General features: G+C 40.3%; 2 long non-coding RNA genes across 6 annotated transcripts; one reads left to right on the top strand and one right to left on the bottom strand.

Annotated features, from left to right (window-relative positions):
* Positions 1–15,648: 15,648 nt before the first annotated feature.
* Positions 15,649–41,250, top strand: LOC111869950. 3 transcript variants are annotated; one of them, XR_004513606.1, is made up of 6 exons: positions 15,649–15,928; positions 16,944–17,098; positions 22,058–22,156; positions 23,878–24,019; positions 24,615–26,360; positions 40,436–41,250. It is a non-coding gene; the product is annotated as an uncharacterized LOC111869950 (long non-coding RNA). The 3 variants fall into 3 exon arrangements; XR_002843766.2 differs by lacking the exon at positions 40,436–41,250 and having other exon boundaries at positions 24,615–26,830; XR_002843768.2 differs by lacking the exons at positions 16,944–17,098; positions 40,436–41,250 and having other exon boundaries at positions 24,615–26,830.
* A 6,339-nt stretch (positions 41,251–47,589) lies between these two features.
* Positions 47,590–58,078, bottom strand: LOC111869951. Of its 3 annotated transcripts, none has more exons than XR_002843770.2 (3): positions 58,046–58,078; positions 57,879–57,973; positions 47,590–49,218 (listed from the first exon to the last, which is right to left on the bottom strand). It is a non-coding gene; the product is annotated as an uncharacterized LOC111869951 (long non-coding RNA). The 3 variants fall into 3 exon arrangements; XR_002843769.2 differs by having other exon boundaries at positions 47,590–48,725; positions 49,073–49,218; positions 57,879–58,074; XR_004513605.1 differs by having other exon boundaries at positions 57,879–58,074.
* Between the last annotated feature and the right edge of the window lie 14,011 nt (positions 58,079–72,089).

The raw sequence follows: 72,089 nt of genomic DNA, 5'->3' as shown, positions 1-72,089 counted from the left end.
CTGGCTGAACGAGCGAAGGGTGGGATTTCGAGTCCCAGTGGGGTCTAGAACTTTTACTTATCCATGTCGTCCAGGCCGGCAATTGGGTCCACCCTATCCTGTGGGTACCGGGAGAGCTCTTTCCACGGGTGCAAGGCGGCCGGGGCATGAAGCTGACCACTCACCTTCAACTAGTGTCGAGGCCAAGAAAATATGGATGTGCACATCCACTACCCCATACACGTACATGGTGTAGTGCTTAATTAGTTTAGCACAGGGACAAATTTACCTTTAATCACAGACTAAAGTGTTAATTTTGCACACGTACACTAGAGTGTTTTTATTTAAGATTTTTATTTACTTCAAGACAGAAGAGAAGAAGAATGAACCTGTGTGCTGTTTGAGACCGTTCTGGTGATTTATAGAATTGTGGTGCATAACAGGCAAATTCAGTCTGAATTTTAGCAACATCGCAACATCGTAACTCTGTCTTTGTCAGGGTGCCATGAACCGTCATATTTGAAGTCTAGTATAGTAGTTTGTCGATGCGCTACCAGATTTTCTGAGATGTAGTGGATCTGGAACGGGGTCCACTCAGCCTCGTGAGGATAACTGAGGAGCTATTTCAAGGAAATAGCGGCTCCTGTTTAGAAAACCGAAATAACGGCTGTGGGGATTCGTTGCGCTGACCACGTGACACCCTCTATCCGCTAAAGTTGGTACTAACTTTGCTGACAAGCGGCGGTCGCTCGGTCGGTATAGTTCGCTTGCGGACTACAGGCCACGGAGTATAGTTTGTTTTAGATTGGCATAAATCTTTACAGCCCCTCCTTCATTACGCCATGTTAGGCAGAGACTTGTGTTCATGTTGACGGAGTGGCCTACGTCCATGTTCCATCATCGGCCTCTTCACTTTCTCTTTGAGTGGTGTGCTCCTATTTGACAAGAATTGGCTGTATTTCGTTCATAATTACAATAATATTAGGCACATTGAATGGAATCGTGAAGGCATGAGAATGTTACGTCATTGCAATTTAACTTCTTGAAAAGGCACAAAGAATATTTTTTTCCTTAATTATTTTTCTTTCCTTAATTGGTACTTAGTTTCAGTATATCATAACGACGTCTTCGAGTTTTCTTTTTATATTAAGTGTCACAAGGGGATGGAATTTGAATTCTTAAAGAACGAATTAATTAGTTCTAATTTAACGACTAGAAAGGGTTTCTTCTCCTTTTTGCAATTATTTTCTCACAAGAATTTTAATTACAGAATATAAAAATTTTATGGCTTGCTTAATAAGCTCACGTAAGGTCCTAAATCGTAGTTTGAGGGGTATAACAGAAGGAATATTTTAATTAATTTTCAATTAGTTTGTTCGTTAATCCCTAACCCTTTGAAATGCTAAGATTATCTAAATAATATTTAAGGACTCGTTTCCTATACCCAGAAAAAACACACCACCTCCGTTACAAAGATCAGTTGGTTAATAATTTTCGTGGAAAGGATCTCTGTTTACTGTGAAATCCCAATGGAACTGCCCGGCTAAATTACATGAGCTGCAACTGCAGTCACATTTAACCCTTAGAGTCAAACTTGTGAAACTTCGTGTAGACGGGTCATAAACATGCACACAGAATATGTAAGGAAACTTTGTCAGGCGTTAAGAGTTAGAAACATGGCGACGATGCGAAACTTGGAGATAGAAATTACCATCTGCAGAATCTGAAAATGATGTACTGAAGCTTATCATTAAAGCAGCCGGGATAGCTCAGTTGCTATAGACACAAAATAGGGGCTGGACGGTCGAAGTTCGGTTCCCGGCAGGGACAAGATTTTACTCTTCTCTACAGCGTCCAGACCGGCTCTGGGACCCACCTAGCCTCCTGTTCAGTGGGTACCGGGGGTCCTTCCTCGAGGGTAAAGCGGTCGGGGTGTGAAGCTGACCACTCGCTTGCATCTACTAAGGATGTCAAGGATGGTGGAGCTATATGTCCATTCCTCCATGCGTGTTCATGGCGTGGGGCTTGATCAATTAAGCACAGGAACAACTTTACCTTGCTCCTCGGGAATCTGCGAGGCAAAGTTATTCGTATTTTGTCGCATCCTGCTGTCTGAGTCACTAGCTAATTAACTCCATGGAGCTGAGCCCTTCTTGGGAAGCCGCCAGTCGCTCAGCTGCTCAAGAATCTCTCAAAATCTTATGAAATCCGAAGTTTTATTATCATGTTCACAAGATCCATCCACTGTACCCTATCCTGAGCAGGATCAATGAAGTTCATACAACCCCTTCTTATTTATCTAAGATCTATTTTAATATTATCCTCCCACCTACGCCTGGGTCTTCTTGGTGGTCCCATGTCTTCTGGAATAGTGAAATATGCATATTATATTGTCAAAATTGTTACAATCTGTATGTTCTGAAGCAGTTTCAATAATGATTAATATAATATTAAATAGTTTATAATTATAAAAATGGGGCATACGGTAGCGTAGTTGGTTGAGGCACTATGCTATAAGTCATAAGGTCGTGGGTACGATTCCCAACGGGGTCACTGGATTTTTCAATTAACCTAGTCCTTCCAGCCTCACTATGTACCTGGGTTCGACTCAACCTCTAACAGAAATGAGTACCAGGAATTTTTCTGGGGGTAAAGGGCAGCCGGTGCGTGAGGCTGACAACCTCACTGCCTTCTATAAGCTGACTGTCTAGAAAATGTGGGAGCCTCGACGTCTCACAACTCTATGGGCCTCCTCAGCCTGTTACAGGGATAGCTTTACCTATAACTTTATGTAATTGTAAAAATACACTTCATGCTGAAAGAGAAACTTTGTTTTTATTGTGCTTACGGGGTACAAGAAGCAAAGGGCTGAAATTCTCTGGCATGAGGGGCGGGGGGATCCAACAAGGGCAATGTACCGCGTCAGTTGCAAAACGCGTAAATCCCGTCAAGTAGGTTTGCATATGCGGCAGGCACTCTGATTAACTGAATGTTTAGAAAAATGTTGAAGTTCGCATTTGTCGCAACAAATATCGCCCTTATTACTTTGTCAGTCGATGTGTAAGTTTGGATGGGACTGGGAGACGATGAGACGCAAGCAAAAATGAGTTAAAGCACAGTGTCTGGAAATTAATGGTACCCTCTGTGAATTATACAGACGTAAAACTTCTTCCTCTACTGCTTCCAGTCTTGTGACATGCTCCTTAAGGTACAGCCTTCTTTCTTTCCAAATAAGTAGTATATTTTCACTAGGATACCGGCTATAAAACCAAGGAATCGGGTTTGATTCCCAGCAGAGCAACAGATATTCTCTTCTCCACGGTTATGGGGCCCACTCAGTATCCTATCCAGTGGGTACAAGGGGCTGTTTCCCCCGGGGATAAAACGGCTGTAGCGTAAGTTTGTGAACTTACCTCAACCTAATTCCGAGATTGAGGATGCGTAGAACTATATCTTCACTCCGCAGCCTTCGCCTTCACTTTTGTGACTTGTTTATTTAATGAAATAATACATAAATTCCATTTAAACGGAAAAAAAAATTATTCTGACGTCTTTAAACGACGCGCTGTCAGCTGAACACATTACAAATATAGCCTAGACTAATGTACAGTGGCTACTAGACGTATGGGGATTAGAAGTATAGCTCCACAATTCTTGCTCTCGGCACTGGATAGAGGTGAGTGCTCAAACTTCACACTCCTGCCGCCTTAACCCCGTGGAAGCCCCGGATATCCATGGTGTAGGAGACCGGCTGGGCCGCGGAGGCAGTCTGGACGCTGTGAAGGAAAGAAAAGTATCTTCTCCTTTAGAACGCGGCCCCCACTCCTTCGGCTGCCCTACCCACAAACCGTCTCTGCACGAAGTGGGTTGTTCTGGCTACTGGCTACTGTATGAACTAACTAATTTTGCAATTAAAAACTGCAGTTTCTCCACCAACCTCATTTATATTCTTCTTGTGGTTCTCACAATAAAAAAAAACGATTGTTTCCCTAAATCGCAAGGCCGTGCCATAGCCCAAGCGATTATTCGCTTGCTTCGCACCGCGGCGGTCCGGGTTCGATCCCGGGTCTGGTCAAGTGGGATTTGTGGTGGACAAAGTGGCGCTTAGGTGGCTTTTCTCCGAGTACTTTGGTTTCCCCTGCCAATCTTCATTCCACCAAATTCTCCATCATCATAATCACCCAGGGCAGGCTACAATAGGCTAATCAGTGTCCGCCGTGCTGAGTGGACCCAGTTGCACTCCACCACCACAAAGCGAATTAAAAATAATTCCCTAAATCACATTAACAGATTGATTTTTATAATGGAAGGGCAGTATGTTTTCTGTGAGATAAAAACTGAATTTTTATTACATTGTTTAGATAAACCTCTAAACTTTGAAGTATTCATTGGTTGTGGTAAGTAAGGATTGAAAAGAGACGGTCCTGGCCTGTTGCAAGGTGCGTTTCCACCTTTGACTTGGAGAAACTGCGCAAGACCTTGAAAATCCTCCTTCAAACCCGCGGGTATTCGTCTCAAGATTAGAGCATTCTTTATTATGTTGTTGCATAGCGACACTCATCGTTTGGTAATTCGTTCTCCCAACCTGGTGCCTGCTGGCAGTTTGTCTTCCTTCTCAGCTCCTTGTTGCCCCCCTTTCCACCTCCCCCGGGCACCTGCACCCTGATGACAGCTTCATCACTTCCTCAAATGATCATCTCCCTCCGTACTCCGTAACTCACACTCTCTTCCTGTAACGTTTCTGCATCTGTTGAGTTCAGCATTTCGTGCCGTTTTGTGTAGTCGCTCATTTAGTGATGTTACAGGCGTGAAGCCAGGGAACAGCACAGACTGAGGATGTCTCAGAACAGAGTCCTCCTTGAGAAGCTGACGGTCATTCGGTTGGTCAGTAAACCCCTCGCCCCCCTAATATCCAACATTCCTGCGTCTTTTCTATTTCTTTCTTGCTTTCTCCCTCGCTTTCACCTTCTTAGTTTTCTTCTTCTTCTTCTTCTTCTTCTTCTTCTTCTTCTGCCTTTCATGTCAGGCCGTCTGACCTGTTTCACACTAGAATTAATCTGGAATTATGGATCTTATGGACAGCCGCTAAGATTAATTGGACAGGGGATCAGCCCGTCGCAAGGCCGCTACTCGCACAGGACAATACACTCACAGAAAAAACGCAGACATCTCTGTACTTCGAGTGGGAGTCGAACCCACGATCCCAGAGTTCGAGAGGACGAAGACGGTTCATGCCTCAGACCTCGCAGCCACTATGATTGGCTTTTATCTTTCTAATCCTTATAAATTTGTTTATTCTTTCATTCTTTTTAACTTCTTTTATTATTGTCCCTTGTTTCTTTACATGTATCCGACATTTCTGCAAGCCAGTCGTTTTTTCTCTTCTTTCGTTCTTCCTTCTTTCCTTTCCTTTCCTTATAATGTTTCATCTTTCTCTCAACCTTCTTCAGTATAAGATGAGAACCCTGACTTCCCTAATATGACGCGAGAGCACTAACAGTATCTCTCCGCGAGGTTTGAGGCTTTCGTGACTCTGAGACCCCGTGTGGTTCGGTAAGTAAGAAATCTTCAGGAAAGGAACTTCTAAAGGTGGAGGCAATTTGTTCTTCCTAGACGTTGTTACTTATTTGCCATCTTATTTGTCATCTTGCTTCATTCCCAAAGTCGGTTCCTTCCAGTCACATGACCGTTTCGCTACCAAAGCTACCAAAGAAGAAAACTCGCTCTTCTTTTCCTGTATTACCCAATTCCTTCTCCTTCTTCATTTTCCTTCCTTTTTGATTGCGCTTCAATGTTCTGTTCCTTCTTTCTCCCTTATTCTTCCTCTTTCGGCATCCCTTTCTCCTTATCTTCCTACTCCCTTTTTCTTCATCTCATCCTCATATTCTTCCTCGGCTTCTTCTCCTACTACTTCTCTAAGTTCTTCGTATTTCCTTCATATGCCCCCTCCTTCTTTCCTGCATTCTTCTTTTAAGTCTTATTCTACTCTTCCATTTTTCATTCTTCTGCATTTCCTTATTTTATCTCCTTTATTTCATTTTCTTTCTCTTCTTCCTGAATTTTCTTTCCATACTTTTTTAGTCTTTCCTATTCTCTTCCTCCACCTTCTTCTTCCTCTTTTGTGTCCACTTCTTCTTCTCTTCCTCCTCCCTAGATGTCCTGAGATACATATGTACGCTTTCAGGGCCTGCAATGGCTAAATATCATTTGATAAACTATTCCTCGTTTCATCAGATGCTCGTCCTTGTGTTGATGTGGCATACTGATTCTGTGTTTTATGCACGAAGCCATATGATAGCTGCTGCCTGCTCTTTTAACGTTCCAATTTCCACCCCCTCCCCTCGTTTTATATAAAATGTGTAATAGGGTGGTGCTCCGTGCTGTTTGTATAGCCACATCTAGCGGTACAGGCAAGCAGCTTCATAAATAATTGATGGAACCGAGAAAGAATCTAAACAGTGCAGCAAATTAGAAACACAGAGAGCTGCGTTATATGATAGCGCTTGTATCAACTTTTTCCAGCAACGTTCTACGTAATATATATGTACAGTCGCGCCAAATGTAATTGGTCCTTTATATTGTCTTATGTTCGGTTTGTTCGATACGCTTCCATCACTGTTTAAAGCTACAAGTTAAACCAAACGTGGTAGACTAGAGTTTCCACTTGCTCACAGTATAACTGTGTCATCATAACGTCCAGTGTTCAAAAAATAAAGATAATTATTCAAGAAGTTCTTCTAAACAAATATTCTTCAGTGAAATGACGACATTTGAAGACAGAGAGCATGTTGTTAGCAGATCCACCTACCGGAAGGAATAGTACTATAGGCAGCAAGCGCATAAAGCACTCTGTAGGCAAACTGTGTTACTACAGTCTCATATAGGATTTAGCTGTGTGGAGTGATATGCAGACTTTCTATAAACCCTATATCCTTGAAAGCTGCAGTTTTGAACATCGATAAGCAGATGGGAGAATAATATTTAAAATGATCTTAAGGGAAATAAGTCGTGTGAGATTTGAGATTCTCAAGGATGTGACGGATTTGACGCCATGTAGTCTGGTAGTTGTTGATCGATGTGTCAGAGGAACACGGTGCGTTCCATATATATAGTACTTTCTTCCGAAACTGCGGTAAATACCTGTCAAACTACACGGCGTCCCATCCCAGAGAACCGTAATCTCCAAGTAGTTTCAAGGCTCGGTACGGTCTGCTACAATAAGCAGAGCCATCACACGTACAGCACTTAACGCGAAATTCCCGGCCGAGAGTGAATATCTGTACTTGTTCTGTATGTCTGCGGTCACTCCATAGCCTCCGTGAACGGAGCATAGCAGCGTCTGTACCAAGCCAAGAACCCCCCCCCCCTCTCACCTTGCTTCACTCATTTCCATCACTAATTTCGCGTCCGCTCCTTGTGGTGGTACATCTGGTAGCCGCATGGCGCTCCTGGCAACCAGAAAGCGTGCAATGTAGGGGCCGTGATCCAAAGAAAGGCTACTCAGTGCCGGGAACATTGGACGTAGTTTCAACTGCAGGAAACAGAGAACTGAACCTGCCCATTGTTTATTTCAAGACATATCGTAAACATGGCAGTATGGACCCTGAGCTGCAAAGAAGGAGGAAGAGAAGAAACAGAAAAAAGAGAAATTAGAATAGAGCTAGGAGCAGGAACAGAATAAGAAAGAAGTAGGAGACAGAATACAGTCTCCATATCCTCTTTCTCTAAGATCAATTTTAATATTATCCTCATACCTAGACTAAGATATTCCACACTGTCATCTAAATTGTTCAAGGTGACAAACATATGTGTGGCTTTAAGCTGGTAGGCTATTGTTTCTTAGATAATTGAGACCAAAATTTTCCTATCAAATTTCTGCTTTGTTTACTTACTGAAAGTTTGTCCCTAACATCTATTATAACCATATGATAATCACGCTCAGATTTCATAATAGATTGGGCAAAATATTTAGTGGTTGTTGTGAGTAATGCGAATACAGAGAGATTAATTTTTACAAAGCCTTACCTACCCGCAACTTGCGCTTTCACAATCATGTTGTCAAGTATCACCATGATTTCATTGTACAGAAATATATTACCGTTGATTAATTTCCTGTTAGCTATAATTCCTACCGTGGAGCTACATACATATTGTTTAAAAAAATAAGCATTTGCTGGGCAACGACTCGGTGATGAACATAAAATGCTTTTGCAACGAAATTCCGTTACGTTCAGCTAGCAGCCAAACTACAGATGGAGATAAATTGACGAAGAACTGGATAGCACTGTACAAAAGTATGTTTTATAGAATTTGATTTGATGTAAACAACACAGAAACCACGAACAAACACGGACAGTACTAAGAATCTCCTTTCTCAAGATGGACAGGCGGCACAAGATCAGCCCCCTCCAAGAAAGACGATAGGAGAATTGACACGAACCTGCATAGTTTATAAATTTTAATCTTAAACAACAAAGTTTTTTAAAAAAATTTAAAATATTAATACCAGGAAGGCTGCTGTGACTGTGAAAAGTTGGACATTGTGTACATTGTGTATTTCAGACATTATATGTGTATGTATACTATAATTTAACACCTATTGTAATAGTAGTTTCCGGAAAAAGTATTGATGCCCTCTGCGGATGATCCGTAGGGATCGAAACATGTAAGGGTGTTGAGTTTTCAAGTGATAAAACTTAAATAGTCACCCTAGACGGAGTTGTTTTTGTCTTTTGTATTTTATGTAGGCCATTATTATTGCCTTGATGGTTGAGAATATTGAGGAATGTTATAAGATAAATTATTAAGTGTCTCTCTTGTCACTACTGTATGACGCGTCCTCATTCTGCGGTTGGTTAAAAGAGCCTCCACATATAAATGCACCTGTAAATGTATTGAATAATCAGTCGCTGACAGCCGACAAAGGGTGTTACTCCAGCTTGGAGATTGGACGTTTCGCTAACAACACCAACACCTTAAAAATAAAGGTTCTATATTAAACACTACATAGAGCAGTGGTACCAGATGGGAACACTATTGGGATGGGGAACACAGGCTGTATTCATCTGGCTCAGGATAGAGACCAGTGGCAGGCTCTTGTGAATAGGGGAATGACTCTTCGGATCCCGTAAGATGCTGGGAATTTCTTGAGTGGTTGAGCAACTGTTGGCTTCTCAAGAAGGATTCAGATGCATGGAGATAGTTAATTAGTTAGTTACCTAGTTAGTGGGGGTTTTAACCCGCTAGTACAGTAGTATCTACCCTGGCAGTAATGCGCTTTCAAGTTTATGTTTGTAGTTCTTTGTGCAAAGAGTGTATCAAAATGAAGGTATGTCAGAATAGCATTCTGTTACATCGGTTTCAGATGTCTGCTTGACACTAACATGTTCCAATGTACTCATGAATGAAAATAAACACTGTAGTTTAAGATGCAGTAGGATAAAGGCACAGATGTCAATGTGTTTAGTTAATTAAACATTGTGCCATAAAGACGTATGGGGAATTGGACGTATAGCTCTACCATTTTTTTACCTCGGTACTAGATGGAGGTCAGTGATCAACTTCACCCTCCTGCCGCTTTACCCCGGGTGAAAGAGCCCCCTGTACCCCTTGGATAGAAAGCTGGGTGGGTCCCAGAGCCTGGCAAGACACCGTGAAAAATAAAAACGTCCTGCCCCTCGCGGGAATCAAACCCCGACCATCAAGCAGGTCGCCATACTAAGTTACCCCGGCCCCTAAGATACCATCGAAGTGACAGAAAATAAGTTGAGTAGCCGCGCTGAAGATCCAGAATAACTCGTGAGTGGCTGTCTTGCCTCAGAAGATGGGGACTTCCCCTTGACTTGTCATAAGTCGTCCGAAGCAGACCCGCAACCCAAACAGCGCTAAATCAAAGCCAGTCGCAGCGGCTCAGCCATCAGCGTTATTAATAAAGGGCTGTGAGTCTGAACGCTGACAGTGGCTACTGCATCCAGAGTACAGTTGCCCTAGTGACGTCACAGATACCCCCAACTTCCGTGACATAACGCCGCGCAGTCCGTTGGTATCAACCGACGTCACGGAGGATCATGTGGCTCTACTTGCCACCTGACTCAACATGTTCCTCCGAAACTTCCATTGACTTTTAATAGACTACACGGCGTTATATCCCGGAATATAGGACTCTTCATAACCACCGGTGTGAGGGTCTCGCATTTTACATCCCATAACTTGCTAGAACTTCACGTTAAAGCGATTTCATGGGATGTTTCGAATTTAAATATTGTAATGAAAACTAGAAAAAATAATATTAAAATTTGTGTACAAAACAAAAACATGCCGGTAATGATTTCGTAAGCGACTAGAACGAATAACAGACATACCCATGTTCTCTGATTGACGTATTTTTCAACGAACTTTAAAGCATAGTGACAAGAGGAGCAACATAATATTACGAGACTCCTCATGGAGGTTTAACTCCATCGTATGTTGTGGGATATCTGTGTGTTAGCTAATAAATTTGCTAGAAGAGTCAGTTTTTTAATTTACCATATATTTTTTTCAAGCATTTTCTTCCTCTTATATTTTATCTTCATTTTATATATTTGTATTTGGAGATAGAAAAGTTATAAATTCGGGCGGGCTAGCGGCTGTCCTGACTGACGCTAATATCTTACAAAACTGCAAAGAAAATATTATCACCCTATTTAATTGTGTGCCACCCCATGAAGACGTATGGGGGAGAGGAGAAATAGATCCCATTGTTCTTAACCTCAGCACTAGATGGACGTGAGTGATCACTTTCACTCCCCGGCGACTTTAGTCCCAGGAAGAGGAGGCTGAACGGGCCCCAGAGTCGATCTGGACACAGCGATAAGAAGAATCTCTTGCTCCTATGGAGAATGGAACCGTGGAATTCCAAGCCATGACTGAGTTCTCACGGGCAGTATTTGGACTTAAGAAAACAAATTGAATATGGGGAAAATGAGTAATTAGGCGCTCCGCAATTAGTGCGATATTGTTAGGAATGTTGAGTCAAGTGGAAGAACATACACACTTTGTGACGGTCCTTCTGAGGCCGAAACGCCTCGTGTAAGGACATGAAATAGGAGTGGGTGAACCGTCAACCACACGAAGAGCTGCATTTAAGGCTGTGTTTATGTACACACATCAAGCGTTGCAGCAAGGTCTACACATCAGAGATTACTTTTTTAATTGTGGGAAGTTATTCTAGAATATAATTTCAAAAATGAAGGTACAAGAACATGGCTCAGTATCTTTCCTGCTCAAAATGTCTTCGCCAGCCAAATCCCTGAGACCGTGGTTACGAATCATACTCGAAGCATCGATATTGTCGGCGTTTCTTCTGTGTTTGGATTATCCTGTGTGGGTAGAGGCCTTCGGACATGGCTCGTCGCCCGTCCAAGGAGTCCTACCGATTGTCTATAAGATCCATAGTTGCAGATTAATTCTGACGGGAAAGAGACCACAGGGCGTAATTCGTCAAGGTTGAAGAAGAAGAAGAAGAAGAAGAAGAAGAAGAAGAAGAAGAAGAAAAGAAGAAGAGGAGGAAGAAGAAGGAGGAGGAGGAGGACAAAGAAGAAGAAGAAAGTCTAGGACTGGGATTCGAACCGTGTACATCCCGAGTGCTACTTCCCAGATTACCTCCTGTGGTCTTCAGCTGGAACCAACATGTATGTATGTAACGGTGTGCGAGAACCAAAGGCGAGTCGAGCTTGAATTGGCGTGAATTCACATTTTAAATTGAGGAACGCCATTCCCTCCACCTGCTCCAACCTCCCCCTTCCCCTTCCCGCAACATCAGTCTCGCTCGGAATGAAGCAATTAAACAATGGAATGTGGCGAAGCGAATGGAAGGACATGTGACGTCATTCTCAAGTTGCTGTTCTATATTTGAAGTTAGCTCTATTGACTTAGGGCAACAACGGCTAACCTGCCATTTTGAGGCGAATACGGGCGGTAGGTTCCGTTCCAATGGAGTAGGAATGTTTTTAAAGTTAATTTTGTAAACATCGCTGACGTTGATGTTTTATCACAGATATAAACCAACTTTTGCATGACTAATCGCAGTACATTACATGGACTCGGAAAAGAATTCCTTTTGTAGGCCCGTTATTTAAATAATTACCGTACGGCAACAACTCTGTGACCTGTAGTCTGCAAGCGAACTATACCGACCGAGCGACCGCCGCTTGTCAGCGAAGTTAGTGCCAACTTTAGCGGATAGAGGGTGTCATGTGGTCAGCACAACGGATCACCACGGTCGTTAATCTAGGTTTTTAAACCGGAACTTTCCGTACGAAATATAACGAAATTTAAAATTAGTATGGAAGGAACTGTTGTTGTGTCTTCAAATGAATGTAAATTCACAGTTTTCATTTTTCGAAGGTTGCAAATAAATTATATTATTCTCTTTTCTCTTATCTCCGCATACAAATTTCTATGCCAATTAGCCTAAACAGATTTATAAAAAATGGTGACGTCGAATTGTGTATTATGTATGAAGGTTATACGATCATTTTTAAACCCAATTTATTCAACTTGTCAATTCAGGTTCTTTTAGTTTTTAAGCGTATGTTTTAGTTCAGCTACGAAACACAATATCCTGCCTCATTTTACATATGAACTTCATTTCATCTCCTTTTTTTTTCCATCAAAATGACTACAACGACCGTCTCACTTGTTCCGTCAATAATTAGTCATATTTTAATTGGCTATCATGGACACAAAAATTAAACGAGAAAGAAGTATCCTTAATATATAAAATTCACGAGCACACAATAAAAAAGTTCCCTAATGATGTTCCTATTGTTACTCTTTCAAAATTTTGAATAATTGGGGAGAGAAAAAAACGTGAGTTTATTTCGTGAGTGTATTGGGCCTATCTAGACTAATTGGAAAACTCTTGAACTGTACTATCGCTTTTATTACTACTTCTTCTAAGGTGCCACGCTTAAATTTTTAACAGTTAATGGGATTCGTTAGTGGCCTATTTGTATTGTTTAACATCATGTATGGAAAAAGAGCACACAGATAAACAAAAGTCTAGAAAATATAATGTAATAAAATTTGCACATGCAGCGATTAAGAGCGGATTTAAAACGCCGGAAAATACTTCAAGACAGAAAGACCATTAAGCCTTTCCATGTTCATTTGTGCAATATTTTACGAAACTTTGTCTGTCAGCATATTTCCCTCGTAATTTTTAATTTGTATCGTTGAAAAGACACAAATATTTAGCTTTAATTACTCGGAGACGGCGGGACACGTTTCTTTTGCTGTTCTTCACAAGTAGCCATTAAATCCAGATCTAGTTTGGAAGGAAGCGGTCAGTACGATTCTCATATCTGAACTTCATCGTCTGTTCTATCAAATATCAATAAACTATCCAGCTGGATGATGACAGCGTAGGTTGGTACACCACAGGCGCTGTAGAAATATATCTGGTTACCGCCTTCGCTGAAAGTTCTTTTGAGTCCCGCTATCTGATTGTCAAGATCCTCAAGATATAGTACCTTTAAGTAGGTCACGATGACCTCTGTTCAGATCCTTTCTTACAGTTCATGGTCATGCTAACCGCTACAGTTGAAGGATCTGCGTTCTATAACCCAAGAATCAGCCAGCAGTTAGCCATCTGTCTTGAAAAGATAATACTTTAATTAACAACTCTTCTGTAGGCATATCTGCGTTCATATAACCCGCTATTTTGTCATATCTCGAGCTAGTTGATTTCGTTTTACAGTTTCTCAAAGAAAAATCCCTTTAGATATCGTAACACAGAGTAATTTGGGTTAATTATCTGTTTATGCCAGTCGGCTGCTGATAGAGTTAATGTAGAGTAGAAATAATTTAGACCCACTGCATAGTATTGTAGACCTTCGTTCAAATTCATTAATTCTTTAAAGCCTGAAATTCTTCTAAATATAAAATAGTTCAATTGGAATCTGTTCGCTAAGCTCCTAGCGAATATGGCCGGTCACAGGTCATCGTGTGGCTGTATGCAGGACGCTAATTTGTATTCCGTAAAAAAACATTCGCGGAATAAGAACGTTTGGCCAAGGAAGTTAACCCAAGAAGTAACATTATAAAGACCCTTTACACCTTAGCCAAAACAATTTTCGAACTGGTTTATTTGAATGTGGTAACATAAATAATGAGTACTTATATAAAAATTCAGGCCGCACCTCACAGAAAACACGCTACGCCTCAATTACACAGGTCAATGTGGTAATGCTGCTTAGGGAAGTAATACGAAACATAGGTCTGCACTCTATCGCCAAAATGTGGAGATTTGGGATATTAAAGAATTGTAATGTACATAGAAAAATTGTTTTTCGAAATAACATGATAATTTTAGGAAAAATCGCAGATTTTCACTAGGTATATTTATATTGGCGGACTATCTGTAAAGATGGTAATGGAATTTCGGGCCCATAAAAGGCATGAAATATTTTCACTGCCTGAGTCACTGCTGTGTTATTAAGAAACACACTGGTCCATAGAATTGTATTTATCCTCATGTTTCTTCAGTATTTTCTTTTATGCAGCGTTTTGGACCACAATTTTGAACGCATTTCCCATCCTGCCTATGGTGTTACATGTCCAACCCATCTTAACACTCTTCGATTTCATTTTTCTAATAATATTCAGCTAAAAGCATACATGTAAAAAGACAGTACCCTGATTGTTTACTCTATGCAGTGTGGAATGTGTATTGTGAGACAGTACACTGATTATTTGCTCTGTGCAGTGTGGAATGTGTATTGTGAGTCGCATCATACATAGATCTGTATTGTCTGTCGAAAGCATCTTCACTGGTACGTCGTACCGATAGTAGGCAACATTACGGTAGAAAGTTGCTGTGTTTCCAACTCGATATCCGGGACAGTGATTTTGGTTCACGACGTACTTTGAAATGCAGTCTAGTGCGGTCTAGTGTCTCCCTACTGGTAACGCAATAAGATACGTCACTATCTGACAATGATACAATGATATACGCCACTACCTGATGGTGACGAAGTAACAAGATACGACACTATCTAGTGATGATGCAGCCTCGAAGATGTTTTAGACACAGTATATCCCATTTTTAATGTATGAATATCAAGGCCATTTAGACACGCAAAATCACACACGAAGAACGTGTTAGGAAATTATCTGTACCTCATTCGAGTAGAGCTTTCTGCTGTTGTTACGTGACATCTCAGTCTCTTGAACCTGTTACAGCCAAATTAACGGTAGCAAGATTGCAATCAGAGCTCCCTTTGCTACCATAAAAATACACTATTGTGTACAGCTTCCATTTCGAGATATCGAATTCGTCGAAATAGTATCGATCGGTGAACTGATGTCCTGCCTCTACTCATAATACACAAAACTAAAAACAGAAGCTTTGTAAGATACATATAATGTGCTGAATGTCGAATTTACAAGTATGTGAATAAAAATTGAAGGTAAATATGCTGAAATTCTATACAATATGGCTCATCACTTCTTCTAATAATATAAATACTAGACACCTATCTCTCTAGGTCCTCTATATCTCCCGGGCGGAGATTTGAATCTCGTACCCTCGTGCCAGTAGGTACCAACCTTATGCCATCTGATCGATAATTTTACTGATCGCTACAGTGGCCTTGCAGATTAGTAAGCTACGAAACAAGGTAACCAGACAGGGTGGTGAGATTAGGGAACTGCTTTTATATTTAATTTAAAATACTGTTGGACTGACAGGTTATTTTGGCTCCTTTGCTTATATGTTAAGGTAGAATATATAAACGCACTAGCATTGCCTTCCAGCATATGATGGCTATTGTGTGAGGTGGAAGACGATCCAATAGGAAGCGATAGGAAGTAATGTTAGCTGGAAAATTGGAAATGGAGGAGTCTTTGTGGTTGTCTGAATTTGCGGCAATAAATATGATAGAAGTTGTGAAAGAAGGTTTTGCAGGTAAGGACGATATGACAATCAGTGTGTGAATTGTTCATGAGAAAAGTTGTATTTGACGACATAATTATGTTAGGGTAAAATATAATGTAGGATGAATATTCCCCACCAAATCACATTATGACGGTCTAGTGTTGACCATGTTGCTGCACAGTTTAACGTAAACCCAAATTAGAACTAAACCAGCCTAATTAATTTGGATTAGTCTGTTAATGTACGTGTGTGTGTGTGTGTGTGTGGGATAGCGAGTAGACACCATGCACTGTATTCTACCTTTGTACAAGCAAAATGAATAATTTGTAAAAAGATAAACTCTGTAGTATATAATAAGTTAAATGCTTTCAATTTATGTATGGTAATTTTAATATTAGTCGGTCACGGTAGCCCACTTGGAAACCGGGATCGTGGGTTCGAATCCCACTCAGGACATGGATGTTTAGTTTGTGTGTGTGCTTTTTTCTGTTTGTGTAGAGGTAGAGGCCTTGCGACTAGCTGATCACCCACCCAAGGAGTCCTACCGAATGTGTAAGATCTAGAAAAAACCAAAGTGAACGGAGAAGTTCATAGAGGTAGGCCTAGGCCCACTGGGGCTGTAGTGCCAAGGGGAAAAAAAAATTAATATTAATTTAGCATATAATTTACCTCATTGGACAGTGGTCTCCTAAAATTTGGCAAGACATAAAGGGAACTATTCCATATATTTTTATGCATATTAATGATGTAGTAAAAGAAAATCTGGGAAAACCAGACCATTTGTGCTGCACCTTTTCTGCCATTCTAACCCATCCTAATAAGCCTTGCCTTCTAATGGCGGGACTAACTTACTAAAGAACTGATATCATGGAAAGAAGGCCCAAAGATGGTAGGAATGATGCTTGAGGCTTCATGAAGCATAATTTAATCTAATTGTCACATGTGAGTGTTACAATTACTCAACCCACTTTGACGCCAAATATCTATGAAGTACACTACAAAACTTCATTTAAAATGTGAACTGACATTCTGCCTTACTTTACAGTAAGAGCTAGTTATCTGAAGTGGCATAACTAAATGAAACCAAAGCAAGACTGAGGGGACAGAACCTGCCTTAGAATGTGATATGGCTTGGAACCTCATGTGCTCTGCACTTCAACCAGCTGTAGAAAATTCAACTTCATTTACATGTTATAAAAAGTAAGTAAAGGTATCCCTGTAACAGGCCTTGGAGGCCCATAGGGTTGTGAGATGTTGAGGTTCCCACATTTTCTAGACAGTCGGCAAGGTTGTCAACCCTATGCGCCGGCCGCCCTTTACTCCCAAGAATATTCCTGGTACTCATTTCTGTTAGAGGCTGAGTTGACCCCAGGGCCGTGGTGTGGCTGGAGGGATTAGGTAAATTGAAAAAATTCAATGACCTCATCGGGATTCGATCCTGTGTCCTTCTGGCTTGTAGCATAATGCCTCAACCAACTACGCTACCACGTGCCCCTTTTTCCATGTTATAACCTTCCAAATTATTTTTGGCATAAGCATGTATATTTCCAAAATGTGCTTCAGTGAAAGTTGCAGAATATAATTTGGGGCCCTTGCCACAATACCCCATTGTACCTGCAGTCAGTTGATGTTTGCCTAGTCAGTATACAAGTTGTAATTGTGTGTGGGTACTGGTGAGAGTACCGATGATGAGTCTTAGAGCATTTAGTCATCTGAGTCAATGAAAACAACAGAAGGCGACATTAAAGATAAGTTTTCCTCAATTTTTGTGCCTCTTTAGTTTCATTATTATTAGTGTAATGGCTGATGTTGAGATTCTGGTCTCATGAATTCCTCTGTACAGGTCTCCCTTCTGTGTAGGTTGTGATACAGATGGCAGTCATAATGCCAATAAATGGCTGAGAAACTCTTTGTATTCAAAGCTTGTTCAGAAAATGCAAGAAATTAAACTACTATAACCAAAGACCATGCAGTGATTAAATTTATCAATATATGCAGTTCATACAAAAAAACAGTAAAACTTCTTATTCTAACATAGATAGAATTTAAATAATATTTGTATTAAAGCATAGGTGGGGCCTTTCTGACCACAGCGTGGTGCATACTCAGGTTGCAGATGGAGGAGACAGCCTCCAGATATGGAGGGTAGCTGCGCATGTACTGAATAGGCTGTCACAAACAGGCAACAAGGGGTGGCCCTCCAGCTTGGGTGTTGGGCATGGGGCTAACAACTCCTCACCATAAAAAATAAGATTGTTATAAAATGTCATGAAGTGTCTGTATTGGTGTGAGACTTGGTCTTTGACATTAAGGGAGGAACATAGACGGGGGGGTGTTTGAGAACAGGGTGCTGAGGAGAATATTTGGACCAAAGAGAGATGAAATGACAGGAGGTTGGAGAAAACTGCATAATGAGGAGCTTCATAACTTCCAGTGTTCTTCAAGTATAATGAGAATGTCAAGGAGGATAAGATGGTAGTGCAGGTAGCATGAATTGGGGCGAAGTGGAATGTATATAACAAATTGGTGGGAAAGCCAGAAGGAAAGACTCTACTAGGAAAACCAGGATGAAATTAATCTTAGAGAGATAGGATGGTGTGTATGTACTGGGTTCATCTGGCTCAGGATAGGGACCAGTGGAGGGATCTTGTGAACACAGTAATGAACCTTCAGGTTCCATAAAATATTGGGAAGTTCATGAGTACCTGCATAACTGGCAGCTTCTCAAGAAGAGCTCAGTTGCATGAAGTTGGTTACCAGAGATGGTGAATAGATCCTTTGAAAATATTTCAGAGTTCAGGTATTTTGTGGAATGACACAAAACAGAAATTAAGAGCAGATTAAATTAAGTATGCTTGCTGCCATTCAGCTCATAGTCTCCACTGGCTATCAAAATGATTAAAATGAGCAAAACTATAATTTTCCTCTTGTTTTGTACGGGTGTGAAACTTGGTCAGTCATTAATGGAAAAACATAGACTGAGGTTGTTTGAAAACAGGGTGCTGAGGAGAATATTTGGACATGAGAGGAAATAATGCAAGGCTGGAGAAAAATTTAAAAATTCATTCATTCATTTTTAATTCATCCTCTAGATACAGTGATATAGGACATGTCACTCCATGTTTTATGCAATTATTGAAATACAATAATGATTATAAATATAAACTTAGTAGAAATATAACCTATTCTATGCATCTGCTTATCAGTAGCTAGTCCTGAGATAGGGACTAGCTCTATCTATTGGACCCAACTGAGTAGGTTTTACCTGAGCACGGGTACAGAATCCAGTCTCTGAAATGTGTTTTCAAAAATAAACAGAACTTTTTTTAGAAAATAGATAGGATGATGGATTATGTCCATGAACATACAACTTTAGATGTTATCAGTATTAGAGAATTCTTCATTGAAATGCTATATGGAATAATAGCAACCCTTAATAAGTAAGTCCTTCAGTTCCTTTTCAAAATGAATGTTGTTGCCAATTTGTTTCATATTGTTAGGCAATGTATTATATAGAAGATACAACCTGCTACTTATGGTTTACTGTTATAAAGTTCTAAATTATGTACATGTCTATGATAATCATCTGTTTTATATATATGTACTTGTTTATTTACAATGCAGTTACACTTTTCTTTTGCATATAAGATTGTTTCTTGAATCTGTAATGAATGTAGTGTTAATATCTTTAGATGCCTAGAACTCTCTCTCTGCATGATTCGAGATGTTTTATCCATGCAGTGTACCTTGCAGCCCTTTTTTATAGGCTAAATATTCGGCTTGGCACTCTGTCCCCATGCAGCGATTTCATATGACAGAAGCAGATCAAACCATAATGCAACACTCTTCTTCCATTTAGATCAAATATTGTAGCAAATCTGTTAATTTTAAAATGTTATGGCTTATCATTCTGTAGGTTCTTTCAGTGTCTACTTCCCAGCTTAGGTTACCATCAGCTATAACCACCGTGAAATTAATATTTTTATTTCAGTTATTCCCCCCTTCTTTATCAGAATTTTTAATTTACTTTCCTGTGTACAGTTTCTTTTTGTCTGGGGGAGAATGTAGTGTGTTTTGATTGGATTTATAAATAAATTCTTAAGCTTCATAATGTATATGAACTGCCTCATATAATTAGGATAATTGAATGAAGGAAAATGGTAAGAGCGGGGCATGTGATGACATGCTTAGAAGAAGCAAAAAATGTGAATGTTTTTTTTTGGCAAAACCTAGAGGAAAGAGACTGTGGAAGACCAAGCATAAATGAGAGGCTAATATTACAATTGAAGAGTACAATCTTCTGGGATTGCCACTTGCTTTCACGCAGGTATCATGCTCGGCATATTCAACCATGAAGATGAAAGCGACATGTTCCTCTTAAACATCGGTTGACTGTCAGTGGACCACATGGCGTTATATCCCAGAAGACAGTAGCGGATAGAGGGTCTCGCGTGGTCAGCACAACAAATCCCCACGGCGTTAATTTAGGCTTTCTAGACCGGACCTCAAATCCTACAATATTAAAATTGTAGTGCAGCTGGGAGGGTGTGGACTTGATTCGTTTGGTTCAGTGAAAACTTTAGGGCATTGTATGAATATTAATTCATTTATAATTTCGAGGAGAGTTGTTAGATGGGAAGCTCAAAAATATCTCCAGTTTTTTAGAATCCAAAATACCCTAAAAATTCATCCTTGAGTGCATTACTAGTGTTACCTACGAATTGAAATCAGCGTTGTGGAAATTGTGGATGTGATGTCATACGATTCCAACCAGTAGCGTTTTGAGCTCTTGTACTGCTGTAGATGAGATTAGTTCATGTCATTTTAAAATGTCAGTTTTGATGGTGTGGTGTTTGTAGCCGTTTATTCACTTTTCCCTTTTAATAAGTGTGTAGTTTAGTTATATTACTGGCAAGGATTGATGTGTAATAGTTACATTGGGTTTTGGAAATAGCTGCACATTTTCCTGTACTGGGTTTTAGAAATAGCTGTACATTTTCCTGTGTTAGAAGACCACATGCTAGATTGTGTTTCGTGTTGCTATGTGGATGATGATTAAGGTTCTTACATGAACGAATATTAAAAGTGCAGCCTTCTGGGGCAATTGCTGTGTGGTCTGATAAGTTACTAAAGTTTTAGAGGACTGTAGAGTATTTCTGCATTTTATTGTACGTACCTTGACAAAAGTCAGATAATACAAATGATGTTGGTTGGAAGCCGGGTTTGGGTTCCTTTATCTTGTTTCTCTGCTAATTGTCATAAGCTCTGAAAGGGTAGGGCAGTTCTGTGATTTTTCCAAATGGCACCCACAGGTGGTGTTCATGTGATATCAGTAGACTAAAATTCAACCTTCCATATATGTCCCTCTCACAATATACAGGGTGGGGCGTATGAACCTTTCCGATTTCAAAAATATGTGGAATAGAAATAAAGAAAGATGCAGGCAAAATTATTTTATTATTTGAAAGGACATAGAATGCAGTTTTATTTTAATGGGGTTTAAAAATAATATCTTCCAAATGGCCACCTCCGTTTTCCATACACTGACAGAGTCTGTTTCTGAAGTTTTCCATGACTCTACGAGTCATATTCCATGGAATAGCGTTGATTTCTTCAGTGATGGCAGCCTTCAGTTCATCGATAGTTCGGGGGCGATGTGTGTACACCTTTGCCTTGAGGTAGCCCCACAGAAAAAAATCGCATGGTGTTCTCATTTGAAGGAGAAAGCTCTAGATCGCATTAAATGGAGGAAATGTTTTGGAAGAGACTGTGGACCTGTCATCTGACAGATTACTGATGAATGAATGAAACTTGGTCACTCACATGAAAGAGAAACATAGGCCTGCCTAACTCAGTCTTAAGTTTTGTTCATTTCATGAACTGGCCCATTGTACTCCCATTGTTTGTGCAGTAGCTGGTGAGCGCAGAATATCTTATCAGTAGTTGATCAGTTACATTGACATTCCTGATAATGTCTGCACGTGGAATTAACCTTGAAGGAAGAATATTGGTTAAATTGTGTGTACAATAAATAATGACATGCCTCAGTAATTACTAGTCAGTTGTATTGCCGGTTTTATTTGTGTTCTTGAGACTGCACAGTAATGCTTCAGCAGTCCACAGGAACTCTATTTAGAACTGTCATTTGTTCTGTTACAGCTTGAAGCATGTCAGTATGGAAGGGTTCGTCAGTGCACACTGGTTGGGAACTGAATCCTGAGTAACTATGCAGGCATGGCTGCAAGATAGCTATTTCAGGTAGGTAAATGGTGTTCTAAATTGTAGGCTGGGCAAAATCATGACATAAAGGTAGGTAACAGATGTTTTGAAAATGTGGCACAGTTCAGATATTTGGGAATGGCTATAACAAAGCAGAACCTGATTCAGGAGGAAATTAAGATGAGATTGACCTCGGGTAATGCTTGCTACCATTCAGTCCAGAACCTTTTGTCTGCTCATCTGCTGTCTAAAAACACAAAAATTAGAATGTACAAAATTATAATTTTGTCTGTGGTTCTGTATGGACGTGAAAATTGGTCTCTAACATTAAGGAAGGCACATAGAATGAGGGTGCCTGAGAATGGTGTTGAGAATATTTGGACTGAAGAGAGATGAAGTGAGAGGAGGTCGGAGAAAACTGCATAATGAGGAGCTTCATAACTTGTATGCTTCTCCAAGTATAATTAGAATGATCAAGTCAAGGAGTGTGAGATGGGCAGGGCATGGGCACGAATGGGGAGAAGAGAAATGCGTATAGGATATTGGTAGGACAGCCAGAAGGAAAGAGACCACTGGGAAGACCAAGGCATAGGTTGGCTCCTCAAGAAGGTCTCAGCTCCGTGAGTGAGTGAGTGAGTGAGTGAGAAGGGTTTTCTAAAATTTGTCATCTCATCATGATTTTGGTTAAAATTGAACAGTAATAATGGAAACTTTAGATGAAAATCTTTGTGCATTTCTGCATGCAGCTTGAACATAACTATTAAAATATTTCGGAGATATTGGGTTTTTGGACTTTATCCATCGTCCCGGTTTTTAAGAAAACTAATAAAAACATGACGTTTCGGAAACTGGATCTGTTTCCATCCTCAGGTGAGGGAAAAACACCTATTCTGTTGGGTCCCTTAGAAAGAGCTAGCCTCAGTCATGTTTTTATTAGTTTTCTTAAAAACTGGGACAATGGATAAAGTCTGAAAACCCAATATCTCTGTGTGTTATACACCATCGTCAGAATCCTATAGTAACTACTTATTAAAATATTTATTGGGGTGAGGAATAAGAATAAGTACATCACATTGCCAAGAGATATTGCTTTCCTTCACAGCATCCTGTGTGATGGGTACCAGGGGCTCTTTCCCCAAAGGTAAATCAGCTAGGGGGTGAAGCTGACCATTCACGTCCACCTAGTGCCAAGGTTTAAGATCCATATCACCCTGCTATGAATACATTTCCTTACTTGTTTGAACATGCTTTTTCCGTGAACTTCATGAGTTAGGTGCTGTGTCATGGTCGAAACAACTGGTAGTTTCATGGACTTTGCATTAGTATCGAGGGAACATAAGTTCAAAATTGTCGCATGAAGAAAGTTTATTAGATAACTCAAATCACGTTTCATTTTAGAAGCTGGAATCATGTGTGAAATGTTTCGTAACCCTTTGGAAGGCACAGCTCAGTTACTTGGGAACTGCCTCCATGAGTGTGGCACATTTCTTTGCCACTACGTGTTTAAGAATTTCTTGCTTCTGTCTTACTGAAGATATTGGCCCCTCATAAATGCTGTGTTATTCTGCCATCTGTTTGCTTTAGAGTGATATAAAAGCAGAAAATTTGGCATACTAAAGCGAGAAACTTGTGGTATTCCTTGTTTTAATCATTTCCTACATCCTTTCTGAACTGTAGTCTCCGACTTCCATCCAGCTGTTCTACAGCATGGAGAATATTTTATGCAAGACTTCACAAAAGCATAATAATCTTTACTACAGGTATTAGCACCATTGGAGATATCTGGAGTTGGTTGAGAAGTCTGTGGGTGCTGCTACATTGAAGCAGTTGCAGGAGCTTGAGGCAGCAAAGGTTTAACCTTTAAAGGATGAGTGTCTGACATATTGACACCCGAATGACTTGGTAAGCAGCTGAGTGTCCAATATATCAGCTGTCCAATATCTTCTTATTGAGGAGCCCTTTTGGCGCCTTGTGTGTGCTTAACGCAAACGAAGCCTGGCATTTTACTCTGCAGGGTTTCAGCAGTTTATATATCATTAGATTTACATCATAGTAGTCACTGGCAGATTCTTACCACCCATCTATAATTTTCTTTGTTCATGTGCATATGATGTAGTTTTATGAATAGTGAAGAAAAAGTGAGGAGAATATAGTGTTGAGTTGGTTGAGGCACTATGCTACAAGCCGGAAGGTCACTGGGTTGATTCCCGATGAGGTGGATTTTTTCAATTTACCTAATCCTTCCAGCCGCACTATGGCCCACTGGTCGACTCAGTCTCTAACAGAAATGAGTACCAGGAATCTTCCTGAGGGGTAAAGGCTGGCAACCTTACCTCCATCTGTGAGCCGATTGTCTAGATAATGTGGGACTCTCAACGTCTTACAACACTTTGGGCTTCCATGGCCTGTTACAGGGATAGATTTACCGTTACTGAATCAAATATTCAGGTGTTCAGTAGAAGATCAGGTTCCACCTTATGCTTCTCTCCTTTCCCAGACTGCAAGTACATTCCATAGAACAGTGATTCGCAATCAGTATGAAAGAACTGTCGAAGCCTGCACGTTGTTTAGTTGATTTAGCATATGTGCAAGATGATGCTGAAGAGCAGTACGCTGACATCACCTTGGAAGGAGAGCTCGAAGATACCAGGCTTCAGGATCCATCACCTGCTGAAGAAGTTTCAGAGTGGTGCTACAAGCTTCCCTCTGATAAGGCAGACATGCACCAGTTTGTGGGAGAACAGAAGGGGCTAAAGAAAACCACTGCTACCAACATTACTGAAAATTCACAACCTCATGATTTCTTCTTGCTGTATTTTTAGACCATCATGGCAGTAATTGTACAAGAGACCAACTGACATATGCAAGAAGATGCATGAGCAAAAAATAAAACCGGTTATTCCACACTCTCGGTAGGTAAGCATAAATGATCTATACACGTTTCTTGCAGCTGTAGTTCAGATGGGTCACAACTACAAGCCCAGTATGGAGCTATACTGGACCAAAAGTGAACTGTATCGCATTCCTTTCTACTCCAGTGTGATGCCACATGATCATTTTCTCATAGTTCTGAAGCATCTGCATTTTGCATACAGTCTGAAAACAATAACACAAGACACAGAAGATCCAAATTATGACATTATGGGATGTCAAGCAAACATTTGACATCCAACAGATGAAGTAATGGTAAAATTCAAAGGGAAAGTCATCTTTTGCCAATACACCCCCCTCCCAAAAAAAAAGATTTGGCATAAAAATTTATAAACTTTATGACAGATTGGGTATACATATGGCATGAGGGTGTACCTGAGAAAACGAATTGTGACTAGCGCAGCTGTTACAGCCACACCTATATATAAGTGCTGGAATTGGTTCAGAAAGTTGGAGTGGTTGAACACAAAATATCCACGGACAATTACTTCACCTCACCGAAACTTCAGTAATCTGCACCACAGGAAAATAAATACATGGAGTACAGTTCATGACAACAGGAAGGAGATGTTGCCTAATTTCAGTCCTGACATCTGCTGCTGAAAAGAAGAGACCCTGTGTCCAGATTGTGGGAAAATCCAAGGGCTGTGTGCTGGAAGGACAGATGAGAAGTTTATTTCGTTTCTGATACGTGCATTCCACCTGCGGAAGGTAACTTCTAGGAAAGCGGGAAAGCTGTGAAGCCTGTGATGAACGAAGACCGTACAACCCGCATGGGTTATGCTGACCTGATTGAACGGATGGCGAACAGCTATAGCATAAGTAAGAAAACCTGGAAGTGGATGAGAACACTCTTCTTCCATTTGTTGGACTTAACCATTCTGAATTCACACATTCTTTACTAGTCTCGTGGGGGAAATATGACCCATCCGAAATTGAGGGAGCAGCTAGTTGGGAATTGCTATGTTTTTTCCCATGAAGAGAATACCGAAATCTGTGGTGTGCCAGGGGTTCAGCCGAGCAGTTTGGAGACTCAGATAGGCCGACCTGACGTAAAACATTCTCTGCACTGGCCAGCCAAATTGAAAGAGCATTGTTGTTGTGTGTTCCAAATGAAGAAACAAAGCAAAGAAACGGTCTACTACTGCAAGAAGTGTGACTGGTCTCTGTGTTGTCCCATGCTTCGAGTGGTGACATACATACACCCAACTGTGACCGACTGTACTCGAATTCTATAGAGTTTTGGAATATGGGCTGGAACCGCGCATGTGGCTCATGCAGACATCAGAGGATGACACAATCATATTTTCATGTAAGTATTCATTCATAAATTTTCTATAGGTACTTCATTTACAGAAGAGCATTTATTTTGGCACAGATAAACATAACAGAATTCAGACACAGAATGCTAAAGCATTTCAGAAGTTTAAGGAATTCATTCCTCTTATTATATATTTGTTTTTTCTGGTCTGGAGCAATTGTTATTTCAAACTAGCACTTTAAATTCTGTCTGAGTGCCAGACTAGGGTTTACATGCTCCATGCTTATGGAGTTAAGGAATTTCACACACTGAATATTATGATTCCAGATATTTTGTTTAATTATGTAACCATTATAAAAGTTAAACAAATGCAAGTAATATTGAAATCCATGCAGCCAAATGTGAGGTGAACTGTTTTCCTTGCCTGCAAAAAGCTGAACTCACAGATGTAAGAGTTTGTGATGATGGTATATTAATACAGTTACTCTTGGTTGAGGCACTGTGCTACAAGCCGGAAGGTCGCAGGTTCAATTCCCGATGAGGTCATTGGATTTTTTTCAATTGACCTAATCCTTCCAGCCACACTATGGCCCTGGGGTCGACTCAGCCTCTAACAGAAATGAGTACCAGGAATTAATTAAATAATTTTCCTGGGGAGTAAAGGGCCACCAGCACATAAGGCTGACAACCTTACCGCCATCTTTGAGCAGATTGTCTAGAAAATGTGGGACCCTCAACGTCTCACAACCGTATGGGCCTTCATGGCCTGGTACAGGGATAGCTTTACTTTACTTTTACTGGGCATCCCTGCTTGTCCAATGACAGTTTCCACATAGAATGTGTTCTTTGTGATATGTAATCATTGCATGACCTTGCAAGGTAGAATACACATTTTTAAAAATTTCCAGGTTTTTGCCATCTTTAGGTTTTGAGTAAAATATGATGAATATTTATTTTGGACACTCCAAAACTTGAAGCTTCGAAATGTGCTTTCGTCGTAGTAATTATGCAATCCCAGAAATGGTAATTAAAATTTTTGAACTAAATTGTGTAACTTTCAGCTGAAGAAAATGGCTGACCTGGATGAATATATTATTGAACCATTTGGACCTTATAACTATCAGTATTCTTTTCTATAATTATTGTTGTGACATTATCTGTACTTATTTTCTTATTCAGTAATACATACATATATGAAACTTCCATTCTGTATTCTTGTCCTTCACCTGAAATTGACAGTTCCGGACATGAAATCAGATCCTGTGTTTATAATTTTCATTGGATGCATCCTGTTGTGTTAAATATATAAATTTCTTTATTAAACTCTGTCACAACACAACAACAAAACAGTTGGGGTTTAACAGGATTTTGCTATATGTTTCGGCTTTTTAGAAGCCATCATCAGGCAAGTACACAGTGTACACAGTGCAAAGTGCCGGATGAATCTACTGTGCGCAAAAATTACGTGAAGCAGTGTTACGATCTTACAATTGAAAGCATTAGAGATAAGATTCAAGATAATTTTGTGTGGGTATCAATCGACGAAACACAAGATTGTGAGGGACAGTTTATTACAAATTGTATAGTTGGATCCCTTAATAAGAATGAACCCTCTATCCCATATCTTCTTGCGGTAGAGCAATTTGAAACCACAAATAGCTCTGCTGTTTCCGAATTTTTTATCAATTCCATGAATTTACTATGGCCGAATGGCATTCAGTATGAGCGCATATTGCTCTGTGTGACTGATGACGCAAGTTATATGATGAAAGCCGGTACTGTTCTTAAAGTTATATTTCCAAATATGACACATTTGTCTTGCCTTGCCCATGGGTTGAACCGAGTTGCAGAAACAATTCGTGCAAATTTTCCACTTGTTGACAAGTTGGTGTCTTCTGTGAAGAAGGTATTTGTTAAAGCGCCATACAGAAAAGAAGCCTTTAAAGCAGTAGCACCGAGCGTTCCACTTCCGCCAGAACCAATTTTAACGCGCTGGGGCACGTGGCTGTGTGCAGCGAGTTATTATACCGAACATTTAGAAACAGGAATGTCGTGAATACATTTGATCCCAAAAGTGCAGCGTCAATTCAAATTGTCCAAGATGTACTAAAAAACACAGAACTAGAAACTAATCTTTCCTATATATCTGCTCACTTCTCTCAATTTCCATCTGCCATTTCCTCACTGGAGGCAAGCAATAGCAATACTACTTTGTATCAGTCGTTAAGTGTGTTCAAAACCACTGTTTCCAAATTGAATTCAGTTACTGGAAGAGTTGGTGAAGTAGTGAAGAAAAAAGTACACAGCATTCTTTAAAAGAATCCAAGATATGGACAAATTTGTGAAATTGAAGAAATTTTAGCTGGTAAACGTACTGAACTGCCAAGCAGAAAATCACTAAGAGTGGAGCAAATAGCAGCTTTTGTACATGTGCCCGTAAGTTCCTGTGAGATGGAAAGAAGTTTTTCGCCCTATAAGGACATCTTACAAGACAATAGGAGGCGACTAACTATGGAAAACCTAAAACATTTAGTAATTGTGAACTGCAACAGAAGAGAAGTTGAAAGTTTGGAGAGCTAAATGTGAGTACAATTGATTCTTTAAATATGTAATAAAATATGTTGGCTTTGTTGCATGATTTGTATTTAAGTTTAGCTTTTTATTGCAAGTGAATCATTCAGTGATTACATAAAATGAACTTAAATATTGATTTGTTGGTCTTAAATTAATGTAAAATAATTTTAATATTTAGTATACATTTTTGTATGCATATTTTGGAAGTTTTTCATGCATAAATGCATACATATTTAAGGTATTATTAGGGCATAAAAATCCGGTCCCTGATCATAATATAATAATATAAAACATAAAATACAATGAAAGATAAGTTACACAATAAAAATATAATTAAGAACTATACATATAATTATATGTATAGTTCTTAATTATATTTTTAATAGGACCTATTATAATAGGTCCTATTAAGGTAGGTTGTTGCAATCGTAATGTTATGACAGTGTTTTTGTGGACATATGGCGACAGTTTTCTTGCTTGTATACATGTATGACGTGGTAATAATGCTTGAAGGCCCATTGGTATGCATGCAGTATTATCTAATTGTGATAGTATTTAACAGGTATCTCTATTTACTTGTATTATGTCCAGTCTGGTAGGAAGGTAGACTGCTGGCGAAACATGTAGCAAAATACTGTTAAACATCAACTGTTTTGTTGTTGTGTTGTGATGGATTTTAATAGAGATTTACTGTATTTATAATTGTAATGATGTTTTTATTACTTGTCAGAAATGCTGAGGCAGGGGTTACTTCATACATAAAATGACAGGACCTGTTGTGGTCATGTGAAATGCAGGCCTTCCAAAGAAAATCACATTTAATTGCTTTGTCAGATTAGTGGCAGATTTTAAAGACTGGCATGATACTTTTACTGTGTTTCTGTTAAATCATGATGCTTGTTTGTAATGTGGTAATGTGAGTTGTTTCTCACGGTGGAATGTGACACTATTTAGTTTAGGAGGAACCTGCTGCCTACATCATCAACGTATATTTCCTCTTTCTCCCCTCTTTCATCCATTCTTTCCTTTCTCTTACACATCTTCTGTCCTGCCAACCCTTGGGAAAACAGCCATTTTTTGGGAATTGTTTCCCACCGGCTTGTTCTTATCATTGGTCCCAACTGCCTCTTCTTCATACAATGTACTGGCTTCCTCACTACACTCAGTTCTTCGAGTTTGAAATGGAGGCAGGGAGTTTCTCCAAAATGTTGTCACCTCTCTGCCAAAACATATGCTGTCACATTCTAGAAGACTGTAAATTCGATAATAGTGAGTTCCGATTTAGAATTCATATGAAGTTATAGCTAGAAACAAATATATTTTGTCTCTAGGGACAACTAGAACTTCAACTTTTGCCGGAATAGGAGTGTATAGTAATGTTATCGTAATACATCCTCTGGTACTGTTTAGTTCATGATGTTTTGTGTCACTGACACGCTGGTCAGGGACACAGCAGCACTTACTTGTGCAGTGGCCCTGTGGAAAAATATGGAAGGAACCTCTTGCTATGGCATTTCACAGGCCAGTAAATACTGTAATGTTACATTAGTGCATTTTATATATTAGCATTTGGTAACAGAGCTCTTACATCTTTGAACTGCTGTGGTTTTCAAATTCTGGGTTTTGAGGTACATTTGAATGCCAGAAATATATGTTGAAAGTTATGATGTAATAACAACATAAATTGAAATTGACAGGTTGCAGACAGCTGTAGTGTCTCTTATTGTCATAATTTAATTTGATATTTTAGTATATTTCTCATAAAGTTTATTCAGGCCATCCATAAGTAAATATATTTTACCCAGTTTGGAAATATTACTTGGGTTAGTTTGCAGTTGTATATAAAAAACTAAAATGCAGTATAAAATATTTATTTGAATTTCACATAATATTTTCAAATATTTAATTTAATATTAAGTTGAAGGTGTGTTATTGAACTGACACATATAGTAGACATTTCCCATCATCTCGTTTTGATTACAGGAGGGCGAGGTTTACGAAGTTGGCTCTGCTCATATAATTTTGTAAAAATATGAAACCTCTTCTGTCTGTGAAATATGGTTGATCTCTGTCCCCAGTCTAGGGAGCACAGCCATGTTCTGAAATCTGTGTTTCTTTAGCTGAGATAGCTGCTTGGAAGATGCCCATTGTGTATCTAATATTTTGTGTATGGTATAACCGTCCCTCAACTGATGGCCGTTACCTAGTTTCGCCAAGTGTTTTTTTTGGCTACTTAATGTAACTAGGGCCACCTTTGTTGCGGCGATCCTCACATCTTACTGCTGCTACCTCCATCACCGCGGCTCCCTCCAGCTCTATCCTTGTTAGGATTCTGGTCACCTTCCGCAAGCTCTTTGTGGAACGAGTAGATTAACTTGGGAGGCAGGAAGTGAAATTTGGGTGCCAGTAAGCGTACTTCAGTAACTTACAGCTGAAGGATAACCGGCAGCTGAGTCTGGAGTCCATCCGGCTTTCTCAGGCAGAGATGGACTCCGTCTTTGGGCATATTGAGCCTCGCTTCACTAGGATGGGAAGAAGATGGTGTTCACAAATTTCATGAACACTTCAACTACACCACTACATTTAATTATTTCTTTATTGAGCTTATAATCTTGACAGCGTTTAGCAAATCGTGGATGTCGAGACACGTTTCGCATCCATATCACTCTGAATCTCAGAGATGACTCCTTTGGGGAATGGGCTCTCTGAAGTAACAAACTCTCTGATCCCAAACTTCCACAAGGAAGCTCCTCCCTGAAACTTGCCCTATTGGCCCAGTTCAGATTCTGGGAGTTCTTCAGAAATTTGCATTTACCAATAAAAATTACTTTAGTTCTTAATTATTTAACTGCCTCTTTGGTAGCTTGGTGATAAATTCCTCTTGGTAGCATTGGTGTTTGAACCCCCTACCACTTGAGTGATCGATAGCAATAACGGTCAAACCTTCCTTTTCTCAAAGGAGTATTGTTCTAGTTTGACAGCATTATTCAGGAAGTGTAGCGAATGCTACATCCTGTCCGTCCATCAAGGATGAACCCCTGTCACTTTTGAATATAGCGTAGCGAATGTCACATCCTGTCCACTTCTTAACACAAAATTGGGACTAAATGCTACCTTGCAGTCGAATGCTCTACCACTTGCTGTAGTAATTCCTAGTCGTGAGTTGGACTTACAAGCCCTTTCCACTGCCAACTCATCCTGATGTCATCTTTGCCTGTATAGGCAGATCGAAATTCATCCTGATTCCATTGTTGTGTGTTGCCATGTTCCAAAATTGTTTTGTGGTTGATAATCCAATTTGCCAGAATATTCTGATACTGTCCAAAATCGTAGCCACACCACATATGATGTTGCAACAGTTCCACACCTATACCTTCTTTTCTTACTCGGTAGGTGCTAATCATCGAGCTAATTACCAGCCATTTATCTTGCTGGCTTCCACTTCCCATCGAGACCTCATACTCAGCATAGTGCTTGAGCCTATTGAAAGGACACTCCTCCCAAAGGTCTCTTTGCTGTACGATGCTTTGTGCAAGCAAGCCATCCGAACTTTCATGGAAACTAGCTCCTAGCTTGATATGTTTCTCAAGAATCCGTACTTTATCTGCAATTTGCGCAAATAGCGCTTGGCTCATCTGGAACTGTCCTATATCGACAGGGAAGTCATCAATTGTAATACCAGACCCCTGAATTGCAGCTAACTACTCAGAGGTAAGTGTTGTTGCCTGCGCCCATCCAAGCAAATTGGCTGTGTTTAGTCCACACGCTGCTTCTATGGGTCTCAGTTGTATTGGTAAGTCCCAGTCAACTTGAGCTCGATTTAGTGTCTTCAGCAAATCTGCTCGAATACTACATCCTAGTACAATTGGAGCCGTCATTGCCTCGTACATCCAGTGGTTATGTTCAGAGATTTATCCAAAATGGCCTTCATCAGGCCAGGCGGGTAACTCAAAAGTATACTTCCCTGTGACGTCAGTGAGGTCGCCAAGCGAACAAAGATACTCCTCAGTGCAGGAGGGAACAGGAAAAATAGCTGACCTAATTGAGTCAGCGAGCCTTTTCTCAGCATGGGTAGTCCGTCTTCTGTGCCTTAGCACCGCGATGCACCGGGCATACAAGTGCTCAACGCAATAGTACATCCAAATGGATCATGAAATGAAATTCGTAAATGTTCGGTCTGCTGAACTGATGAAATCATATTCCCTATCTACCAATGGTATGAACCCTTCAGTTGTAGTGAAGGTGTTTTCTCCTTGCTAAGGGGTAAGGCCTGTAAAGCCATGATCGTCGAAGTCCATCCACATGGGATCATTTCTGAGGGAAGAGTCAACAGATATTTGGGAGTGGGTTTGGCTCCCTCTGACACCTTTGGTAAAGGTGGTGTAATCTGGAAAGACTCTGATTTTGGGTTATTGCGATTCTTTGGTTTCCCTCGTCCTCCTCTGAAAGAGAAGGATTTGCGAAAAACTCCTTTTCCATCTCAACTGCGAGAGTCAGAAGATGCTTCCTCATTGCATTCTGATTGTTTATCTGACATCGTGCCAACTAGGCAATTCAACCAATATTCTTCAAAGAAAAATTTGGGGTACTGTTATGGTTCTGTCTGTTGCTTGCTGACACTGTCAAGACAAATCAAAACCCTTTTCTTAAATATAACTTATACTTAACTTTCATAATTAAGTTAATTTATAATACCTTAACTAATGAACGGTTACAATAGTGACCCTCTCATGTAGGCACTTTTCTGTTTTGTGTGTATATTAACCTTAGTTTGACCGCCTCTGTTCTCTAGTGGTGAAAGTTGCTGGCTACAGATCTCAGGGTCCCGGGTTCGATTCTCGGCACTACCGGATTTTCGGTGAGTGGGGAACGGGGTCCACTCAACCTCGTGAGGATAATACGAGCTACTTGAATGGAAAAGTAGCATTTCCAGTCTAGGGAACCGAAATTAACGGCCATGGGGATTTGTTGTGCTGACCATGTGACACCCTCTATCTGCTGAAGTTGGCACTACCTTCGCCGACAAGCAGCAGTCCCTCGGTCGGTATAGTTCACTTGCAGACTAAAGCCACAGACTAGCATTTATAATTTTCATTTCATGCATCCAGTTGTGTTATTACTTACAATTCTTTATTGGAGTCCGTCGTAACACAACGTAATGGTCAAGGTTAAATTTTGTTTATATTATATATTTATTAGCAATCAGAATTAAATACATTCTTTAAGCTAATTTGCTAATTTAAACACCATCCTCGTGTGCTTATTGTGTCGATGAGGGCTCCTCCAATGAGAGATCCTCTTCAACCATCAAGTAGAACTGCTGGCCATAATTTCTTTAACCTTCTTCGTTGTTGTTCCAGTAGGGGCTGCAGTAATGTATTGCTATGGTGTCCTAGTTTATCATGATGTTTTATGCTTTTTTCTTGGATGACTTCTTTGATGAATGGTACATTGAGATCGTCATGTAGGGTCTGATTAGTCACATACCAAGGTGCATTTGTGATTATCCGCAGTATTTTGGACTGCCTTCATGATGAGTTATTAGGGGCAATTATAAACATTTAGTGAGAGAGGGTGATTTTCACACTTTCCTATCCTTTGCCCCAAAGCTGGCAATGATTTCCCCATAAATATCCACTGTCAAAAGAGTTTTGCAAGCAGCATTCAGATTTACTTTCGTTTTATCACATGGTCACGCCTAGTGAANGAAACTAGTGAAATGCTACATTTGGAGCATAGCTCTGTATGGGGCTGAAACATGGACACTTAGGGCAGTAGATCAGAAACATCTGGAAAGTTTCGAAATGTGGTGTTGGAGAAGGATGGAGAAGATCAGTTGGACCGATTATGTGAGAAATGAAGAAGTGTTAATTAGAGTCAGTGAGCAGAGGAATATCCTACACGAATAAGAAAATGGAAGGCTAATTGGATTGGTCATGTTTTACACAGAAACTGCCTTCTAAAAGAAGTTATTGAAGGAAAGATAGAGGGCCAGATAGAAGTGACAAGAAGACGTAAGAAGATGCTGGATGACCTTGGGGACAGAAGAGGATATTCTCATTTGAAGGAGAAAGCTCTAGATCACATTGAGTGGAGCAATTGTTTTGGAAGAGACTGTGGACCTGTCATATGACAGATTACTGATGATGATGATTATCACATGTTGAGAATTACATCTCTGTTCCTTACATTCACTGATGTCTCTTCCACTAGTTGCTTGCTTATAGGAACAACAGTTGCCAGTTTTATATTTTAACTCGTTTGTGTGCATGTTGTTGTCATGTCATTCATTCTTGTAGCCAGGGGGGGTGAGGCTGGAAATAAAAATGATAGAACAGAGTTAACTTGCATGACTCAGAATATTAAAATTTAAAATGTTTTAAAGTATTTTGTAAAATCATGATGTAATTTGATAACATAGCTTGGGGGGAGTGGGGATGTATGTGTGATTGATGTATCATATACAGAACATATGCATGCAGAAATGACCATGAAAATAAATGCAGTAGATTCTGTGAAAATGATGGTACCTGTCTACCGAAGTACATGTCATCACATGCCACGAGACGCTACTGTTATGGTTCTGTCTGTTGCTTGCTGACACTGTCAAGACAAATCAAAACCCTTTTCTTTGCAGTCTCAGATGTAAGGTCTCTGGTACCTTTGAATTTTGTAGTTTTATAAATGTTGGAAGTGTGACAATTTGATTCCAGGCCTTGACAGTTTTAATCATAGGAAAAAGTAGTCATTACTGAGAAGAGCAAATGAGTGTGTTTACAGAAATGTCCTTAATTTGACTGGACCATGTAAAAAACGGGGGTGTGCAGGAGCTGATTACACATCAGTTCACGTGAACCAGTACTTAAAAATTAAAAAATATGAAAAAATAATCAACACATTCAGGGGTACAAGTTGAATGTTAAAGAGAAACTGTTTTCTCAATTTTGGGAAATAAGCCAATAGAAAACTGACAATTAATAGTTTGATGAGAGAATCATTAAGGTAATTAACTTTGACAGTACACCCCTGTAAATAAGCTGAGTGAACAGTGTATATAACAGAGCTATGAACTGCCACCAAGACATGGCTGTGTATATGATGAAACAACCCTGGCTGAAACTTCAAAAGGTAAGAAAAGAGTTAATGGAGAAGATCAGATCAAGAGGGCTTTCTGACACATGGTGTTCTTACAGTTTATGGCCTCTTTTATTGATTTAGTCATAGAATAATTTTAGGGTCACAGTTTGAAGTGTCACCATATGCACGGGTGAGGTTCTTAACCTTAGTAGAAGATTGAGAGAGATGTTCAAGTGGCTTTGTCTGGTATGGGGGGAAGACACAGGTTCTCATTGGACATGGGGGTGGATCCATCCCTGGTGGATATGGTGGTGAAGAGGATCTCTCCCCCTGCGAAGAATTGAGTGCCGTTTGAAATTTGTTGTGAATTCTTATGTTTTCGAGGTAGTGGCTAAGTAAAGCAAAAATTTCATAGGCTAGGAATATTTCTTGGTTAGAATTACAGTGATACCTTGATTTTGTGCTTTCGAAGGACCGCCTAAAATGAATAAATATTGGGCAAGGCGTAAAATCAGAGAAATGAAAGTGGATACAACATAAATTAAAATTTGTTGGCTTTATGTTGGAAAGTATACATGTTTGAACACAATAACAATGTGAATGTAGTTACAGTAACCTAGATGCCAGCCAGACCAAGTAATTTCTTTATTCTTTTGGTATTTCTGCAGAATTGCAGATATTGTCTATATGTACCAATAGGAAGTCTGCCTATTTATGATGAGTCTGGAAGTTTTATGATGCAGAACAGTTGGTCAAGAATAGGCCTGCCTGCCAGCAGTATTTCAAGCTGTAGAGATTCACAACTAGTGAATGGTTGAATTCTTGTAATACTCCATTTCTTCATCAATGGCGGTTCTTGTATTGCTTTGAATCAGTGCACATTGTTTTCCTACTTGAAACCAGTTCTCGAGACAACTGCTTTGTTGACAATGTACACAAGCAAATGAGTGTTGATCGTCAAATATGTAACATTANTCCATTTCTTCATCAATGGCGGTTCTTGTATTGCTTTGAATCAGTGTTCATTGTTTATTACAAGAGAAAATATTTGAATTTCAGTACATGGCCTAATGGGACTTGTAAGCACTGAAGAAACTGAAAAAGTGAACAGTGGCTATATGTAGGTTGTTCAGTGAATTAGTACTGAAGGCAGGTGGTGGAAGAAATGTAATATGGATGTGACCATATGCATTTGAATCAGTGCTCTTAGATGGAATTGTGGTGCAGCATAATGGACACATGATAGTGGAGGGATAGTGCTAATAGAAAATGATGACACATCTCATGAGGAGGTTTGTCATGTGATCATGTGACAGTCTGTCTGCAACTGCAAGAAATATATGGCACTGATGTTATGGAGTTTGCAAGCTAATGTGTAGCACAGCATTAGACAGACAGCATTGTGGTGTGTGGAGGTACTAATGCCAGAGGACAGGTGGATGACTATCAGGATGTTGCAAGGGCAAACATCTTCATAGGTACCACACACATCACCCATGAAGTGCTAGAAATTCACAACCTGGATGGGTTCCAAAGTGATTAAGCACACTGCAGAATGGGACTTGGTCTCACATATGTACAGTGGTGCTTGAAGCACGTTTCTGTACAGGGAGTCTTAAGAGACTTGCTTTCCACATCCCAAATGATTGAGATGTGACCTGGAGGATAGGAACAGTTAAATGTGGACTGCTGTGTGGAGCTGACATGGATTGCTGGCGGGTAGAATTGTTCGTTCAGATGGCCAATTAATACTCTTAAATTAATTAAATTTGCAGTACCAGTTGGTTATATACATGCTCTTTGCAGTGTGGGGGTGGAACATTTTGCTTGTTCCTGTGGCAAATGTGTAGCCTTTCTGGAACATGGATATTTTTCTGTGATCAGGATGGAAGTCAAAAGCATATAGACAGTCTCATTTACACTCACACTTTGGGTAAGTGGTTGAGACTGTATTATGAGAATGTCCCTTGCATCGCCTACTGGCTGGATAAATCAACGTAATGCATTGACAGCAGAGTAGAACACAAGAAGATTCTGTTAGGGTCATTCCCTGATACAGTGGGAGCATTTGACATAGTGTTTGGCTTCCAGAAGACATGATTTGAACGCACTGAATGTAGATGCATCAGCTTCATGCTATATGACAGAGTTACAGGAGTCTCACTTTTGGGAGGTATGTTGGGCCTCCATATACAAGGGGGAGGTTTTTTCATTCCTGCTGTGGAGCCCCTGAGGTACAATATGAGGATGGTACTGCTGCCCTAGTAAATTGGAAATTGTTTCAGAAGTTTTCCAGATATATCTAAGAGACATGCAAGACTGTTGTGGCAGGCTTTGTCAGCTGAGGTCATGTAGAGTAGTGTCACATACCAAAGCAAGATTTGAAATGGTCATGGATGCAGCTCACTTTGATAAAAAATTACAACTGTCAGCTGAAGGTGATTGCAATGATATTGAATGAATTGATGGAAACTACAGTTGGACAAGTAACAAAAAAGCCTGCATGGCCTTCTAGACCTGTAGAGGCACTCTGAGTTGTACTGGATCTATGCTATGGCAGTAAGACCGATTGCTGTTTATTTTATAACCTTTTGATGTCAAGGGTTACACTGCAGACTAGCAGAGTGGATCTTTGTAAATTACGCAGGATATTACCTATTTAGATATAATTGAAACTCAGTACGACTCCAGTAGCTGCAGTTGAAACACCGCTGTGGCTCCCTGTATATCTTCTGTTTGAAGTAGAGGTTTTTGCCGGAATGCATAGACTTACCTCTACTGAACTAGGAAAGATTTATCTTAATGTGATAATTTTCTGTGTTTCATTCTGTGGACCTATTAGAGAACATCAGAGTATAAGAAATTGAGACCTAGTCGGTATATCGATCAATTTAGAACGAGAACAGTCTTGCAAGTGCACTACAAGGGTTCAGCTGAAGTATGTGGACACACTGCCATCCTCTGAACTTGTCAACTTGCTGGTGAAAGAGGGCTCTGAATTTCATTTGTAGGGCTTGACCCATCCTATGGCATCTCTGGTATACCTATCAACAACTGTTGGATACACTTGGAATATTGGGAATCTGTAACTGGACAGAGCCATGTAAATCCTCTGTGACAAAACTGTTGGTTAAAAGATGGGCTATATACATAGGTTTTAATTTGTAACCTACATAATAGATGTCAGAAGTAATGAAATGGCAGTGTATGTTGTACTAGTCAATTTGGAACCCAAGTGACTATCATAAGTTCCCAGTGAAGAGACTTTCAGTTTGTTGAATGTGTAAGAATACTGACGGACCCACAGTAGACAATAACTGGAGTAGCTTGGCACTTGTCCCATTCTATCATGTTGTTACTGTAACTGGGTCTTGTTGGTCTTATTTGTGGCTAATGGAAGGGGAAGAAAAGGGTGAAAGAAACTGTAAAATGCCAGTGGTGCAGAGAATCGTTATTGAGCTTTTGATTGCTATTGATCGTTCTAGCAGTAGATCCAGTTGTAAACGAGAGCACTGCAATTAGACAGTTCATACAGGAGGCCATTGTTGCTGTAAGAACACATTCAGTAGTGTACATACCAACTGGATTACAATAATGATAAAATTTAAAGCCCACGGTAGTCATACTGACTTCTGAAATGTTATATACGGTTCGGGCTTCTAGTTTTCAGTCATGTTTGCAAATGGAGGTGTGCCATAATGGTGTTTGTCATTTGTTTTCCCCTTTTTCCAGTTTCTTATTTTTCTCCATTGTATTTTCAATTCTTTCCTCACCTGTCAATTGCTTAGGTTTCTAATTTTGCTATTTTCAGCCCTTTTAATTTTATATCCTTGTCCCCTCCCCCCAACAATGTTGGTCATTCTTTCCAATTTTTTTTTTTTGGCATTGTTGCATGTTTGTAAGATGAGTGTATAATCGGAGGTGTTTTTAAGTTTGTAGGTTTGTTGTAAAATTGAATCTGTATTATTTAATGTCACATGAATTTTTTGAAGTTGTGTGAAATAAATCTAATTGCAGTAGGTAAAGTTGCCAAGAGATGACGTTAAATGGATAGGCGTGGCTCTTGGCAATTTTGTGTGGTATAAGAACGATGTGGTGTTTTCTGGGGCTATAAATTGTACGTGAAGGTCGGAAATAATAGCACATGAAAATTAACTAGCAAGGCAAGAAGTAGAATTGCAATTACAATTTGTAGTTGTAGGAATCTCCAACAAATGGGGAAACAGCATTAGTTGGGTACATTTTGATGCCATCTGTTGGTGATTTTCACAGTTCTGGTTTCAGCAATGGAGTAAATATTTTTGTGACAGCGTTTTTGAGTGAATGCTCACCCCATCCTTTTGGAAGTTGTACTAATGTAGGCACGCTAATACTACCATCTATTAACAACCCTGAGAACGACAAGTTGTGCATACGGCAATGGATAAATGAAAAAGTTTGCCACGGTAATAATTTTTTTTTGTCTTGGATTACAGGTATAGAAGAAACTGAATGCTTCGCCCATCTGTCGACGACATTTAGAACTAATGCGGAAATTGCTGCGGCGCTAGTAATTGTGGTAGCAGCTTCAGTGCCATCTGTCTGAAAATAGTTTTTACTAATTGTGTGATTGACCCGTCAAGTTTTGGAACTACGAATTGTGGGCGTAGCAGAAATTTTCTTTAAAATATATTTCAGTGCCATGTGTTAGCGGTCCTAGTTACACCGTACATTTTACACTAGGCTTGCTTCTGCCATCTACCAACCAATCTGTGAACTCTTATTCATTTTATTTTAATTTATTCTCTTGGACTTGAACTGCCGAACGCTGCCGAAGTCTGGCTTGCTGGTCCGTCGTCTTATCCACTAGACCACGAAGCTCTTATGTTACTATATAAATTCAGAACTTCCTGATATATTGTGGCTCATCGGAAATTTGACACAAATATTTCAAATGCAGGGGCCTTACTATCGGGAGCCTAAACAGCGCGGCTCAGGAGGTTGCCGTTCGTTTCTCAGCCACTGGACCACGAAACGGTTACACAAGCCAGTGTCTCTGGGTTTCGAATACCTCCTTTGACATCCTAAGACCTACCACTTTCATTCTCAATCCCTTCCATCATAAGTACCAGCGCCATAACAGTATTCAATTCTATAGGGGCGGCGTATAATTAAAAAAAACGAATGCCGAAACATTTCCAGTCCATATTTTGGCAGCTCTGTATTTACATAAATGACGTCACATCCTTAACTGCCAACATAACTAACAATAGGACTAAAAGTATTACACAGAATTTTTTTTTTTTTGGGGGGGAGGGGCTTTTTCCATCATCCGGTACTCTAAAATTAAACCTACGACGTTTCGGAAACTGAATCAGTTTGTCCTAGTGTACCGGGCGGTGGAAAAAGTCCAAAAACCCAGTAATTGTGTGTTATACACCATCTACTAAAAATATTTTGTTACATAAGCTCAGGCTTTGAGAGACACTGATGCCATGAAAACTAGCTGTAAATACAGTACCACAATAAAATGTATGGAAACAGAATTATACATATATTTTTTAATTTACCCACAGCACAAAATCTTGAATTCAATCCTACTAAGACAGCGGCACTTGTGATGGAGCAATATAATTTCATCAGTATGGGTGAAAGGGTTGTTGGATTTCCCCCTGTACTGTTTGGACCAGGTTCATTTCCAGTGGTGGGATTTGGTACTAGGCTTCAGTTTTAGCTAAATTATTGTGGGTGCATACCTTAACTCAAGGGGTTGGGGGGAGAGGGAACCAGTGCACAAGGCTTTTTTCTTAGAAACTCTTAGAAAACAAAGAGGGGATAATTTTGGGATGAGTGAGGTAAAAATGATGTGGCAATTTATAGCAATTGGTCAAACTGCTGAAGAGATACATTACCATCTTACAGAACAGCATTCTGCACCTGGAACTGCTGTGGCAAACATGATGTGTGCTGACTCACCTCGCCATGTGCACCACTCAACAATTTCACCTGGTCCATCTTCAATGTCCATTCTGCTCTTTACATTCCCATTCTTTGCAACCGCATATCCTTTTGGAATTATGCTGCTGCTGGTGCTGCTGTACTTACATGTTATATCTGTATCTGCTGACACTACTGTATATAATTTCGTTCTCGGGGTGGGGCTTTGTTAAAATGTAATTTTTAGTACATACCATCAAATAACATAAAATAATATTTATGTACTCAGTCTCACAACATGTTTTAACACTCAAAAGTTTCCACAAGATTATACACTGATCCTAAAAACTTGCACTACAATCAGTATAGATCTAGTACTTAGAGGTGGCAGCCCTCTGGCACGGGGTAGGAGAAGTATTGGTAGTGGCGGTGAGAGCTCCAGCATGCTGACAAGTGTGGCGGGGAATGCTGTACAGGCGTTCTCAAAAGGAAAGAACTTCTTACCTCATTGTGTTCACACATCCGATGTTAAGTTTTAGTGCCGAATGGCAGAGTATTATGCACTATACACTATTATACACTTTTCACTGTTATATACATGGAGAGTTAATTTACATATTACACAGGTATATTCTATAGGGGCAACACCGGCAATGTTCGATTATTTTTTTGTTTTCTTCCGGCGGAACCCCAGTTTCAAAATAATTTTCTTTAATGTGGAGATGCATCCCTGAAAATCTAACGTTTTCTTCAACTTTTCGTGAACTTTTTTCAGGGTAGGTCTCCGTTTTTCGACTGTAGAAATCATCAATTGTTCTTCGCACCACAGACTCGTTAAAGTCATCCAAAGTGGCTAGTGGAGATTTCCTAGGTCTTTCTTTATGGGTGTTGAAAAGGAAGTGGACGCCCCAGATTCGATATTTTCTGTTTCTCGTATTATTCTTCTGACACTACTTTCCGATACACCTGTTGCCTTTGCTACTTCCACTCCTATGTTCTTCACTGTAATTGTTTGCCCAGCCTCTTTCATATACTTATATACATTACTAACAACTTCTCTTGATTGTGAATGCAACACTTTTCCACTCAATTTACTTTGTGTAGGTGGCATGTTAAAGGAGATAGAAAAAATGTACAAATATAAATAAACAAAAAATAAAATCAACGAATAAAAATAAAATTTTGTCACGTGTCACCAGTTGACTTCTGGCCCAATACTTCAACGCAACGTCTCAACTGTCTTTGGCGACGGCTATCCCAATACTGACTTCTTGCTGTCTTCTGTCTCTTAAGGTCTCGGCTTATGTAGGTGTTCTGTGGACTGGATACCAGACACTATTCCTCACTGTTTCGTTTCTACTGTCTACGAACGCGTTATTTGCATTACAATGGAAGTGCCTATTCCAAACTCACGTGTTCGGCAATCCATTGCCTCAGGAGAGCTCCTTCGCAACGGTCTGTTTGTATTCGATTTGTCACTGTTGGAACTCAACAATTTCCATTGTAGCCGTTGCACGGCAATGGACGTAAGGTAACGCGTCACAATATTAATATAGTAATTAGAGAATAATACACTCAAATATGACTCCAAGAGTCGAAACTTTTTAACTTGACTGTACAAGGAAGAATGCTCTTCAGCTCTTCAACTCGCACTGAATGTAGACGAATGACTAATCACAACACCCCTCAACTTTCACAAATGGACCTGCCCATCCACGGCTCAGCTTTTCCTAGACAGTCAGCTCTAAGTACTAGAGCTGTACAAACCAGTACAGTACACTGTATAAGTGTTATACTCACAGCATAAGTTTTTACTAAATTACATCAAGCCTTCACTACAATCTCACTGTCAAGCTCCCACTATTTTGGGCTTCATTATTAGTACAGTACCTTCAAGAAAGTCTGCCTCAAATGTACTAATGTTGCTATGCTGTTTTACTCTTTTGTAAAACGGTCCTGATATTTTTCTTTATTAATGGACACACATGCCTTTGTGAAAAATGCATATACAGTTTCAATGACATATTAAATGAAGCTTTCTACTTCACAAAACATGTGCCTTCAATACTCAATTAATATTTCATTCTGCCCAAGTCAATGACGTATAGAAACCTTGCCATTAAGATCTGGAAGCACACAGAATGCAGGGGGACCTGGTTTGCTGGTTGTCTTGAAACAGATTTGCATATCTACTATTAACTATGAATGTGTGTGATGCATTTCTAACAACTTTGAAATCCAAAGCTTTATTGACAATAATTTTCTCATGTGCATCTCTTACTGATAGCAACAATTTTAATTGTGGCCAGTCTTGTAACATATACTGTACAGAGACAGCCAGGTCACCATCAGAATTTTGCCCCAGTCTTGTAACATATACTGTACAGAGACAGCCAGGTCACCATCAGAATTTTGCCCCATGACCGAGAAGCTACTGATGAAAGGAAGTGTTTTACTCTGCAGATATTTGTGTCACATTCCAAAGCATTGTTATCAAATTTGATAATTCCCATTCCTTTCTCTAAATTTACGTCATTTTTCCTGGAACATCTGTATAAATATTTTTCCTTCCCCCCTCTGACTAGCATTTACTACACTGCAATGAACCATCCAGCATATCACAATCACAGTCCAGTGGTCATTATGTTCACTGCCAGCTAGGATTACATAAAACAGATACATTCTGATTCTTCTTAAATATGATATTTATACTGACTTCAAGCACAAAATATTTGCAGAAGAGGATATTTCCTTAAGCCATTATTTTGCACAAGGGAGAATTTGAGTCAAAAGCTATGAAAGTATGTATTTTCAAGCTGTAAGTTGCTTTCTCCGCCATATTTTTTTTTAGGTTAAATGTTGACTGAATAGCAAGAGATTTCTAGGCCTGCTTACATTATATGAAGGACACTGGATATACAACTGTTTGGGCAAGAAGTAGATGAAGGATCAAAAGTGTTTTCAATGTCTTTTGTGTGTATAGTATCCCTGGAGTTCGACACACTCCCTCCAATTATGTGGAAGAGTGGAAGCCTTTTCTTGCGCCTCAAATCACTGTGAAACAGCATCTGTAAATTCAATGCTGCCTGGAAACTATCCATGGAAGTGTTTCTTTAGGTTTCAGAAACAGGAAACAATAAGTGGTAGCCAAGGGTGCACTGTAAGGATGACTTCATTCTCCAAAGCCACAGTTCATTATAGCAGCAACTTCTTCTGGCTTGTGAACAATTAACACCTTTGTAACATCCCCCTGTTCTTCCTTGACAACTGCCTTTATATTCCAAAGAACAGCACAGGCATCCACTGTCCTATTTGGCACAGAGTCCATGAGTAAAATTCCCAGATCCCAAGACACCAATGGCCATGTTTCCAGCCAACAGTTACATCTGAATGCAACCATGACATTTCCACTGGATGGACTCCTGTTTGTTTCTGCCTTCCAGTGACAGATCCATATTTCATTACTCGTAACAACAATTCTTAAGAGAAATGCTTCTGATTCAAAAGTTCAAAATTCCCATCTGAACACTAACTTTGACATGCCAAGGCGATCATGGAGGATGGCCAGAACAGATGGTTCTGATATAAAACTGTTTATGTACTACACAGCCCATCAACAATGCAACAAATTATTCCATACTTCTTACACTTTCACTTTTGACACATGTTTCGGCCCTAAATGGCCATCTTGAGGTCTCTTACTAGGTTAAAACTGCTAAACTGCACTAATATTGTCCACTCAACACATGTTGTCCCTGTGCTTAACTAAGCACTACACCATGAAGGCATATGGGGGAGTGGATGTGTAGATCCACAGTTCTGATATAATGCATTAAGTAATCATGTATACTTTCAAACACATGTCCTGCATAATCTGTCTTCAATTTTCTCAAACACTTCTGTAGTTACTTCCTGTGGCCTTCGATGATAATGGTCATCTTAGAATATTGTCTACCCTCTGTGAACTGATTAGACCATACAGCACTTGCTCAGAAAGTGCAACATCACACCAGCCAACGTTTGTTCACGGACAAACCTCCATCCATTCCCTTCATTTCTGAGGAATCTGATAACAGTCAATGCTCTAACTTAATGTTTACCTACATGCAAATAGGCTGATTTACACTACAGCCACATCACAAGTTTCGAATGGACTGAACTGGAACTACACAGGTAACCTGCAGAGATGTGTGAGAACAGGTTACAACCTCTTTCATTGCAATACAGACATGTAGTCTATGTAGATTATATATCAAAGAGTCCTCCATAAATGTAAAATATATATTCTCCTGTATTTCCATGACATGTGTGAGGATTATACAACCCAAACAGAAAGAACTGACAAAAACTATTGTAGGCACACAGGCTCAGATTTACTTAGCACTGCCCAAGTTCCTTATGGAAAGGACAATTTAATGGGCTGCACAATGACAATACAATGGACAGCATATAAAAACTGTGATACTACAACAAGGGGAATATTATACTATAATTTCAACCCACAACTGCAAGAATCATCAGACCTAGAAACAGCATCTGAGAGATGTTTCAAAAGAACATGTATATTCTAGTTCATTATAGTGATAATACTGCCTCTGCTCAAAGGGTTTGTACTAGCTGACTCACTCCAAATTTGCACCAATCAAATTAAATCCCCTTAGCCTACCCTTTCCTTTAACGGCCAGACATAACATCACGGCTTATGTAACTCAACCCACTCGTACTCGCTGCTGATTGTCAAAACTGTAATCTGTGACCTTAAGCTACACTTGCACTCAGACCCATGGGTACGCAAGCAAATTGCTAGAGCTAAAACCCACTAAGACCCTGTACACTGCTGCATATATTACATACATACAGTGAAATTACTGTTTAATGTATCAATGGAGGTACAATTAATTTTCCATTAAATTTAGGTTCTAAAAGGGGATTATGCAAAGTTAAATCAAGAAGCTGTTCGTCTACTTCGTATATTCCTTCCAATGTTCCTGCAGTAGTTAGGATAAGACAATTTCTTTACACAAGCCATTAAAGACAGTTTCTACAGCAATAAATACAATTACCTCAAATAAATTTCTGAAATACCTAATGACATGAAACAAACACAGTGGTTGTGGAGGAACAAATGCAAATACTCATTCAATTACTATCACATTATATCCAAAAGTTTCTTATGCTAAATTCAGGTTATGTACTGAATCAAAATCCACTAATACAGGAAAATGCCACATAGCTTTCACTGATCTTTGGCTGTGACCAGAAAAATATTAACTCAATAAGAGAGTTCAATAAATGCAAGAACATTGAAATCTGAATTTCACTGTACTCTGCACTTGTGTCAGGAGCACCTGAGTTTATACCACTCTTGATCTAGATTATGTTCAGATCAGGCCACTCTTACATCAGAGAGTTCTGCTGTAAACTGAGTGCACATGTTAACCTAGATGAAACTCTTCTATTTCAACCCTTATCCCTTTCCTATCCTCTGTTGGAAACCTTTTACTGCCCCTTGTTTTGGTGGCATCCTTAGTGCTCAACATTCTTTGACACCTATTATAGTAGTTCACATATAGGAACAAGAGATGGCAGAGATTTTATATTTTTGTAAGCAGTCTGTCTTGCTTTTGCACTGCTTGCTTGTTGTAGCTGCTGAAGTACATTGGAATTAAAAAAGGATTGGAAATGGTAAACAAAATAATTGATGTTCAATATGGAAGCTGTGTCCCCATCAGATGATAAAAAGAATTTTATTATCTCGCCACTAATTACAATGAAGCACTGTAAATAATGTTGTCTTACACATCTACACACTGCAAACAACATGAAACACTTAGGAAAGTATTTCATTGCATCACACATGAACACATGAAACTCTAGCATTCTACACAGCAAAATGAAATTGGTGAGTTTGTAGATCCTACAGGAAAGGGTGAAACCATGACCTTTGGGCCCTTTACCTGCGGTAACTGTTTCACAGCCAACACAGCCTGTATGTAACAGTAGTCCTAATTGTACTAGAGTTAATTTTGTGCTCATCTGATAGATAATCATATGCAGTTTGCAATGCCTATGTCTGACATAGGTTAGCTTCGTCACCAAAGGGAACAATGAATTACTCGAACAATGTATCATCAAAATTCTTCTGAGCAAAATGTATATTTCCCTACTTCCACCCCACTTTACAAAGACCCAAAATATCTCAAGTCCCACACATAAGAAATTGTGTGTTAACTGTAACTGGACACACCAGATAACAGTAATTACAGTAGCCTGGTATAGGGATTGCCCATGCAGATCTTCGTACCCTCAAAAGGGTTTTTGGATGCCTGAAGAAATAGAGATAATAGTAACAATTTTTTACTTGTTCAGTGGTAACTGCAAATTAAGTACTCATTTGTGCTCTACGAACACCATCTCTGCCCAGTCCCAAGGATTTGAAGTGTCCAGCATTCAAGTGTAGGTAACATTTTTAAATAACATTACATATTATTCACTTGGAATTTTTGAGACAGTGTACCTAAATCACATCTTCTGTAATGTCTCCATTTGAGAAAATAAGGTACAAAGCCAATATGTCATATATTAGTTTCATTCACACTTCCTCTGGTAGATTCACATGATTCCAGCTGCAAATTATAAGATTTCTGTGAACCCCTTCAGTAATTACAAAAGATATCACATTTCGAGGTAAAAGTGTCACTTCCTTTAGGAATTCTGAATTCCCCTTAGATACTTACAGGGCTAAAATTTTGTATCATCACTGTTTTGCAGGGCCCATAAACACATCAAACTTCAGTAAAACTGAAGAGCCATGCCAATATGTCACTGGATTCTTATACCATTATATCACTGCAAAACAGATGTGAAATTTCTATAGCACTGTGTCATAAACACAAGCACGTTAAAACCTGCATGCATTCTTCAGAACCTTAATAAATTATGCTTGAAGTGCATGTTCCACTATTGAAATATTATACATTTCTTTGAAAATACTGGCAAATCTAATCTTTCCATGTCCAACATGGTGTTCAGCTAGGCTGTACCAGCAATGCTATGTTCTGAGGTTATATTTCCTATAGCAATGGAAATCAGATTGTCCTGCTTAAGCCTGCCCAGTCTACAGTTACGTATGGCCTGGATGAAAAATGCCCACAAGCTCCGACATAAAAAAAAAGACATCACAGTTAGCTTGTTACCTTATTATGTCTGTCAGCAGTAATACTCCACGTTCTTAGTCCAAAGTGCTCTCCATGTTCTCACAGGCAGTGATGCAGATCCTTCACTTGATGTCACGCAGCTTCAACACCATCTCCACTGCTTCTAGGTGAACCAGCCTCACAGTCTGCAAACAGATGCATTTCAGCTGCAGTCAGAATTCAAGGGACCCTTTTTACACTTTACCAATTACTGCTACAGCATATCACAAGTATATTTATAAAAACAACAGAATGTTAAGTCCCTATGTTTTACAGCAAATGTTCTAAACCAGGGATACATGTACACTCACAGGGTCAGTGAGGCCTCACAAAGTGCAGATAAGTTACTTCACACAGTCAAAAACAACCAGAAGCAGGCAACAGTTCTTGCTGCATACTTCTGGTGGCTTCAACCCTGATGAAGACAATATATTCCTGCAAAACTCTGGACTCTCTGCAAACTACATGGCATTACAACCCACGAGTCTGTACTCCCTTTACTCTGCATTTATAAAGCATGACAACATGTAGCTTGAGACAGAAATGAAGTTATCACTGAAAATGAAATGATGAAATTTCACACTGAGACCATGGGGCACATCAGCTGCATAGGATTCTGAAATGCCAACTTACAGCAATGCTTTGTCAAGTCTTCAATAATCCCAACAATGAAATCAGAAATCACCACAGACTGGGTTCCATACAAGCTACAATCCTCCTACCATATGCATATGTAGTGCTGTGTCAGTATTATATCACACTTTAAAATGAACCACAGGTTTCCTGTTCACCTGAATGAACTTAAAAAAAAAGTTCAGTTACCTCAAAAAGAACACCATGTCCCCCTTACAAAGACCAACAACCTAACGCTGATTACAGAGATAATCACTGTGAGAATCTTGTAGAACACACACCATGGGGGAAAATGCAGGCTTTCTTAACACTTTGCAGACCAGACGCATGATATCAGGCTTTTAGGACACATTAGGTTGTAACAAACTATACCTTGCTCTGGCGCCATGCAACTGCAATGAATACTGCATAATAAATCTTCGGAATGTATGCTAGTTATTCAGCAACTTGACCTGGCTGGCTAGGGTCCCTACTCCAAAAGGAAATAAACTTTGCCCCTTCCAGCTGTTTATGTACCAGGCAGGAAGTTAGTAGAGGCGCCATGCAACTGCAATGAATACTGCATAATAAATCTTCGGAATGTATGCTAGTTATTCAGCAACTTGACCTGGCTGGCTAGGGTCCCTACTCCAAAAGGAAATAAACTTTGCCCCTTCCAGCTGTTTATGTACCAGGCAGGAAGTTAGTAGAGGCGCCATGCAACTGCAATGAATACTGCATAATAAATCTTCGGAATGTATGCTAGTTATTCAGCAACTTGACCTGGCTGGCTAGGGTCCCTACTCCAAAAGGAAATAAACTTTGCCCCTTCCAGCTGTTTATGTACCAGGCAGGAAGTTAGTAGAGGCGCCATGCAACTGCAATGAATACTGCATAATAAATCTTCGGAATGTATGCTAGTTATTCAGCAACTTGACCTGGCTGGCTAGGGTCCCTACTCCAAAAGGAAATAAACTTTGCCCCTTCCAGCTGTTTATGTACCAGGCAGGAAGTTAGTAGAGGCGCCATGCAACTGCAATGAATACTGCATAATAAATCTTCGGAATGTATGCTAGTTATTCAGCAACTTGACCTGGCTGGCTAGGGTCCCTACTCCAAAAGGAAATAAACTTTGCCCCTTCCAGCTGTTTATGTACCAGGCAGGAAGTTAGTAGAGGCGCCATGCAACTGCAATGAATACTGCATAATAAATCTTCGGAATGTATGCTAGTTATTCAGCAACTTGACCTGGCTGGCTAGGGTCCCTACTCCAAAAGGAAATAAACTTTGCCCCTTCCAGCTGTTTATGTACCAGGCAGGAAGTTAGTAGAGGCGCCATGCAACTGCAATGAATACTGCATAATAAATCTTCGGAATGTATGCTAGTTATTCAGCAACTTGACCTGGCTGGCTAGGGTCCCTACTCCAAAAGGAAATAAACTTTGCCCCTTCCAGCTGTTTATGTACCAGGCAGGAAGTTAGTAGAGGCGCCATGCAACTGCAATGAATACTGCATAATAAATCTTCGGAATGTATGCTAGTTATTCAGCAACTTGACCTGGCTGGCTAGGGTCCCTACTCCAAAAGGAAATAAACTTTGCCCCTTCCAGCTGTTTATGTACCAGGCAGGAAGTTAGTAGAGGCGCCATGCAACTGCAATGAATACTGCATAATAAATCTTCGGAATGTATGCTAGTTATTCAGCAACTTGACCTGGCTGGCTAGGGTCCCTACTCCAAAAGGAAATAAACTTTGCCCCTTCCAGCTGTTTATGTACCAGGCAGGAAGTTAGTAGAGGNACCTAGTTCATCACAACTGACTTTACGCAACCATTCTGTTAAAGGTAAATCATCGTCATTATTGGTGTTATCCTCATTCTCAGTGCCATTCAATCCCTGAGTTGATAAGATTCCCCCATGCCAGAAGCAGTTCTGAATTGTTTTTGTAGTTACTTGTCTCCATGCTTGTTCAATGAATCGTATTGCGTCCAGCAGTGTAACTGTGTAATCTTGCTTCTTCTCGATGCGCTCTACAATTCTTAACAATATCAGTTTGCGGTAGTGACATTTCAGGTTCCTTATGACTCCCTGATCCATGGGTTGCAATACGCTTGTAGTGTTTGCAGGTATAAACACAAGTTTAATCTTCTCTAGATTTTGAAGTACAGGGTGCGCTGGACAGTTGTCTACAAGCAAGATGATCTTTCTTTTCCTTGTTTGAAGTTCCCGGTCCCAAGACCTGAGTTCAGCTTCGAACAAACTAGAAGTCATCCACGATTTTTTGTTAGCACTGTAGCGCACTGGTAGGTTTTCCACATTTTTAAAACATCTAGGATTTTTTGACTTTCCAATCACAAGCAATTTCCTCTTCTCGCTTCCAGTCGCATTAGCACAAACAAGAGCTGTAATCCGCTCTTTCGACAACTTGCCGCCAACACACTTCTCTCCCTTAAATTTCAGTGTCCTGTCAGGTGTCAATCGAAAGAAAATGCCGGTCTCATCGGCATTAAAGACATCCTTGTCTGCATATCCTTTACGTATACTGGGCCACACGGCAGTAAGCCATTCAGTTGTAGTTTCGGTATTTACACCCCTGGCTTCACCACTCACTTTACCCAAGTAATGTTGTGACACAACTTGAACCTATCAATCCATCCAGCACTACACACGAATTCTTCATCCTTTAACTTTTTTGCGAATTCTTCAGCTTTCACCATAAGAAGAGGGCCACTAAGTGGTACGTTATCACTTCTTTGCTGCTTAAACCATTTAAGCAGCGCTTCATCGACATCACTCCGTTCAGGCTTACACAATCGCTTTATTCTCGACCCATTTTGTTCAAATGTATCAATAATTTTTGTTTTATTTCTCCATATCGTTTGTACTGTAGAATTCACCAAACCAAATTCGCGGCATACATCAGCTTTTTTCCTTCCATTTTCTATTTCACGAATCACTTTAACTTTCTCTTCAATGCTTAAAACTTTCCTTTTCATTGCCATGTTTTCGCTACTGCACTTCTCTGGGTTTAGGCAGGAACACTATAGGGTAAGTAGACAATGTGAGATCCTGTTAGACGAGATTCTAGGAAAGAAATGTAGTTAACAACCTGCCGCGTCCTCTTGCACTATTCACGCAGTCCCACCCCACACCCTTGTTTTCGCATAAAACCCACGCTCCTCTTGCAGCCCGCGGTCGTATTCTTCCAGGACAGTCACGTCAGCAAGTAGAGAAAGTGAGGGTGGGCAGACACATCTAACTTTCCCACGATATCAGAGAAATTCAGGAATGAAAATGACGTTACATACGAGGTTGATGCATTTGTGCATGTCGTACTAAGCAAGGTATAAAAACAGTTGCTTTATGAGGAATTAGTTCATACCATTGAATACTTGACGCAATAGACAAGGTGTCGCAGAAACCGATGTTGCTATAACCAAGTTTTACTGTAATTAGAGTTTATATTAATTTTTAAAGTGAACAGTGCACAAGTTAGGGTAGTGGGAATAAAAATGCCGGTCCATAGGGTGATTTAAATATTTAAATTGCCGATCCGCAAAGTGTTAATGTTAAAGCAGGTGGTACATAAGCTATAGCAACCAATGTGCTTTAAAGAGATTGGTGTCCATCCATTTTCCTACATTAACCCTTTAAAAAACAAGTTTGTGCTTCTACTGAACTAGATGCCCATGTAACTTATTCAAGTTTTAAATGACAATTAATTACATTATGATACATTAATATGGGCAGGATCATCTCGATTTCATCAACTTAGAGTGATCAAACCATTAAGCATGGCAAGTAACATTTAATTTTAATATGCTATATCCAGTAACAAGGAACACTGCAACAAAGTTTCACCATACAGCAGAATGAATGTAGGGCACACCATTTAAAGCGATCTTACAACAACAAAAATAACACAATGCACACAGCCAAAAAAGGACACATCACAAGACACGGTATATACAAAATATAAGAATGACTCCCATGGCGGAAGAATGATATAATACGCGAGTTTGAAATACGACGTATAAGATCTTAATAAATTTTAATATATATAAATTTTATTATAGTACATGAAGAACACATTTTAAATCATTTTATAAACGACACATGATGGCGAGCAGTGCAATAGTTTAACATAAATAACACACCTGAGGATGGCACAATGATGCCGAAACATGCAGTGAAGTGACATGTGAGACTGTGTGCACTACAAGACAGTCAATACATACATATCATGGATGAGAATCAGTGCAAGAGGATGCTAAAATACAACATTAACAAAAATAATAAACTGGCTGACATGGTTGGACCACACATGATGATGTAGTAGTGATGCTTTAGGCATAAAATGAGAACCTGCTTTTTTTAAACTTCAGTTAGGACACTGCCTCTCAGGACTGAGGTCTCTGTGGATTTGCTCAGTCACAGTGGGCAAATGCCAGGACAGTAACCGCTTCCTTTCAAGTCCTTTACAGTTCACTGCTCACCACTGATCCTACCATTTGGCGCAGTATAGTCTGTAATACTGACAGCACTGTTAAGTGTAATAGATCCTTCTGACCCATGCTGTACCACGGAGACAATTCATACACTATAGTCTTATTTGACGGAATGTCTGATTTCACTTCAGACGGCCACATCAATGGGAAAACTAACTCTAAAATCTACACCGTAACATCTACCTACAAATCAACAAACATCATATGCTGTTAAACTTGAAAATCTTAACACGAGACTGAGGCACTAATTTCAAGTGAGAATTTTTAATGGTAAACCTTTGTCTTAATCACCAAATACCTACATCAAAATTGTTATAATTTTATCTCATCTATACTAGTGATCGGCGAGGAACAAAAACGGCCTGTTTAAGACCATACACAAGGTTGAAATACTGCCAAGTTCGCATATGCTGTATGCCAGTTGTTCTGAAACTGTGGGGCGCGAAGGGTTTGAAAGGGGGGGCGCAGCACACTTTCCTACAGATAAAAATTAAAACTGCCATAAATCAATTAGAAAAGTAACAAAAAATAAAAATACATATAGAAAAACTTTTGATGAATACAGGCTTTAATTATCATGAATTTCAAAATAACTAATAATTATTCTCTTTACCGGCAATTATAAAATGCGTATGCCAGAGACAGCGTTGGTAGTTCGGCAGCAGCCGCATCCTCTTCCAGGCAGCACTGAAAGCAGTGACTTATGTCATCTCATTGGCGCCTGTTGGGCAGGGAGCAGGCAGTTTGTCACCAGACTCAATGGTGATCGACGGGTATGCCTGTTTGATGTTGTGTTTTTATGCATTCAATGTTTCAGTGCAGTTGTGCTGATTTGTTTACCTCTTGAAGTTGACTTGATTATGAACTGATCATGAAGCATTTCCTGATTAGTGATAGAAATGAACACACCAGTGCTCCTTCAACTAGTGGTGGGAAAGAAGCTACCCAGTGTGAAAACGAGCAGGTATGATGAGAACTATTTATCACTAGGCTTTATGAAAACTGTGATCAATGATGAAGAACATCCGCAATGTGTAATCTAAGTATTTTAGCTAATAAAATTGAAGAGACATCTTGAAACCAAACATCAAAAGTTTACAAATAAACCAAAAGATTTTTTTGTTAGAAAGCTTAGTGGCTTAAAGTCCACCCAACAGAAATTTGCTAAAGCAACAAATGTAACTTCTAAGGCCCTTTTAGCCTCTTACCAGGTTTCTCATAGAATTGCTAAATGCAAGAAACCACACACAATTGCAGAAACACTGATTTTACCAGCAGCGACTGACATAGTATCAACAATATTGGGTGACTCTTCTGCTCAACAATTGAAAAATATCCCCCCATCTAATGACACAGTTTGTAGAAGAATTTCAGACATTTCTGATGATTTACATCAGCATTTAATTGAGAAGCTGTGTAACAACTGCTTTGCACTTCAAGTGGACGAAGCGACTGATATTCATAAAGATGCTCATTTGATTGCGTACATTCGTTTTGTTGGTGAGTGTAATATGCGAGAGGAATTGTTTTTCTGTGAGTCTATCTTGAAAACAGCAACAGCTCAAAGCCTTTTTGACATGATTAATGCTTTCTTTAATGAAAATTGGATATCATGGGATAAGTGCACTGGCATATGTACAGATGGAGCTCATTCACTGTTTGGAGTTTGTGTTGGATTACAAGCAAAAATTAAAGCTGTTGCTCCCGAAGCAGTATGGACTCACTGTATGATAAATCGGGAGGCTCTGGCAGCTAAAGAACTCAGCCCACACCTTCATGAAGCGCTGCAGACGGTTGTAAAAACTGTCAATGTTATCAAGACAAATCCTCAGAAGTCTAGACTTTTTAAAATGCTGTTGATGAAATGGGTGCTGAACACACTGCTCTGTTGTTTCTTAGTGATGCTCGATGGCTTTCATGAGGCAAGGTATTAAAGAGAATGTTTGAGCTGAGGCATGAGGTGTTCTGTTTTTTAAATGGGGGAAATCACTCACTGGCAGACAGTTTCAGCAACAAGGATTTTTTATTGAAAATGGCTTACCTCACAGATATATTTGAGAAACTAAATATCCTCAACACTTCACTTCAAGGGAATGAGGCAATTGTACTTTCTTGGAATGACAAAGTGAAGGCATTCATGAGAAAATTAGAGCTCTGGAGAAACAGTATGGAAAGTGACATGCTAGACATGTTCCATACTCTGGTGTCAATGGTACAAGACACTGATAATCCAGTGCTTCCAACAGACATAAAAAGTTGCCTACTTGATCATCTAATAATGTTGAAAGTTCATTTCGAGAAATACTTTTGCAATGATTTTGATGAATTTAATTGGATTAAAAATCCATTCAAAAATGCTCCTGGGCCATCATCTCTGAATGTAAATGAAGAACAACTCATCGATCTCACTAGTGATACTTCATTAAAAAGTAAATTTAAGGAACTGTCTTTGTTGGAGTTCTGGATACATATTGGCAAGGAATTCCCAACTTTGAGCCAAAAAGCATTGAAGATCCTGATTCCTTTCACAACAATTTACTTATCCAAGACAGGCTTTTCTCTTTTGGCAGCAATAAAGTCAAAGTATCATTCAAGGCTAAATATTGCTAAAAAAAGTTAGAGTGGCCATTTCTGATATTACACCACGTTTTGATAAACTTTGTTCTCAAAATCAGGCCCGTCCATCACACTGAACTTTGACATTTAAATGTTTGATTTTCTTTGCAGAAAAAAATTAAATACTTGTTAGTTAAATACCGTTTCATTTCAATACATATTCTGGTTAATTGCAAGTGTTAGACACTAATTTTTATTGCAGGCCTAATATTGTGATACTTCAATTTTGAGTAAGAAACTGCTAAATNATAGTATTTAGAAAAACACAAAATAAACTGAATAAAACGTCATACCATGACTTCTATTTTGATAAAAAAAAACAAGCTTTGGGGGGGGGGGGCCTGAGAGTATTTTCTCTTGTCAGGGGGGCTCAGAGGTAAAAAGTTTGAGAACCACTGCTGTATGCAATATTGGCAAAGTTTGTGTACATCAGTTACTGCATACTGACAGAATACAATAAATTCATCTGCCTTACAGAGTAATGGCAAACAAGGCTTATACAAACACGTCACACAAAGTAGGATGAGGCTTCCCCTCGGCATATGCAGATCATAAAGGAATTCGGGGGAAATGGAGATTGCACGATACATTGCAGTACCCACTACCACATAATTAAACCTTTACATGGCGTGCTAATTGAGCAAATACGTCGTATTTAAATTCTGCAGTTTTCTGATTAGGTTATATACTGAATGCATATTCATGAACCGTTAATTCCGGCAATATTTGCTTACCAATTTCACTACTAAATCTGTCATTCGAGTTTTTACGACCTTGACGCCATTTTGAATTTCTTGTTCATTTTACTTTCTTCGCCGTACACTTTTCGGAACGTTTAATAAATTTCACACAAAAGCCTACATAGCTTCCCAGTAGTTCTTGTCATTTATGCACTCCAAAAATTACTACGAAAATATTACTACCATCTCTACACGCGTAATTCACAACTACGTCACGGAAATTTATGTCACGTAACTATTTCAGTGCAATTTAGTATTACCAAAACAACCCGAATATGCCCCGACTTCTGCAATGAATATTACAAACATTAATGGATTTAAAATTACTTACATCCTATTTAGGACATGACCTTGCTCCATTCCTTCCTAGTGGAATTCACTCCTCATATTCCAACCACGAATCAATTACAGTCACATTATATTGACCTCCCTTCCTTCCTCGTGGAATTCACTCCTCATATTCCAACCACGAATCAATTACAGTCACATTATATTGACCGATAATCACACTCGTAGACAGCACTCTCCAACTCATCACATTGCATTGTGGTCATGACGTCATTACCCCTCCATTACCAACCTCAAATCGCTCAAATCGATGGCTATTTTCTCAAAATTACAAAACGTCCTTGTCTGTTGAAAATCCAAAATATACTTGATATAACATAAATGTTCTGCACTGCACACTTATGTCAGATATTCTGAAAATCTACATGTTCTGCATGCATACAAAATTTATGTCTTTCCTGGAACACGAATGTGTAATCAGGGTCTTCGGAATGGATGCAATACACTATTAGGTCTTGTAAGGATGTGAAATGCATCCCTTTATGGTCTTGTAATCTGCTGAATTTATCCATATAACTTCTATTTTATGTGTTTAACAACCCCTTCCTGAATATGCAACACATAATAAATATGGCCACAAAATAACCTTTTTATTTCATTATTTCAGATTTGTAAAAAAAAATCCTATACATTAAATACGTAGTGCAATCCAAAAGTTCCCGAAATTTGATTTTTGCGCGCGATTGGTTATGAGTACATCGAAATACCGCTAGGTGTCTCCCTACACATTCTTCTTGAATCGGTATGGCAAGCGGCGTCGAGTTGAGTGGTTGGGTTTATTGTTGGTGAACGTATTTCCATTGTTGTGTCTCCGTGAGTTTGCGGTTCTGCGATGGCTGACCTGAGAGAGCAGTGTGTCTGTATAAAGTTTTGTTTTAAACTTGGGAAAACCGCTGCAGAACAGCACCAAATATTGAAGCAAGCCTTTGGTGACAACAGTTTAGGCCAGGCACAAACTTACGACTGGTATAAGCGTTTAACAAATGGCCGAATATCGACTGATGATGACGATCGTTCGGGAAGGCCGTCAACAGGCACCACACCAGAAAATGTCGCGAAAGTTAGGGATCTGATTCTGCAAGATTGTAGACTGACCATCCAAGATCTCTGTAACACCTTGGGACTAAGTTATGGTATATGTCAACGAATTTTGTCAGAGGAACTGAACATGAGGATGATTGCGGCGAAGTTTGTGCCACGACTGCTGCAAAATGAACAGAAGCAGCATCGCTTGGAAGTCTGCAGGGAACTTCAACAACAGCTTTTCTTTCGAAGGTTGTCACTGGTGACGAAAGTTGGGTTTATGGCTACGACCCTGAAAGTAAGCAGCAATCGTCGCAATGGAAGAACCCTACTCTACCCCGACCAAAAAAGCTGGACAAATCAAGAGCAACATTAAGTCCATGTTGATCTGGTTTTTTTTAAATATACAGGGTGTTTCACGACTTCAGGGCATAACTGCAGGAGGTGATTTCCTAGGTCTTTGTGATCATAAAAATTCATATAAACATGTGTCCGATTTTGGACAGTTACAGAGTCATGGCCGTTTTAAACTCAGAATAGAAGGTGACGCTTACTGACAAAAAACGGAACAAAATAATAAACCAGAATAATACATGAAACATTTAAAGTATGAATGTAAAGTTAACTTCGTGAAATTACATTTAATTTGAATTTATTGGTGCTTAAAGCTGATTTTCGAAAATGCCACCACCCATTATTAACTTTAATATGGTTTCGACATATGTAAAGGACATACATATACTTTATATGAAAGGCATCCACCCCACAATAATAGTGCTCAAATAGTAGATAGGGAAATCACTGATTACGATCTCAACCTAACAATATATCATTCAACATAAACAAAAAACGAACACATAACTATATATGTTCTAGACTAAACTATAAAATACCATTACAAGACTGTCAGCTGTAACAACTCGTACAATCCTGTATACTATGTTATTCTCTAAGTAGTTTAATAGACGGATCTAACATCTAACTTAGAAATCACTTGCCATCACTTTCAAGCTATAACACATAATCTACACACCACTGTGCACATTTCATACTGTCATTTAACACGATTGCCAGCATAACACCAACGACAACATGTGCTTCACTTATCATAACAAATTCTTATAAGCAAGAATTCTTCATACAAACAAGATATGTACATAAAAGGGGAAACTTTTGAATCCAATGTGTCTGAATGGAAATCTTAACGTTCTTGAAATCACTAGTATAACTCACTACACATCACTGTATATATTACACACAAAAAAAAACAATCTCACACTAGAAAATTTAAACTTCACTTTACACTTGACAACACTGTAATCAAAACAACACACACTATACACACCACTCTGTCACACAGAACTATCACATAAATTCAAAAAATAACTTCTTCAATTGGAACTAGAAATTCACTTTGCACCCTCTTCTTACAAGTACTTATAATAATACAAAAAACATAACATTCTGACTAATAACCTACACACACGTTTAATATTCAGAGGCTACATACCAAAACTACACCCTCTTTTCTGTCATACCAAATATGCCCTCATTAAATATAATTCAATCTCTATCCATATAACCACTAAAACACATTTCTTCGAAACCACTCCACATAATTCACACGATATTATTAATAGTGCAAGAATAACCTCAAAGAAACTTTACCTCCCTACACACCCACTATTCTTATTTCCACTTACATTCGTTAAATCAATTTTATCATGTATTCTTCCTTCACACATACTTCAGTTTCATGGTTCAGAGGGAAAACACTTCGATTTCGTTGTGGAAAAGAGGAAACACATGTTTGTAAAATTTCGTGCACTGGCCAGTACTCGGTCCAGGATAATACACACATTAACACCTACCATTTGCACTATCTCACTGAATCTCTTTAACATTTACTTTTAGGCAGATAATTAATCACAACATGTACATATATGTATATAAACATACGCATAACACCCTCTTATTATTTATAAATACCTCTTCATACCAGGAAAGAAACCAACCTTGATAGTGCACACCGGATATTTAGGTCACACTGACAGGGCGGCCAACCTCTTAACATGACTGAAACAGAAACATTCGAATATCAGTCGGATTACAGGACGGCAATTTTTCATCCTATTTTTTTACCCATTTTCATGTATGATATTATTCTACTTCCTATCCACGAAGGAAAATTCGGGCGAAACAAATGCCCACCACTCACTCAATTGGTCGCGTATCCATAACCGAGAAACAAGGGAACGATTTCACTGACAACAAAGATTTTTCGTCATAAAGTTATGCCATTGGACGGCAGCATAATATCATAATATGTGATATTCAGTAATCATTTATATTACCGAGGGGGCTTCGCAAACTCTTGAGGTGGGAGCGGCGTTCTCGACACAATCTGAGCTATCACGTAGCAATATAACCTCGGTATATAACAACAGGAATTTATATTATGGGTGGAAAAACATTTAAGACGCTCAATTTTATACATAACGTCATATTTCGACTTATATTCCACGTTACGACAGTCCTATATTACGTTCGGTTAAATAGCAGCATCGTAAATGACGTCACTCTTAGGTGTGCGCAATGAACTACTGAGCACCCACGTGTAAAGCAGGGGGCTGTGTAACCGAACCATTGAAATCCTTCCCCCCCTCTTTTTATTTCAGTAGTTATAAAGTAGACAGTAAGAATTACTAAGAAACAGGTGAAGACACAGTCAGAACAAGCAGATAGACCGAACTTGCGCGGACAAGGACATCTGTTAGTTCTTGCGTCCAAGCATCTGGTGTTGCTTCGAAAAGGGCAGAAATGATACTTCATGGAACCCCCACTGAGTTTCTTTAGAAATTGAGAAGTTGACTTAGGCGGCAAGCCACTTTGAGAATTCGAGCAGTGGCAGTCGCAACGAGCCGTTAGTCAAAAGTGGGAGTGCCAGGAGTTCATTAGCGACCCTCATAAGTCGCACAACTGTCAATTTCGCCGTTTGGGATTTTAGGCCGAAACTGCTTCTAAAACAATCGGTCATTGGCCGGAACCAAAATTAAGCCAACTCCTCTTATTTGAATCCGCCTATCAGGGAATTTAGGAGGAGGAGAGAAGAGGCGGATACAATTCAGTTAGGACCTCTGGCTCGGCAGAGAGTCCAGTTTTAAGATGAAGAGTCTGCTACAAAATTTTGAACTTGGCGGAGGTAAAACCCGCGAATATACTTGCGTGTTAAAATAAATAATTTGGGCAAGTGCAACACCGGCGGCTTGGACGCCGAGACTAGGCCTGATAGTGTAGATTTAGACTCCGAGTGAGTGTGAGAAACAATAAAGTGTTCCAGTGGCAAAGTGCATTGTGTTGGTCAGAAGTGCTTCACCTTCACTTGTCCGAGCCTGACCATTAGCCGACCTGAGGGATACTCATCGCCAGGAGCTAGTCGAACCCATCGCCAGCTTCCCCCCACTTACGCCTTTCCTCCTTTAAAATGAATCGCAATCCGCACCTAGCTGTTTGCTGGCGCCCATAATATCAGATTCTATGCTGAAATTACAACCCCGTAATCAGCAACGGAAGGAGGAAGCGGTGGAGCCGGAAGAAGCGGTGGAGCCTGGTCAAGCCGGAACGAGCCACGCCCTAACAACTTCAACGGAGGAAGCACCAGGTAGGGCAGTCAAAATGACAAGTGGCAACCAACTCGTGAGGCTTGAAGTCTCACTGAGCGGTAAGGACGACGAAGAGGAGGGCGGTAAAAAGTGGCGCAGCCAACGTGACGCTCGACGTCTCAGCGAGGACGAGGGTACGAGGAGAGAGGCGCAACACAACGCACGACGCCAGAGGAAACAACTCCCGACAATTGGAACAATAGTCAGGACGGACGGCGCTGCATACTACTAGTTCTACTGCTCCGACAGTTCACACGAGGTACACCGAACGCAACTACACGGTCAGTTACGAAATTTTACTATGGCCAGCAGATCATTGAGGAGCCGTACTGTGGAGGCTCAAGAGGTGAATAAGGAGTTAGTGGCAGGGGAGCGAGACCCCGCAAACGCAAATTATCCCCCCCTTATCTTAGGCAGCGCGAGTGAGACTCCAGAAAAAGACACAATGCGACCTCAAGAAGCAGAATTAGGGACGCAGAGCCAGGCCAACGGAGTGTCAGAGAAAAGTGATTCGAACCCACCAGCTTCTGTAGACAGTACAAGCCAGCTATAGCAAANTCAAGGCTGATCTAAGTGCTAATCAAGAGAATGTGAGAGCCGAACTCCAGTCCAACCAAACTAAATTAGAACAGTTGCAGGAAAGTGTTCGGTCAGATATGAGCCAAGTTAGGTCTGACATACGAGCAGAAAATGAAAAGTTACTGCAAAGTTTCGAGGCTCAAACTCAGGAAATCAGGAAGGAATTAGATAGTAGGCTGGAATCCGAAGCCAGACGGGTCTTCCAGCTAGTTACCCAGGTGCAAACTGAAACAGCGTCTGAATTTGCAGCAGTCAAGAGGCAGCTGCAGAGCATAGGTAACGAGTTCGACTCTAGGTTAGAACAGTCCAATACAAGCACCCAATTGGTAGTTAATGAACTTGCAGATCAGATGCAGGAGCACAGGTCTGAAGTGAGTAATCAGATGGTACGACAGAAAGAGAGCCTAGAAAATTTATCGCAGTCAACCACTCAGGAATTAGGAAGGAAATTTGAGATGGTAAACGCAAAGGTTTTGGCATTAGAGACTAAATTAAACGAAATGCCAGCCAGGCAAGCTTTAGCCACAGAGGCGCGAGTGGGTGTTCAGGACGCCGCATCTCTTTCCCCCGGACCAGCCAATGACCCTGCGACTGAACCTGAAGTGACTGAAGCAAGCGGTGGATTGGTCGGTGAAACAGTCTGCTGTACTCACCAGCCAGCCCCCTGCAATAGATTGTCTAGTGATAGCAGCATGAATGGGTGTGTAGTGCATGCCAACACAGAGAATGTATCCTTGTTGGGTTATCTAAGTAACTCAGAATTTCCATTACCTCTGTATGATGATGCAGCAGAGACCAACCCCGTATTTCATCTTCGGAGGTTGGATGAATTTATTAACTTTCGCAATGTGCCGAAACCCCTTCGTTTGGCAGTTCCATGTCGATCCATATTGGGACACATAGGCAAGCAATGGGTAGAGGCTGTAATGCACAATGTGGCAGACTACGAGGCATTCAAGAAGGCATGCTTGAATACCTGGTGGTCGACTTCCAGGCAATCTCTTGTAAAGTGTACGCTCTATCAGTCGAAATATGATCGGAGATCAGGTTTGAGTCTGAGCGGATATTTTTTAAAACACGTGACCATGGCTTCATACCTTGGCCCAAGACCTTCGGATGGGGAGCTGATAGAAGCGATCAGGGCCCACTATCCGATAGGGGTGCAACGAGCCATGCTCACCAACCAGATGCAAACCATTGAGCAAGCTCTGGATCTTCTCAAAAGAGTGGAGCTGATGGAACAGTCCGAGAATTATCCGAGACCTCCCATGCAACCCCACAATTCGAACCCTAACAGGCCAGGGAACAATCCTCACAGAAGTGACCCCAGAGGCCAAAACCAGGCTCAGGTGCGCCAGGAGGAATTCTTTCCGTCACGGAACCGTTCGAACCGGAACCGGAGACGTAATCGCCATAATTACCAGTCAGAGAGAGGCGTAGAACCCCCAGAGGGAAGCTCCGGCCCTCTTAACCCCAATGCAACCCCGTACCAGGGACGACAAGAGCAAAACAATCACAGCGATAACCGTTTGGCAAACCGATAACTGGAGTTATTGAGGACCGGATGGCTCCCGATGTGAGATCCCACGTATTTCTAGGTCGGCTCAAGGCATCCCAAATGGCAGGCGAACCCAGTTGTGAAGGCGAGTCTGATTCTGAAACTCAAGATAGCTACTTAGAGCAGGTGACTACGGGTGGTGTAGTACTGTTCATCAATGAGGCCAATTTAGCAAACAGTCCTCAGGTCGAAGTTCAAGTGTTGAACAAAATTAAATTCACAGCCATTCTAGATTCTGGCAGTGAGGTTTATCTCCTATCAGAACGAATTTATGAGGAGCTAACTGAAACTGGTGTAAAAGTTCCTACCCTACCAGTTGAAGGAGTGGTTCTCGTAACAGCGTTCGGCAGGCGATCCAAGCGGATACGTCGGTAGGCTCTACTCGAATTTTCGATAGGCCAAGATGTGTTCGAGACCATCTTTTTAGTTTCACCCCAGTTGAATAATGACGCCATTTTCGGTTGTCAATTCCTGAAGGAACATGGAGTTATCATCGACTTCAAGTCAGGAAAGTTCACGTATGTCCGTAACGGAACAACAAGAGAGTGGACATTTGCCACTAGGGCAGCATTGCAAGGCGCTTGCAATAATGACAGTGGAGAGTTAAAAGAATCTTCCAACATTCTATCCATGTTAGCAGGTCAGCGACCCAACCCCCAAACAGCTGACTGTGCAGACCCCCCTCCTCATTCCAGAGCAGCTGACTACTGCAATGGATCCCAACCTCACCCCACCGCATGCGGCAGAGTGGCGACCAACGGCATTAGACTCGGTCTTTGGATCGACAAAGGACCACTAAACCCAGACAGGAACCAGGAGTTCCCGGACCCTGACGCAATGCGCGATCAGCTGTGCCCCAACGGAGAGTGTGTTCTAGCGAGTGAGGCAGCTTGCATAAATAGCCCCCGCAGCAGAGTTCCTGCTTGTCTGAGTGCCAGCCCTACTTGTGAGTTAGAAGTCAACTCAGTAGAGACAGCCCTGCCACATGGCCAACCCATCCCCAACCCAAAACCCAGTTTCCCAGACCCCCGGTCATTACAAGCAGCCGATCTACACTCCTTAGTAGAGCAAGTGACTGATGTGTCCACAGCTGAACTAAGTGATCTATACCAGGTTCTATTCCGATATAGAGAGCACATGACAACGCGACCTGGGAAGTGCAAGCTTTTCATCTACAAATTCCGGGTAGATACCGACCGCCCAATAGTAGGTCATTCGAGGCCAATTCCGTTTGCCCTCCGACCAGCTGTTAGAGAACAAATCCGGCAGATGCTAGTCGACGACATTATTGAGTCTAGCAATTCCCCGATTCTCAACCCATTAACCGTGGTAAGTAAAGGAGGAGGAGACATACGCATATGTGTTGATGCCCGGAAGGTGAATGAAGTCACCATACCAGACTATGAGAGGACCCCACCCATCAAGGAGCTCTTACAAAGATTCCATGGGGCAAAATATTTCACGTCCCTTGACCTGAGTTCAGCTTATTTACAGATATAGCTACATGAAGACTCTAGAAAATACACGGCCTTTATGTCCGAATCCACCGTGTATTAGTACAAAAGAGTTCCTTATGGGTTCAGAAATTCATTACCCGCATTCGTACGTGCCATAAAGGTAACGCTGGGAACGGATCTGGAGAACGTGGTATCCTACGTTGACGACATTCTGATACATTCCCCTACCATGAAAGATCACCTAAGACATCTTGATACCGTACTCGGTAAATTAACGAAGGCAGGCTTCACGATCAACGCCAAAAAGTGTCGCTTCTGCAAAGACGAGGTTAGGTTTTTGGGACACCGTATAGATAGGACCGGTGTATCCGCTGACCCGGATAGGGTACAATCCATCCTCAACTATCCAGCACCGAGAAACAGTAAACAGCTGGGACAGTTTCTCGGAACCTGTAATTTTCATAGCAGATTAATCATAGGCTATGCAAATTACGTCGCACCGCTAACGCCTCTATTGAAGCAAGGTGTGAAGTGGACGTGGACAGATGAAGCACGGGATGCATTCCTGCGCCTGCGGCAGAGTTTTGCGCGCAGCATTCACCTAGTCCATCCACGTGATGACGCACCGTATGCAATTTACACTGACGCCAGCAAGCTGGGGATAAGTTCAATACTAACCCAGGAAAGCGACTCCGGTGAGACGTTGGTAGTGTCCACCGCATCCAGAGTGTTGAGCCCCGTAGAAAGGAGGTACTCCACCTGTGAACAGGAGCTGCTTGCGGTAGTCTATGCCCTTCAGAAGTTCAGAATATATATGATAGGTCACTCCATCACTGTATATTCCGATAATAAAGCATTATCGTTTCTGAAGAGGTGTAATTTGACATCTAGTCGAGTCACACGCTGGGTAATGCAGCTGCAGGAGTACGATTTGAAGATTGTACACATTAAAGGCAGCGATAACTTCTTTGCAGACATGCTGAGCCGCAACCCCATTGGGTTAAGCCAAGAGAGCCGCGACCAAGTGTTGAAGCCGAAAGAGTTATTCGTGGCAAGGGTAGACCTGGGAACTGACAGAACACTCATGAAAGAATTAGGCAATCTGTCAGAACACCAACTCGGTGATCCCGCTTTAAATAAAATACGGGAAGAACTGGAGAGCGACCCAGAGAAATTTTCGGGCAGGTACATGGTAAGAGACAAGATCCTGTTCTGCAAAAATGACAGGAGCCATCCCTATTGGAGAATTATGTTACCCAGACAGCTAGAAGACCGAGTGATTCGGTATGTACATACGCTATTGGGACATCAAGGTACCGATAAGTGTATGTTGCAAATAGCACACACTTTCCACCTAAAGTCATTAGGAAGAAAGGTGCGGAAGTTTGTGGCACACTGTGACATCTGTCAACGTGTGAAGCATCCCAATAGGTCCTATGAGACTGAAAGAGTATCTCATCTCCTCACCAGGCCAGGAGAGCTATTAACGATAGACCTCTATGGACCTCTACCTACAGGTCGTGGTGGAGTGAAATACCTGTTGGTATGTCTGGAATTCTTCTCCAAACATGTAACTCTGTACCCACTAAAGGCAGCCACCACTAGGAGCTGTTTAAGGAAGCTCAGGGAGCACTATTTCCAAAGTGTTATCAAACCTGAGGCCATTTTGTCTGACCACGGATCGCAATTTGCGAGTCCTGCATGGCGGAAAGCACTGACCGATTTGGGCATTCAGTGTAGATACTCTCCTATTCGACACCCGGAAAGTAATCCGACCGAGCGGATTATGCGCGAACTTGGAAAATACTTTCGAATCTACTGCCACGAGACGCACAAACAATGGCCAGAACTCGTGCCATATATAGAGAACTGGTTGAATTCTTCTGTTAGCCAGTCTACAGGTTATACTCCTGTAGAACTGCTCGATGGAAATCCGAGGCCGGATATCTTCCGAAAGATACTGAAAAAGAGTGCAGACCAGTTACCCCGGGAAGATGTCTTATCTGACAAAATTCTAAAAGCCTATGCTCAGATGAAACTAAAAGCAGATCAGCGAAACAAAGGACGAAAAATTGGCAAGATTAATTGTGGCAGCCTAGTCTTAAGGCGCTAGTGCTCGTAGAGTGCCAGCCTGTATCGGATGCAGTGCAGGGCCTTACTTCTAAATTTCAAAGACAGTTTGAGGGACCATTCATCGTTCATCGAAGAGTAAACACCTCCATCTTCGAACTGGCAGATTCAAAAGGCAGGATTAGGAGGCTCTTCAACCTAAAGCATCTGAACCCCTACCTCGAGGAAAACCTCGAATCCTAGACTCCACAGACAGGACTGAAAGTGGATCCTCGAAAAAAGAAAGAAAAAGTGAAAAAGTCGTTGAAATTTCGAAATTTTCTAAAGGATATCTACTACTATTGAGAAATTTCAGATGAAGTGCATGGGTGGATTGCAGCCGACCAACCCTTTCTGAAATTTCAATCCACGAAGGGCACTAATTGATTCCAAGGAGGGTAACCCAACAAGAGAGACAGAGAGCGATTGTAGGAGAAACTTGTAGCAAAGCAACAATTGTGCAGTGAGAGTGAGGGAGAGAGTTCATTGTTTACATTAGGTATAAAGGGCTAGATGCACACGAATTCAGGAGGGTCAGTCACTGAAGGAAAGTGAGAGAGGATAGTGTCTGAGAGAGACATAGAGTAGACCAAACATTTGAAAACGCAACCAGTCTAGGCAACCCCAGCGAATTCGATGTTACGAGTGAAGTGCAGTGTTGGTGAAACATAAAACCCCCCTCCGGAAAAAGTGAAATTTTCTTGACGCAAGTGAATGGTCAGAGAATGAAGGACACGGAGAGACAGAGAAAAAAATTGTTTGTGACAGTTTAATTTGGTAAGTGTTGTTATAGTCCATAAGCAAGAAACTAGAATAAGATTTAGCAAGGAAAGGAACAGGATGAGGGAAAGTAATAAAACCCTCAAACCTTGGTAATTTGTGTATGTATCGATGGAATTTAGTGGTGAGGAATGAGCGGCAACCAAACGAGATTTGGGTCCGAAATCGATTCTCGATTCAGAACAACCCTCGCTTGGGGAGTGTAATCGAACCACTGAAATCCTTCCCCCCTCTTTTTATTTCAGTAGTTATAAAGTAGACAGTAAGAATTACTAAGAAACAGGTCAAGACACAGTCAGAACAAGCAGATAGACCGAACTTGCGCGGACAAGGACATCTGTTAGTTCTTGCGTCCAAGCATCTGGTGTTGCTTCGAAAAGGGCAGAAATGATACTTCATGGAACCCACACTGAGTTTCTTTAGAAATTGAGAAGTTGACTTAGGCGGCAAGCCACTTTGAGAATTCGAGCAGTGGCAGTCGCAACGAGCCGTTAGTCAAAAGTGGGAGTGCCAGGAGTTCATTAGCGACCCTCATAAGTCGCACAACTGTCAATTTCGCCGTTTGGGATTTTAGGCCGAAACTGCTTTTAAAACAATCGGCCATTGGCCGGAACCAAAATTAAGCCAACTCCTCTTATTTGAATCCGCCTATCAGGGAATTTAGGAGGAGGAGAGAAGAGGCGGATACAATTCAGTTAGGACCTATGGCTCGGCAGAGAGTCCAGTTTTAAGATGAAGAGTCTGCTACAAAATTTTGAAATTGGCGGAGGTAAAACCCGCGAATATACTTGCGTGTTAAAATAAATAATTTGGGCAAGTGCAACACCGGCGGCTTGGACGCCAAGACTAGGCCTGATAGTGTAGATTTAGACTCCGAGTGACTGTGAGAAACAATAAAGTGTTCCAGTGGCAAAGTGCATTGAGTTGGTCAGAAGTGCTTCACCTTCACTTGTCCGAGCCTGACCATTAACAGACCTGAGGGAGACTCAACGCCGGGAGCTAGTCGAACCCATCGCCAGCTTCCACCCCACTTACGCCTTTCCTCCTTTAAAATGAATCGCAATCCGTACCTAGCTGTTTCCTGGCGCACATAACATCAGGTTCTATGCTGAAATTACAACCCCGTAATCAGCAACGGAAGGAGGAAGCGATGGAGCCGGAAGAAGCGGTGAAGCCTGGTCAAGCCGGAACCAGCCCCGCCCTAATAACATCAACGGAGGCAGCACTAGGTAGGGCAGTCAAAGTGAAAAGTGGCAACCACATTGTGGGCAAGAAGCCTCAAAAAGGGTGGGCGGTTAAAGCTAGTCCTTAGATCGCCGATGTTAGGTTAAATTAGGTTAGGTTAGGTTGGTAAGATTAGGTTTGCGCAGTAGACTACTGCGCATCCATCTGTACCCTGGAGGGGGCCAAGTTCGGTAATTTATGCTAATGTTAGATTTTGATTGCACATTATGATAGGTGTGCGCAAAGGACTTCTGCGCATCGTTACGGCCAGTTAAGCACGGTTTCGCCGTCGGCAATATCTTACGATTGAATGCTTCTGATAGCGTAGTAAATCATTATATATTTATACGGGACATTTTATTTCCGAAAATTCTCACGTCGTAAATTCTTGCATATATTTTTCTGTTAAACTCTCTACATAATCTATGAAACCTGGAATATACTAAGATATTTATAGTGGATTTAAATGCATTTTCCGAAAAAAATGATAAATCAAAACGCTCTCAAGTGCATGATATCACAATTATCTTCATTTACTCTTACAATTTCCACAAGTTCCGCAAATTTTCTCTTTTCCAATGTTCCCATTATTAACTTTATTATGGTTTTCGACATATGTCAAGGACATACATATATATTATATGAAAGGTATCCATCCCACAGTAATAGTGATCAAATAGTAGATAGGGAAATCACTGATTACGATCTCAACATAACAGTATGTCATTCAACATAAACAAAAAACGAACACGTCACTATATATGTTCTAGACTAAACTACAGAATACAACTACAAGACTGTCAGTTGCAACAACTCGTGCCATCCTGTAAACTATGATATTTTCTAAGTACTTTAATAGCTGGAAAAAAGATAATTCCTGATCCCCTATACTACCTGCTAGCACATGTAAGGCTGGAATATTAGATGGCAAGAATGCAATCCTTTGTCTATCACACCGAAATATACACCTAAGTTAGAATATCACTTGCCATCATTTTCAAGCTACAAAACAGAATTTACACACCACTGTGCACATTTCACACTGTCATTTAACACGATTGCCAGCAAAACACCAACGAGAACATGTGCTTCACTTATCATACCAACTTGTTATAAGCGAGAATTTTTCATATAAACAAGATATGCACATAAAAGGGGAAATTTTTGAATCCAATGTGTCTGAATGGAAATCTTAACGTTCTTGAAATCACTACAATAACTCACTACACATCACTGTATATATTACACACAAAAAAAAATCACACAATAGAAAATTTAAACTTCACTTTACACTTCACAACACTGTAATCAAAACAACACACACTATACACACCACTCTGTCACACAGAACTATCACATAAATTCAAAAAATAACTTCTTCAATGGGAAGTAGAAATTAACTTTGCACCCTCTTCTTACAAGTACTTATAATAATACAAAAAACATAACATTCTGACCAATAACCTACACACACGTTTAATATTCAGAGGCTACATACCAAAACTACACCCTCTTTTCTGTCATACCAAATATGCCCTCATTAAATATAATTCAATCTCTATCCATATAACCACTAGAACACCATTCTTACAAACCACTCCACATAATTCACACGATATTATTAATAGTGCAAGAATAACCTCAAAGAAACCTTCGTTCCCTACACACCCACTATTCTAATTTCCACTTACTTTCGTTAAATCAATTTTATCGTGTATTCTTCCTTCACACATACTTCAGTTTCATGGTTCAGAGGGAAAACACTTCGATTTCGTTGTGGAACAGAGGAAACATATGTTTGT

The sequence above is a fragment of the Cryptotermes secundus genome, unplaced genomic scaffold (genome assembly GCF_002891405.2).
Source record: "Cryptotermes secundus unplaced genomic scaffold, Csec_1.0 scaffold1149, whole genome shotgun sequence".
Lineage (NCBI taxonomy): Eukaryota > Metazoa > Arthropoda > Insecta > Blattodea > Kalotermitidae > Cryptotermes > Cryptotermes secundus.
This window is presented reverse-complemented; position numbering and strand designations above follow the sequence as displayed.